A 72,089-nucleotide genomic window follows, 5' to 3' on the forward strand; every position below is an offset into this window, starting at 1 on the left:
ATAAACTTCGGCAAAGTGTCGAGGAGTTCCAGGAGAAGGCTAGACCAAATGACTGTGACTTTAACAACGCCAAAAGTCTCCTTGTTGAGGCCGCCAAAGACGTTGCAGAAATCAAGAGAAGCAAAAAGCATGCCTGGTGGAATAGTACCTGCGAATCAGTCCTCCAAGAAAGACTCAATGCGTGGAAACAGTACTACTCTACGAAATCAGAAAATTATTGGGAAACCTACAAAACCCAACGTGCCCAAGCAGCTAGGGTGTTCAGAACTGAGAAACGTAAATACGAAAAATCTCTCATTCAAAAGATAGAACAAAACTTTAGGAAGAATGAAAGCAGAGCCTTCAAACGCAAACTCACTGGCTATAAACCACCATCTCTATGATTTGAGCGAAAGGACGGCACACTGGCGACGTCAAATGAAGAAAATGGCAGCATTCTGGCAGATTACTTCAAGAATTTACTTAATTGCTCTAAGCCGCAAAGCGCCATTGAGACCAAGGAACCCTTACTCAGGTACCCAGATTCCAGACCACCCGACAGAGATGAGATCAAGCGCCATATTGCCCGTCTCAAAAATAACAAAGCGCCGGGGGAAGACTCAGTAGTAGCAGAACTATGGAAATATGCCCCAGAGGAATCACTTGATATCTTGCAAAAGCAAATAGAAGAAATTTGAAACAAGGAGACCCTACCCGAAGATTGGAAAATAGCTTTGATCCATCCATTACACAAAAAAGGCAGCATGAAGAACATCAACAACTACAGAGGAATATCTTTGCTACCCGTGACTTACAAAATTCTATCACTTGCCATCCTGGAGCGTTCGGAAGCACAAGTCGAACACCAAATAGGTGAATACCAAGGAGGGTTCAGAAAAGGTCGCTCAACAGCTGAACAGATCCAAAATCTCAAAACGATCATCAGATACTGTACACTAAGGTCCAAGCAGTATGTGTCTGTCTTTGTGGACTTTAAGAAAGCGTACGACTCCATTGACCGGGAAGTCCTGCTAAACATCTTAAATGAATTTGGAGTTGATTTGAAACTGCTGGCATTAACTAGAGCCACCCTGACCGATACAAAATCCAAGGTGAAGTTCCACGGATGTCTCTCGCATTCCTTTGACATCAAAACAGGAGTCCGACAAGGTGATGGGCTATCCCCGATACTCTTCAACTGTGTTCTTGAAAAGATCATCAGAACCTGGCGGGTGAGATTACAGTAAACCAACTACAGTCCATTGAGAATAGGAACCAAATCCAAGGGGATCGCAACAGACTGCTTAGCATTCGCCGATGATATTGCTGTTCTCTCAAACGACATAGAAACCGCTAGAGCCCAAGTTGAAATTGTAAAGGAAATTGCCGAACAAACTGGTTTGCAGATATCGTTTGAGAAAACAGAAGTAATGACTAACATCAAAGAGGCTCCACCAAAACTCCATACAAAATACGGAGGACATCACCCGAGTAGACAAATTCAAATACCTGGGTGAGATCATCATGAAAAATGGACTGGACAAAGAAGCACTTCAGGAGCGAGTACGCAAACTGGAAATAGCCTACCAAACATCCCGCACAATCTACAACAAAAAATGCCTTTCCCAAAACAGCAAGATACGTCACTATGAAACAGTTCTGAAGCCAGTAGTTCTATATGCAGCTGAAACCCTGTCTCTAAATGCCAACAAAGGACTCCTTGAAGAACTGGAAAAAAGAGAACGCAAAATTGTGAGAGGAATCTTGGGATCAAAGTACAGAAATGGAATCCATCAAAAGAGATCCAACAAGGAAGTCTACAGCAAAATAGAGAAAATTACCGACACGATCACAAAAGGAGGGGCACGATTTTACGGTCATCTGAAAAGAATGGACGGAAGAAAAAATTAACTAAAACATCTTTCACTTGTTTGATTCAACCCCAAAACTACAATTCCCTGGTTTAGAAATACCAAAGAAGACCTGCAAATGCTACATATCTCAGCTGAAGACGCCCTTAACAGAGATCTCTTCCGCAAGAAAATATCGACGAACGGGCTAAACCGAGACGAGCAACCGAAGAGAAGACACGGTGCCCCTTGGACAGAGGAGCGTAAGCAGGCCCACTCACAAAGAATGAGGGAAATTTGGGCTCTAAAGATGGCCAAGTTCAGTGTCAAATACAACAAGACTTAACGTGGTCCTTGATGGCCCCAGCGATTTATATATAATAATAATAATAATAATAATAATAATAATAATAATAATAATAATAATAATAATAATAATAATAATAATAATGATATCAAAGATGAAATAATAATAAAAATACTGATATCACCTTGCAACGGGATTTGAACCGTTACAGTTTCTAACGATTTAAAGATAAGAGGTATAGAACTAAATGAGGCCACAACACAAGTTGAAAATCGAGGATTGTGGCGACGTTTAGTAAACTCACAGAGGCTTGCAGACTGAACGCTGAAAGGCATAACAGTAAACTCACAGAGGCTTGCAGACTGAACGCTGAAAGGCATAACAGTCTATAGTAATAATGTATGTATGTAATGTTTAAAATAATGGTTATATTTCTTTTCAGATATTAAATTTTAACAAAACTCTTCACTTGTTGAAAGAACAAGATTTCAGGTACGGAACAATTTAGGTAAAAAATCGACAAATAGAAAATCCCATAAGAGTTAAGTTACATATTTGAGCTTCAAGCTCCTAATTTACAAGGTTCCAACATCGCTAATGTTGCGATTAGTTAGATAGACAAGTTGAGAAATCTCCTAAAACACAATTTTAAAGAGCACTTTGATCCAACAGTTACAAGTTACGGCCTTCCAAAGGCACCACTCAAGGTTACACCAATTTCTATTACATCACAAGAAAAGAGCTTACATGCTCTAAAACAGGGTCAGCCAACTGCGTGTACGTGTGATGTCAGGTAACACGTCACACACTCTGCTCAGGCAGCGAAACGAAGTACTTAGTACTGTAACTGAGAAGTGAAGGCTAGAGGGCGAGGGGAAACATAACGTCATTCGTAGGGGGAGGCCCAAGAGCTGCAGGTACAATGCGGCATGTGTAGTACATATTTCTCTCTACACATTTTATTGTAACATAACTTTGTTATGAAGTAGCATAAGAGTTATAAAGTAACTTTATTTCTGCATATACAAACTAAACATTTAGCTGTAACAATCCTATCTTTTCAACAAATAAATATAGATCTTCCCATAAAGATAAAATGATCGGAGGGGTAGGTAGCTTGTCGCACCGTGATGTGCCCGGTTCATCCATACGTACTGTACCACTACCACCACCACTACGTATAGCACTGCACGTGTTTACTACAAAGCGAGGCTGTCTCTTCGTGTCACTCTACAACAGCGTCTCCCCACCTTCTATGCTCATCCGTCACATGTGCTCTCCGACGTCACACGGGCCCTCTTACACCACACGCCAGCCAGTTGGCTGACCCTGCTCTAAAACTTCTACCAAGGAGACTGCGCTCCCGAACTCTTACGGCCTACTCAAGGCAACCATTAACTATTAAAAGACGGAACAGAGCGTCTCTGCTCAATAACATTACACATTCAGGCCTCTCTAGGCACAACTTACAATTTGCAATACCATATTAATCACCATTAAAGTTTACTCAGGGGTATCGAGTACCCATACTACCGGGCCTTCGGGGATAATAACAGGTTCAATTACTGGCCCAAAAATCAAAATGTATGGAGGCGAACTCTTGCGCTCTTCGAAATCAGAAATTAAAACCCTACTTGGGCTTGTGGCCCGATGATGCAGAGGCTAACCCCAAACTACTGAGGTGACTAGATAGACAAGTTAATTTACAATTTACAAGAGAACAGCAGTTACAGAACCTTAGTCACCTCAAGATTAATTGAAGGGGAATTTGAGAGAGTAACGCACTACCTATATCCGGTTTACAGTTTAAGTCCTTAGGACTTACATGAAATTTTACATAAAAAGGAAGTTTAGATTTTAGGAAACCGACTGTTACATAGTTAAAGATTGGACCCTTCCCCTCGAGTTCAGCTTGCGGAGATAACTACTGAGATAAAAAACTGGTAGCCATTACCTGGGCTGATGTTCTGCCTGCCGAAAAATGAAAACCTCCGCCTCCTCCCTTAGCACACACACTCAGTTACGCGACGATCAGGAAGACAAGTTAGCTCGAAAAAGCGTCAGCTTTTACACCGGAGGGGAAGGTTCGAGAACGCTCTGGACTTAATCCGAACACACCCTCTCATTTTATTGGACAGACAAAAAGTTACAGGGAGCATATGATTGGCTGAAAAGTAAATACACAAAATTTCTAATTGGTCCGAAACCAGCGCTGGCGGGATGAGTAAGAAGTATTGCAAACCTTAAAGCATCAAAAATAAGAAAAGTCCATTCAGTTCAGAAATCCTATAAATACAAAATTTCTCTAAATTTCTAGTTATTCCACTTTGCACCAGAGTGCATGACATCAGTTCTTTATTAGAAGCATCTATGGAGAAAAGTCCAAATTTCTTGAAATAGTTGTTGCAAACCAGTGATACAAAAAAAAAAAAAGAAGAAGAGAGAGATACAGTCAGTTTAGGAAACTTAAAAATAACATATTACTCTAACTTTTTAGTAGTACCATCTTGTAATCAATGACCCAAGTTCTTGTACTAGATGTTTCAATTTTTATATGATAGATAGCGTTCTTAAATACGCTTCATTTAAATGCACGGGGTTGAGCTGTACTTCCCGGTACTATTATTATTATTATTATTATTATTATTATTATTATTATTATTATTATTATTATTATTATTATTATTCATAAATGGAAATATATGAATTTTCTGTCTAATAATAATATTAAACTTTACTCTTACAAGTGAAGTGCTAGATGTATGGAAGGACGTTCCAGCCAACTTAGGAATAGGATGCAGATGTAGACTGGAATTGGTCGTGGCTTGTGTTTGTAATCTATTTCAGAATTCATTAGGAGCCTGAGGGATAAACTCCGAAAACCCATTTGTCGAAAGAACCCTCATTCTAGCATTCAGATTTTCTCCGAAAGAGCCGAGAATGAAACCCTGTACAACCAGGTAAGGTGCTAATGTTTTAAGTCCTAAACAACTTTCGTAAAATACTGTGTGTCCAGTTGGATATTTATTCTCCACTCTGGGCATGTAACTCTTGCTCACAGGGTTTTAATTCTAATCCATTAATTTGCCGTGGATAAGGAAATAAAGCCTAGGGTGACGTCACATGTATGCGGAGAGGGGCGAAGAGCGAGTGCACGTGAGCTGTGACCACGGACCCAGAGGGGGCGATCCCGCTTCGATCTTGGGTCACCGCCACTGACACTAATCATTGTGTAATCTCTGCCATCATTAGCATTTCAATTACTAGCATATCGCTCTAAATTGCATGTCGTGGTCGCTGTCGTTCATTGTAGGCCACACATAAAAGTATGTTACGTCTACCAAGCATTTCACATTTCGGAATGTTTTGTTAATTCTACCTTGCGCATTGAGTGGTCAGTGAGAACGTTTGAAATATTAGGCTACTCATGCGTCTGTTATCAAGACAAAGTGCTGAATAAAGTCAACTAGTTGAATTGACAGAAATCTGCAAGGGATTCTCAGTAACTGATTACCCACATCCCAATCAATCAATCAATCAATCAATCAATCAATCAATCAATCAATCAATCAATCAATCAATCAATCAATCAATCAATCAATCAATCAATCAATCAATCAATCAATCAATCAATCAATCAATCAATCAATCAATCAATCAATCAATCAATCAATCAATCAATGGATACTGATTTGCATTTAGTGCAGTCGCCCAGGTGGCTGATACCCTATCTGTTGTTTTCCTAACCTTTTCTTAAATGATTTCAAAGAAACTGGAAACTTGACCAAATTATGGCTTCCGATTGAGATAACTAAAATTAAAGTTCCGGAAACTCAATCGTCAAAAATTACCAGTGTTTCGCCCAGAGTGCGGCATGGGTCTGGGCGAAACACTGGTAATTTTTGACGATTGAGTTTCCGGAACTTTAATTTTAAACTGGAAACTTATTGAACTCCCTTGGTAAGTTATTCCAAACCCTACCTCTCTTTCGTATAAATGAATATTTTCCCCAATTTGTCCTCTTGAATTCCAACTTTATCTTCATATTGTGATCTTTCCTACTTTTAAAGACGCCACTCAAACTTATTAGTCTATTAATGTCATTCCACCCCATCTCTCCGCTGACAGCTCGGAACATAGCACTTAGTCGAGCAGCTCGTCTTCTTTCTCCCAGTTCTTCCCTCCACAAACTTTGCAATATTTTTGTAACGCTACTCTTTTGTGGGAAATCACTCAGAACAATTCGAGCTGCTCTTCTTCGGCTTTTTTCCAGTTCTTGAATCAAGTAATAGATACTTACAATGAGCCCCAAAAGGAACTTTCATCCCATCAACGCAATCATTAAATTTCCTCTTTGTGAAACTCACAACCTGACTTTTAACCCCGTTTATTATCATACCATTATCGAGATAATGTTGCAGTTGCTCACAGTCTTTTAACTTATTTATTACTCTATACAGAATAACATCATCCGCAAAAGCCTTAACTCTGATTCCACTTCTTTTACTCATATCATTTATATATATATAAGAAAATATAATCCAATAATACTGCCTTGAGGAATTCCCCTCTTAATCATTACAGTGTCAGATAACGCTTCGCCTACTATAATTCTCTGAGATCTACTTTGTAGAAATATAGCAACCCGTTCAGTCACTCTTTTGTCTAGTCCAATTGTACTTATTTTTACCAGTAGTCTACCGATCCAGCCTATCAAATGCTTTAGACAGGTCAATCGCGATACAGTCCATTTGACCTCCTGAATCCAAGATATCTGCTATATCTTGCTGGAATTCTACACGTTGAGCTTCAGTGGAATAACCTTTCCTTCTATCGAACCAGTTATTAATTTCGCAAACATGTCTAATATAATTAGAAAGAATGCCTTCCCAAAGCTTACATGCAACGCATGTCAAACTTACTGGCCTGTAATTTTCAGTTTTATGTCTATCACCCTTTCCTTAATACACAGGGGATACTATAGCAACTCTCCATTAATTTGGTACAGCTCCTTCAACCAAACAACAATCAACGTTGACTGTCCTGAAAATGGATAGCCGTTGGGTTCCATTCTTCTGCACTGTGTCGAATGACGGAACAGTTCCTAGTACAGGCCATTGCTGCCAACCCCCTTCCATTCTCCGATCATCTCCTTCGCCGTAACAAATTTTCTGGCCTGAGACGGCGTATTATCCTTTAAGAGGCCCGCCGTACCCCTTCAGGGTAAGGAATGGAAAGTTGTGTAGTTGGTTATTCGAACATAATGAACTATTGTTTCCGGTTGCGTAAACTTTGTCGACCATTCGATATTCCTTTACAATGCAACCTAGTTAACAGAGTTTGAGAGAGGACGCATTATCGCAATGCGCTAGACTTGATGGTCGCAGGCACCTATGTCGTTCTGTTTAGACTGTTACGGTGTGTGGATGAAAACATGAAATTCCATGTGGCTTTTAGTGCCGGGAGTGTCCGAGGACATGTTTGGCTCGCCAGCTGCAGGTCGTTTGATTTGACGTCCTTAGGTGACCTGCGTGTCGTGATGAGGATGAAATGTTGATGAAGACACATATACTACACCCAGCAGCCGTGCCAGCGAAATTAACTAATGACCGTTAAAATTCCCGACCCTGCCGGGAATCGAACTCGAGATCCCTGAAACCAACCAACAGCACGCTAAACATGGAGCCGGACAGGGCGTGTAGATGAAGGTGGACACACACGCCCTCGTCTGCCCGCCAGAAGAGACAATCGACGGATCCTGCGAGAAACATATGCTGATCCATATGTTTCGTCACCCGCTATTCAGAGAAAGGTATTATCATCTCTGCAGGTCCCCGTGTCGGTCCAGTGTGGCTTGTCTGTTACAACGGGTAATTCAATACAGAGGCCGCTAATCGCGATCATTAAGCATCCGTAGTCGGCCAATGCGTTATTCACTGTGGGTGGTAATATCTTCCAAAAGGTATTCCCGACACACACGTAAAACCGTCGATCGAGGAATGATAAATTACCGCACAACTTTGGTTGCGGTGGCACCACCCACCACACACCACCCACCAGCCCACCCATCCACTATAACGTTTAAATTCTGCTATCCCATGGCTTTTGGCATTATCAGTTTATAAAGGCAGTCGTAAATTTCAGTTTCACTTCTTCCAAACTTTTCAGCGGCGTTGGAGTTTTTCGCACTCTTGAAGTCGTCGTGTTAGAAATTTGACGTGAACCAGAAAATATAATTTCTTTCTTTCTTTCATTCTTTCTGTCTTTCTTAATCCGTTTATCCTCTTGGTTCACTTTCAGCCCCGACTCATCGAGTGATCTCACCTCTGTCACTATAATGGCAGTGTCCTGGAGCGTGAGACTTTGTGTCAAGGGGATACAACAGGGAAGGAGTACCACGTTCTCTCACCTGCTGTGTTGAACAGGGTCCTTGTGAGGGACGGGAAGATTGAAAGGGATAGGCAAAGAAGAGGAAAGGAAGTGGCCGTGGCCTTAAATGAGGTGCCATCCCAGCATTTGCCTGGAGGAGAATCGGAGAACGACGGAAAACCACTTCGAGAATGGCTGGGGCGGGAATCGAACCCTCCTCTACTCAGTTGACCTCCCGGGGCTGAGTGGACCACTTTCCAGCCCTCGTACCATTTTTCAAATTTAATGCAGAGCCCGGAGGCGAACCCGTGCCCGCGAGGGTGGCAGCTAATCACACTAACCTGTACACTACATAGGCTGCGAAAGATAATTTACTAAGGAATACTTTTACGTAGGCCGACAAACCACCCAATATGTCGGGTATGGCCTTCAAATCAACAAACTTATGTTCACGTAACCATGGTAGCTACCTTGTAGTAAGCTGCTAGGTGATTATTCGCAAACATTTCCCTGAAGAATACAGGATGAAGAAAAAATGGCGCTCTCGGAGCACACCATGTGATTCCTTACCTCCCTTAAGACACAGGTTTATTTTTCAAAATAAAAACGGGTGCATTTGAAAACACATGTAAGTGAATGACGACCTGAAAGTAATGCCTCAACGTGCGGCGCATCGGAACGTTGGTAGTGACGTGCATCACGACACAAGACCAGAAAGTAGATCAGTGAATGAACTGCAGCGTTAGCAAACCAACTTACGCTACCGAGCGTGGGTTCGAATCGTGGTCTAGTCCTTTACTTTCTTCCTTTTCACGTTTTTCTCAGTACACTGGTTAGTTTACGTTATTTAGAAGTAGTACAACATTTTGTTATTATGTCATATCGACCATAACTGGTCCTCTTAATGTCACGTAGTGCGGGTTCCTAATGGAGTACACACACAATGAATGCGTATATATGCCTTTAGTGCCAGGTGCATCACATAGCAAACCTGCTGTTGCTGTTCGTGAGTTTTAGATACCCTCAAAGACGTTATCTAAATAATGGATTTCGTCGACTGGAGCGTAGCCTTTCGTAGACAGGTAATATTCATGCACAACTAGTGGACAGAGATCGTCCAAGGACTAGATGTACTCCACATACGGAGGAAGATGTCCTTGAAGCTTTTCACCAAAAACCTCACGAGATACATGTAATATTGCAAGGCAGTGCCAGATATACCAAAAACTGATTATTGACATGCTTCAGGAGGAAGAAACTGCATCCATGTCATTACTTCTTAACTCACCACGAGTGTCAAGAAAACCACTTTCGATGAGTACAGTTTTATGAATGGTTTTAGTATCAAGTGGAAACTAATGAACGCATCGTAAATAATACGATATGAATTTCCGAATCTAGCTTCACTCGTCTGAGTACTTTCAACCTTCATAACAGCTATTGTTGGTCTGAACATAACCTACATTTCACCTGAGAACGTGGCTTTCAGGCTCGCTTTGGCATGAACGTGTGGGCTGAAATCGTGGGAGGAATGCTTCTGGGACATTACTTATTGCCGAACAAGTTGAATGCGCCACTTTATCATGCGTTTCTTTGCAACAATTTGCCTGACGCACTGGAAAACCTGCTACTTGATGTTAGGCGACAGTTACGGTTCCGAGATGATGGAGCACGCTCACACATTGGAGTGAATGTGCGCAGATATTTAAATAGTGTCTCTGCAAGGAAGGTCCAATGTTCTGGCATCCACGTTTCCCGGATATTAATTCACTAGATTTGTATTTGTGGGGACACTTTAAGCTGCTCTACCTATGAATGCACACGACCTAATTGCTCACATGCACGCTGCTTCGGCAATATTGGATGCAGACATGTTGAGCAGAATCCAGCAAAATTATGATCATGCGAGTGGCCAAATGTTTGGAAATACAGGGTGGTCGATTTGAACATAACTTTAAAGAGACCGGCGTGCGTAGAGTATCAATGAAGAAACAACTGGACATCAAAATTAAAGAATCGAATTGTACTGTACAGTATGTGTCCATTTGTGCAATGCGATATAGCGTACCTAAAGTATTTCATTCCCGCACCGCAGTCCATACAGCTGATGTTACTGTATTCCCTATTATTTTCTTCCTCTTCTTCTTTATCAGTTTACCCTCCAGAGTCGGTTTTTCTCTCGGACTCAGCGAGCGATACCACCTCTACCGCCTCAAGGGTAGTGTCCTAGAGCTTCAAACATCGGCTCGGGGGTTACAACTGGGGAGGATGACCAGTACCTCGCCCAGATGGCCTCACCTGTTATGCTGAACAGGGGCCTTCCGGGGGATGGGAAGATTGGAAGGGATAGACAAGGAAGAGGGAAGGAAGCGGCCGTGGCCTTAAGTTAGATACCGTCCCGGCATTTGAATGGAGGAGAAGTCGGAAACCACGGAAAACCACTTCCAGGATGGCTGAGGTGAATATCGAACCCATCTCTACTCAGTTGACCTCCAGAGGCTGAATGGACCCTGTTCCAGCCCTCGTACCACTTCTCAAATTTCGTGGCAGACCCTAAAATGGAACCCGGGCCTCCGCGGAGTGGCAGCTAATCACACTAACCACTACACCACAGAGGTAAGGTAAGGGTGTTTCTGCCCGAAGGCAGGTCCGAACCTCCGCAGAGGTGTGCCTGAGCCGCAGTTTACGTGCGGTAGGGTGGCCAGTTCCTTTCCGCTCCTCCATCCCCTTACCCCCCACCAACAGCGCGTGGCAACCCATCCAAATCTTGACCACGCCCAATGTTGCTTAACTTCCGAGATCTCACGGGATCCGGTGTTTCAACATGACTACGGCCATTGGCACACCACAGAGGTGGACCCTATTATTTTCTATTGTGTTTATTTGCGTTAATAGAAAGGGTGTTAGTTTACATCCGTAACAAGTTCATATTATGTTTCAATGTTGAAATAAATGTAACAGTAAAAGTAAGAAATACAAATTAAAATATTGCATTGTGCAGAATGCAATTAGAAACAATTCGATACATTAGCTGAAAATAAAAGAGAAAGAAGGATAGAAATGCATGGGCGAGCAAATCTCGAGCACCGACGTTTTTGTGTTCACTGCTGTACCACGTCCATCAGTCATCTCACGGAACTAATCAGACAGCTCCGCCAGAGCCTTGTATTCGTTTGGTCTATGTTTGGCAATAGTTACAGTTTTACCAGAGCTTCCTCTTGTAAATCCCGCCAGACAACCTTTTGCTAAATGACTTTCGTTTTACAGACTCATACAGAATCATATCCTGCACTTCGAATGCGCCATTGTTATTTACCTTGTATATTTTATGGCCTATATTTCGAAAATAATACATAGTAACTTGACAGATTCCTCGGAAAGTGTTTGTGCAAAATCCCACGAAATTCTACCCAGAGGTTTAGACGTGGTATCGTTTCGGAGGGTAGGCAGCCAGACAGGCATATGCCATTTCATATTTTATATATTACTAGCGCTTTGCCCGCGGCTTCGCTCGCGTCATAGTTATGTCCCATTATGTTATTTTATTTACAATTTTCTTTTGAAGGCCACCGAACCAACGATATGCGTTTATCGACTTTCGTAAGAAATGTAAGATGTGAACGTTATCAACTAAATATTAATTTTTAAAAAGCATCAAAATGTAAGAGTAAATTATCATCGCCATCTCGCAATATTATTCGAAAGGGATAATAGCTCGCCACTGATACCTTTTTGTTCAAAAAAATATTTTTATGAGGATCACGTTGAGGAATATTTATTGAATAGCCATCTTTACCATAACGAAAAACCATAGGATATTGAAGTGCATCATAAGACGGATGAATTTCAGGGATACGTTTCAGTTTATCATTGTGGCTCTGAATAACTATATCTCATTTTTCATATTGTTCACCAACGATTGCTAAAGCAACCTCATTAGATGTTGGAGCATTATATCGTCCTCAGTGAGCGTCAGCCGGCTTTCTGTTCGCAAGAATAACTACATTAAAATCTTGACATCCTGAAGGCACCTTCTCAAGAGCTGTTTTCAAGTTCTTTACATAACAGTTAACATCATGGAGCATTTTTTGCAACTGTTTAACCCAAGTGCTTCTCTTTCATCTTCGCCAACAAAGTAAATCTGAAAAAATCCAGGGTCTTGATGAGCATTTGGCAGTAGACTGCCTATGGTATGCTAAATTTGACCTTGTACTTTGAAAATTGTCATTAGGCGGATTGGATGACTTGTTCAGTACCAAAATATGTCATTTAAAAACAGCTGATCTGGAAGGGCACCCATTGGTAAACTGTACAATGGTTCAGGTGGAGATTAGACTGATGGCAGCTGAACCTTGCCAGAATCGCAACACATGCCTGGTGTTTCATCTTTCCACTTGAGAGCATTGCAGAATTGGCATTTATGGATCATTGTACCAATGGTTATCAAACTGTTATCTTCGTAATTAATTTCAGGATCGCAAGACACCCCGGAACTAAACTTAATTTTAGAAGGACGCAGTCGTCTTTCTCTCCGGACCCCAGGGTGATGTTGCTCACATCGCTTGAATTGTCCTGTGATATTTGTGATTATTTTGCTGGTGTGTAGCTGCCGCTGCTCTATGAAACTCGGGATTATTTTTCTGGTATGTCGGTGCCGCTTCTCTATGAACCTTGAGATTATTCTTCTGGCACGTGCTCGCTGCTGCTCTATGGACTTCGGGATTTTTCTTTTGGTATTCACTTGCAGGAATGGTATGTGCGGAAGGATTATTCTGTAAAAATGTGGCTGCTGCTTTTTTAAATTGTATTCTTCTCGTAGCATTTGAGTATCGAGTATGACATTTTTCATAAACTTTTGTAACAACGAATAATTCAACCATAAGTTGAATCTTCTGACATGAAAATTCGGCACTCTTCTGAGGAGGAATAGTTATTACTGTACCCACTCCCTAGCCTAAGAGGCTCCGGCGAGAAATCTATAGGGTGTTACTGGGTAAAAACAAACAGGTGCACAACTTAAACTATCTTAGCGGCATACAGGGTAGGTGAAACGGGAACACATTGCTATAAAATTTAAGATAATGCAAACGGTTTATTAAAATCTGATGATTATGAGAATGAAGCATATATACACAAATGAAGTACATAATTTATTTTACATCTGTTGTGGATTATTTATTGACTCTTAGTCTTGTGAGATAGATCCGAGTACTGTCTATCGCGATCCGAAATGCCAGGACACAACGTGAACGGAAACATTTATCATAAACACTGAAGCTGTCTCATATTATTAGACAAATGAAATTGACACTCATACAACAAGTCTAAGTGATGCCTATTCTAAAACACACGCATTATTTCCCCAACGGAATACCATGAGATAAATTATATTGACATGGATCAAACACCCGGGTTTGAACCGAACCCTCACTGGAATATACACCTCATGTTACACAAAGCATCAAAATAGTCACACATTATATACAAGAATCACATGAGGCACACCTCCTTCATCTTACCATTGTGAAATACCATTGCCTTGAATCAGGACTGATCTGACAGCCCCAAAGATGAACATTTGGCGCTGAAAACCCTAGCTAATTTATACTCAAATAAATAATAATAATATAACAAATATCTGTACCAATTAGCGTGTCGCTTATTAGCGAATACATATTTCTACCGTGTTGAATATTTCCAAGTGTTAGCCAATTCAGTCAGGCCCTGCTTCACAGCGAAAAGCTCCCTCCCTTAGGGGCGAGACACACACAAAAACACATCTGGGTCAAGGTCAAGCATTTCCACCCCCACAACGGGTTGTCATTAGCCTCGCCTTCACAGGCATAAAAAACCATCTCTTTAAAAACACCTCGTTCTGAGGTACACTCTCGATAATACTGAGGTCTATTCCTCATTCATCAAACCGTCTCGACCTCGAATAAAAGAACCTCAAATCAACATGTATTTGCACATGGCCGAACCCATGACTTCACATATCACACCTATCTCACATCACGACATAGGTTTATGATACTAACATTTGCATAATCATTATTATCATTATCGTCATTATTATTATTATTATTATTATTATTATTATTATTATTATTATTATTATTATTATTATTATTATTATTATTATTATTGGTCTCAGCTGGCCACTGACTTCCTTACGTGATTTACCTGGTAACTGAATCATATCAAATCATCACACTGTAACTCCCTCATAATTACAACGTAATTCAATAATCACACGATTATTAGCTCATAATTAATTTATATCTAAACTCTCACACGGTAATCAACTCATAATTAAATATTCACATGGTAATTACTCATAATTAAATAGTAACTCAATTGTCACACGGTAATCAACTCATAGTTAAACCTTAATTCAATTATCACGCGGTAATCAACTCATACTTAAATATTCACATGCTAATTAACTCATAATCACACCGTAATTAAATTGTCACACGGTAATTAAATCATCATTAATATTCACACGCTAATTAACTATAATTATACCATAATTAAATTGTCACACGGTAATTAAATCATAATTAAATTGTACGTAAACTGATCAAAACAACCCATCTTAAATTGAGACAATCCGTAGCTAAATATTTCAATGGAGGGGTTGGGTATCAGTCCTGTAGGCATCCCTCGAAGTTCTGGAACTCATCACGTAGCTCATATTACAACACTTATTATTCATGCAATTACCGATACTAGATTAACCACTACCTTGGCACTTCTACATTCAAATAAGATTACATCCCTAACATTATAGCGTCAGCTTATGACAAATAATTCCCGCCCCTTCTAGCCATGCCATTTAAGTAGACTAGTACTCATCTCCATCATCTGGTAACATCTTGTCAGCTGGGGTGGTCCATATCGGGGTTTAGTGTTGTTCGATGAGCACCAAAGCGATCACTGGTAGTTCCATTTCGCCATCAAGCTGGAAGTCCATGGTCCTCGATGGATGATGTCACTTGTAGTTTCCTAGGCACAAAACACGTTATTATTTATTTCCGCAATATGTTCGATTGCATTCAGAGCGGGTGTCCGGCCACGATTTCGGCTTAGTACCGTGTAGTCCGCGGTTCAATACCGAATTATCTTATTCCTTTCAGCCACTGTTCATTTATTACTACCCGACATGGTCGTTGTGGAGAACCAATAATAATAATAACTTTACGAGTCGAACTGAGTGTGCGCGACTCGATACAGTTTAAATGTTTCATTTGTAGCATCACGTATGTTAACTCAATGTAGTATTCACACGAATTACTCTCCTGCGTTTGAATTTTAGATTTCAAATCAGTAAATAAAGAATTACTACGAGCTCAGCTAAACATAGCTTCGCCCTTCGTGAGCTGAGAGTCCCGAATGACAAGCTGCACCCTTGGCATTGCTTTTTACAAGAAAGCAGTTTCCCCCACCTAAAATCTGCATATGGCCTATCCACGGCCCACTAGAGGTTAAATAGTGCAACCATTAGGTGACCAGTACTCACCTGATCTGAATGAGACACATCCGTGCGATAATTTTTCGTAGGATCTTCTGCAATTAATTAAACTTTCTCCTGCTCCCCCCTCTACTCTGGGGTAACTCCCGCATCAAGGAGGTGTCTTGTCACTATCCAGATGGCCCCTGGTAATTTTTCACGCAGATATAACGAAGTATTCCTTCTCCATCCGTAAGTTATCAACCAAGAGGACATTATACACTCTAAATAAATGCCCCAATTATAATCATCTCTTCTAAATCGAAACGCGACTCCAGAATTCAGATTTCATTAATTTCCACATCGTAGACAATCAAGTTGGTCAGGGTGATTTAAAGATGTCGCTTCGAAAAAGTTTGCCTCCCCTCACTTTCTTGAACGTGAGGTAGGGATGACTTCTCTCAAGTTACGTCACGGTGAACTACCGATTGCACCCCACCCACGACTTCACGGGCTTGGCTCTTCTGCGGGCCCATCGCTGGACAAAGAAAGATGTTGCGCAATAGATCGCAAATAATTAAATTCTATAGAATAAATTTTAAAAACTTATTTCATCTGTCGCAATGATATTGATATTCATTAATTTCGAGATTTCCTTCCTCAAATAGCATCGCGTCTGCAACTTAAATGACTAGTCATAACCAGAGGTCATGGGATCATGCCCCTGTCTGGTGCATTACCAAGATGATTTTCGGATAAAATGGAGAACTCTACCCAGTTGTTCACTACTTACGAAACAATAGCTTCACGGACTTCTTTATGCTGTAACTGAGTAGAATATCAAATAGACATGCACAGTCACCTACAATAGAAACAATGTTATGTGGCAACACTTCACCATTAATGTTTAGATAAGTTACCGCCATTATGCTGCGCGCGTGAAAAAGACGTTTTTGCGTTGCAGTCTGTTATTTAGCTGTCTCTTAAAATATCACACACCAGTACGTTGAAACATCTGATATGAAAAGTTGGTACTCTTCTGAGGAGGAATAGTTATTAGCAAGGGTTGCCAAGGTTCAAAGCCTTCTTGCTCAAGAGTTCTATCACACTCACTTCGTTAGGCCTACAGGTCGACAATATTATGCAAGTTGCCTCCGGTCTCTTCTTCGTCAATATGAGTGACATATCTTCGAACCTTAGACAGTTTTGCTAATGACGCATGCGCGCGACGATCATAATGAAGGAAGAACTTGTACTGATTTCACCTAGCCGTTTTACCAGTTGTACGGATGAAACAATGAAACAATGAAACTGTAAGCGGCTGCATAACTCTTCTTCTTAATCTGCTTACCCTCCAGGGTCGGTTTTTCCCTCGGACTCAGCGAGGGATCCTATCTCTATCGCCTCAAGGGCAGTGTCCTGGAGCGTGAGACATTGGTTAGGGGGATACAACCGGGGAGGATGACCAGTACCTCATCCAGGCGGCCTCACCTGCTATGCTGAACAGGGGCCTTGGTGGGGGATGGGAAGATTGGAAGGGATAGACAAGGAAGAGGGAAGGAAGCGGCCGTGGCCTTAAGGCCGTGGCCTTAAGTTAGGTACCACCCCGGCATTTGCCTGGAGGAGAAGTGGGAAACTACGGAAAACCACTTCCAGGATGGCTGAGATGGGAATCGAACCCATCTCTACTCAGTTGACCTCCCGAGGCTGAGTGGACCCCGTTCCAGCCCTCGTACCACTTTTCAAATTTCGTGGCAGAGCCGGGAATCGAACCCGGGCCTCCGGAGGTGGCAGCTAATCACACTAACCACTACACCACAGAGGCGGACATAACTCACTAATAAAACATAAAACTGTAATAATACTCCTTGATAAAGCAATATTCCGGTGTTAAAAACACCCGTCAAGAGGCAGATTCGAACCTGCATTCTTGCAGTCTACAGTCCGTTGGCTTAACCTTGCGCTATCAGCGCAGTGTGCAATGGCTTCTCATGAATTTACTGACAAACATTCACGTATGTAGGCCTATATACTGTAAATGGTTTTTTTTATTTTATTTGAGGACTTGGTTCATTGCCATCTTAAAATAAACGGATGTGGAGTGAATTGGCGCGTACACTTATATGTTGGAAAGTGCCGCGGCCATTTTTATTGGCAAAAGCCAACGATTCATGCGCACAAGGAAAATCTTGAAAATAAATATATTTCCCTTGAGTTTTCAAGAAATGCAAGATTTTTGCTGTACTATTGGACGATTTGGAAGATTGAATGAATATATGTGTACAATATTGCTCAAAATACGGAGATATTGAACACAAGTATTAAACCACATATTAACCCTTTTCACCCCTTTAAAATCGGAATTTTAAAAATTCCTTTTAAAATAGTATTAATGATATGTGAAATGAAATATCTGAATTAATATAAGTACAATATTTTTCACAGAAACAGAGATATTCAACAAAATATAAAATCACATTCAACCCCTTTTCACTCCTTTAAAATAGGAATTTTTAAAAATTCTTTCTTAGTGCGCATCTAAGTCCGCCTCTGTGGTGAAGTGGTTAGCGTGATTAGCTGCCACCCCCGGAGGTCCGGGTTCGATTCCCGGCTCTGCCACGAAATTTGAAAAGTGGTACGAGGGCTGGAACGGGGTCCACTCAGCCTCGTGAGGTCAACTGAGTAGAGGTGGGTTCGATTCCCACCTCAGCCATCCTGAAAGTGGTTTTCCGTGGTTTCTCACTTCTCCTCCAGGCGAATGCCGGGATGGTACCTAACTTAAGGCCACGGCCGCTTCCTTCCCTCCTCCTTGCCTATCCCTTCCAATCTTCCCATCACTCCACAAGGCCCCTGTTCAGCATAGCAGGTGAGGCCGCCTGGGCGAGGTACTGGTCATTCTCCCCAGGTGTATCCCCCGACCAAGAGTCTGAAGCTCCAGGACACTGCCCCTTGAGGCGGTAGAGGTGGGATCCCTCGCTGAGTCCGAGGGAAAAGCCGAACCTGGAGGGTAAACAGATGATGATGATGATAGTGCGCATCTAAGCTACAGTAGAAATATGTCTTCCAATTTTCATGCAATTATCTCTAGTAGGGTTTGCTGTGCGTTGATAATCAGTCAGGACATCTTGCTTTATATATATATACTTTCGAGTGTTTTAGAATTTAACGGCTAGATTCGAGAATTCGGTACGAAGAAAATTATTAAAAACTTTTACACGTACAAATCAACTACTCTACATTTAAATGAAGAATCATATTGTACCCTGATGAGATAGGCCCTAGTTTCATGATTTGATTTTGATATGAGAAATACAGATATATAGGAATATTAAATGAATACAGTGGCAGTTTTGTGTGGACGGGAAAAATTTCGACATAAGCCAGCCGTGATCGCGACTGTCCGGCGCCACAATAAGCTTGTCATTAGGGGGAAAAGGTTTCCTGGTCAGAAGATAAGAGGATTAAATCTAGAGCTCACAACAACAGAATAATGACTACCAGGAAGTAGAAGAGTATATATTTCGGACCAAGGCCGAGCAGATGCATCACCAATACCGAGAATGTGACGTGAAAGTTTTTCCACGCCCGAGGCGTTTGGTGTGGTTACGTTTCAAGGGAGAGATTTCAAACTAACCGAAACGGTGTTGACCAATGAGAAAATATATCACAGGCCCGCAGATAAACCAACATAAGAAAACTCAGAGTGAACTCCAGTTAGCTTCTCCGATAACAATAATTAAATTATTCCAACCACACAATTGAATAGAGGGGATTTTTGTGATATCGTTCCCATGTTGAATAATGGTAATCGTAATAAATTAAAGTAATGAATTCGTGGAAATGACCCACGCTATATCGCCATTGGTCGAGATGAGCACGCCATCAGGGACGCCGAGTTAGCGCGCGAAAGGTGGAGGACAGAAATTAAGTGATATTTCCATGATCACCGAACGATAGGAGTTCAGAATACGACACATGAATGTGTATCGCCAGTGTATTAAGTGGGATAAAGCAGGAGATCCAAATCCACCTGCATATGCCGATTTAGGAAACCAACCCCCCTCACCAGGAAATGACCGCGGATGACCCCGGCGGGAAACCAGATCGTCCATAAAAGTCCAGAAGCGGACCTCACATCACTCAGTTCTTACCAGCCACCAGTCGTTATCGGTCACCAGTCGTGTCAGTCGTAATGAAGTAGTTGAGACTCTGACACGTTGACTCTGTAAGTCAGTACCTCGGGACGTATTCGGAGTCAGTTAGAGCTGAAAGTACGTGAATTATTAGGAGAATGAATACGAACAGTGAAATTATCCATAGTACCGAGTGTGTATAATCAGTACAATTGTATGTTGAATTTAATGAATGTCATGTGTTTAAATAATAAATAACTAACGGAACGCCGATAGTACCTTTGGAAGGCAGTGTGCGGAGCCTGAAGTAAACACCTCAAGATAGACGGTGAATAACTATCCGAGCAGGGAATTATAGGAGCTAGGCGATGATCAAGACGGCTTGAAAATAAACCAGGAAGTGCCGGTTGAAGACGCGATACGCGCCGGTTCAAATGAACGACATTTCGTCGTAATGTGTCACGACGTGTGTTTCGGGCGTATATGAAGAGTATATTGTGCGAGTGTCAGGGGTCTAGGAGCACCTATAAGTGTTTTTTTTGTTATTAATATTTTTGTGTAAAATAGTGTAATAAGGTATTAATCATGGGTAGTCACCCAGAAGTGTTTTATTATGTTAAATTTGTATTGTGCGACATGATGGACGGGTAAATCACCATGGGGCCGTAAGGCCTATATCTCCTCCGCTACGAGACAATGGAATTCTACATAGGAATGAGTACACAATTTTGATATTTAGGGGATGTTATCGCGACTAAACGGGGTTCAGTGTAAATTAATTATGGTTACTTAACATGGTCCGCTTCCCGAGTCCATGATTTTTTTTTGTTAGACGGACGAACTAATTTATATTAACGTAATAATGGGTTAGATTAATTAATTTGAGTATTTGTTTGTTGTATATAATGTAAATATGGGATATATTTCTTTCAATTAATGCATGCTGTTTGTAATACTTTGAATTAAGATCATTTCAAGTGTTAAATTCTTTTTTTTTGTGCTAACCCATTTATTTGAATTTCATTCACTGCGGTGATCATTTGTATTTTAATTAGGAATAATTTCTATTAGACAGCCAGATTATGAAAGAGCCAGAGTATGGAAGATTTGTGTTGCGTACGGAAGGTCATTAAAATACTAATAATAATCATGTTGTGAGTCGACAAAGGAAAGTAAAATAATAATAATAATAATAATATTTGGGCGTGTGAAAGTTAAAGTATAATAATAATAATGACAGTGCTTCGCGATTTAGACAGTGCAAATATAATAATCAAAGTGGAGATGACATGTAGCGTTAAAGACTTTCATTCGCGTAGTCAGTTTGATTTTACGTAAATTTTTGATTTTACGTTTTTGGGACTTTATTTTAACCATTAAATTTTGTTTAAAAGCGATAAAGGCACGTGAATTAGAATGGTCACGATATGTTAAAAGCCCAGAATGATTTGAGCCCATATTTAGAGTTGGAAGTCATGAGGGACGAATATCCGGCGTGAAATAAATTGAGCCGTATTGTTTGTAATGATGAAATAGATGAATCTCAAGGCCTAAGATGATATAAATACATATGCCGGTGTTATTAGTGGTAGAATCCACGCACCGAGGATTATTTTATGAATTAAATGTTTGAAGAGTTCCGATGAAAGGAAATGGACTTCAAATTTGAAGGAATAGTTTAGCAATCGCCGGCATTGGAGGTATTTGCCCAGCCGCGATGTGCCATAGGTTGTGAGATGTGTCTTGGGAGGACAGGTGTCCCCATATAAAATTAACGGCAGTACGAAGTTGAAGGTACGGTCCCGAATACCGTGTTGTCCCGACCAATATAAAGCAGATCTTAGTGGTTCATAACGGGATTTAACATATGTGACTAAATTCTAAAGAGTGGAAATTAAAATATCATCTTATCATTTTAATAATAATAATAAAAATAATCATACTCCAAGTGAATCTTGTCTTAAATCAAGTGCTTAGTGCCAAGATAAATCGGAATCGTAAAAGGGGTTATGCGTTAAACATATTAAGAGTGAACTACCGTGTAACAGGCGAAATTAAGTTTTTTAAATAATAATAATAATAATAATAATAATAATAATAATAAAAACTAAGCTACTTTTTTTTTGAAGAAATAAAATTTTTTTATATTTTGGACATTAGAATGATGTTGGGAGATGAAATGAAAGATTTGAGATTTTTAACTAATAATAATAATAAATAAAATATTTGAAGAAGGAGAAGAAGAATAACCAATGAAGGTACTTTTTTATTATTTTATTTTTTTGATGAAATTAATAAGAGCGAGAAGTTGGAGTATTATAGCAAGGATGATTACGGGTTACGATAATCACGATTTCCACTATTAATAATAATAATAATAATAATAATAATATTAATAATAATAATAATAATAATAATAAAAATATTTATGAGGAAGCTGATCATTATATTGTGCGGATAATTTAGGAGGAAGAACTAACCTTCGTTTGAAACGTCGGCAAGGGTTGGCATATAATCATCCCGGATGACAAATGATAATAATCAAATACCGGATTATAATTGAAATTAATGATAATAATAAAATTAATTGATGGTAGTCAAAGTATATGCTAATGATCAGATAAAGAATGGTAATGAGATTATCTAATAATAATAGGAGGATATGCTAGGGACAGTCATCCTGTGTCGAACTGCTCTGAACCAGATGTTGGGTTTTCACGGGGAGATAGCGGTAGATACGTAAATAACCCACGGACGGCACATGTTTGCAGGGTCAGAGCATAGTAATGAACCTTTCCGTACGTCTTGTCGTATTGACAAGTGTAAATATTAAAGTAGCTTTTGAGTTAATGAACTCTACCTGGTGTGTTTGTGAATCTGGAAATAATAGGCTAGAGTTTGTCCGTATTATAAATTCCCGTTTTTTCGAGGCGATAACATTTTCTACGGTGGGTGTCCGGCTCACCAGAATGTACATACCGGAAGTGTCTCATGTCCAAACGGAACGAGGAGACGACAGTAAAAAGTTACTGTCGTGCCTTCGTCGCCGAAAGAAGATCTCCAGCGGTGAAACGTCCAATCATACGGATGTGAATTCGATCCCCAGTACCCAATTGGGACGAATTCACCAGGTGTTTTACACTACCAGAGTAATGAGGTAAAATCCAAATATTATGTCATTTATTTTTCAGGATTAAAAGTGTCCCAATGTAAATTTGTCATCATGTGTAGTATGCAAAATAAGTTAATAAATTGCTCCTCATTGCAATTTCAATAGGAAACAGCTTCCATATCTTTTCATTGTAGTTAGTCCAGTATGCCCATGGAATTTAAGTTGTCACTTCCCAGTCCTATTGTGGAGTCAGAAATTTGTATCCATGAATGAGTCGTTCCCCGTAACCTTAAATTTTCATGCCCCGTTCATCCCTGTGTTCATTTGATGCGCCGATATATATATATTTTTTTGATTTTCTTTATATAATTTTTTTTTATCATTTTCGAACTGATCACCCCTGAGATAAATGCTAGTCTGGGACTCAGGAGGTGGGCGGGTGCATAATGGCGCCCAACGTGGGGCCTATTGCATCATGTTTGAGCAACGGTTGACTTTATATTTTTTTACAAAAAAAAATGAACTTTTTTGTTGTATTAGCGACGATATCATTAGCGAGCAGCTCAGTGCCCGATTTCATTATAAATAGGCCCAGTTGTTTAACTTAAATGTAAACCCAATCGGGATATTTAATTAAATTTTGACCGCATCACGGTTGAATAGTGGTTTTTGATATGTCAAGTAGTAATTCATGTTAAAGTAAGGTTAGTTTCGAACGGGGCTAGACTTGATAATTATACAAGAGTAGTTTATTGCTATAAAGGCTCATTAAATTAATAATTCCCTATTCTATGAAATTAAAATTTATTGTGATTTAGTGAGACTCCACATAAATGTAACTATCCATGGGCAGGAATTTTATATAGGCAAAATTTATTAGGAATACTGTATTTGGTAAAAATGTGACTGAGAACCAGATTTAAGTATTAATAAAAAGATAATGGAACTGTGTAAGTTAAATTTAAATTATTTCAAGACAGGTGACTTCAAGGTTTTCGTCATGGTATTATCGATTGTTGTTGTTGTTGTTGTCATAGTCTGGAATGACTGATGATATATAATTCAGGCATAATAAGCACGTGATGGCAATTAATATGCAAATTTGAATTACGTTATATAAATTATTCGCTATGTGAAAGCGAAAAATATTGTTTTGGTTTTGAATTTGGAAATTTAAAAATTCTAGAAAATATTAACGAGGATATAACCGTATGATAGGGCCTAGACCCAAAATTGTCGTAATCGTGTGCGATAGGATGAGAGGCTGATCGGCCCTCTTTTCTCATTTGATATGTCAGACGAAGGTGGGGAGCGTCCCCAAGGTGAACAGTTAGAAGGACAGGGAGAGGTGAAAGCTCTCACTTTGGAAGATTTAATGCGAGTTTTGGCTATAACTACGGAACAAATTCAGGCCGCTAATGTTTCTACTAAACAGGAACTGACATCTATAGTTCAGGCCGCTAGTGTTTCTACTAGACAGGAACTGACGGAACAAATACATGCCGCTAATGTTTCATTAGAAAATAAAGTCGATATGGTACAGGCCGCGTGTGAATTTAATAAAATAAAACTCACAGAACAAATAGCTGAGGTTCATGCCGCCAGTATATCACTAGGACAGGAATTACGGGACCGAATGACCCAAGTCCAGGAGGCGTGTCATTTCGCTAAGGACGAATTGAAAGGGCATATCGACTCTTGTATTATTAGTGTCAATGAAAAGGTTGACCGATTCAGGGATGAGGCGTTACTAGAACGTAATGAAATTAAGGAGAAATTAAAGGCCAGTATTCAGGAGATTTCAGCTCAGAGGTTGGTCGACCGCGAAGATTTAAAGGCGCACATCGAAGAGGTGAGGGGTGAATGTCGCAAGGAAAACGATATCATCCGAAGCCACGTGGAAAGTAAAGGTGCACATACTGCAAATACTTTGGACAGGCACGAAAAGGGAATCGATGAGTTACGAGGTGAAACTGTTCGTACCCTAGTACTAGTAGCCGGTCTCAGAAATGAAATTCAGGATATAAAAACGAATTCGGAAGATCGTAGCCGTAGACTCACACAGTGTGAGGAGGCAAATATAGCATTGTTCAGAAAGACTGATGGGTTAGCGGAACAAAGCCAGACGATCGCTGACACAGAGGTCAGAATAGTGGAACAATTTAAGGTCCACACGGGGCAGAATTCAGTGTCCAAGCAAATGCCCGACAGTAATACCGAAAGGCTGGAAGAAATTAGAAAGGATCTGGAACAGGTCAAGGCCAGGTTAGAACAGCCAGGGTCACTTCAGGACTTCCATCTCCAGTACCGAGAGTTCGAGACCCCAGACAATCAGGGCTTTCATAAAAAGGAAGGCATGTCACAAGCCGATACGACCGGACTTAAGTTTGAAGTCGGAGACGGATCGTCATCATCATCAAATGCCCTTCCGACATCTGTGGTCCACGTCATCAAAATGTCAGACGACAAACCACCTAGATACGACGCTCGAGGACATATAACCCCTAAAGGCTTCATCCGCGAGATCACTAACTATATTAGTGAAAATAAAATTCCGGCGGAGCGGCAATTACGAACTGTAGAGAAGTTTTTGGACGGAGCACCTGCAATGTGGTTCAGGGCCTTCTTATACACATTCGAGGATTTCATGGGATTCCGACAGGCGTTTTTGCAAAAATTCTGGAGTATCCAAGAACAGCAAGATCTTAGGTTGGAGTTGTATTCTAGACGTTATGCAACATCGTCCCCAACTAAATATTCAGAGTACTTCGTATCCCAATTTCATAAGATGCGGGAATTAGATAATCCGGTCAGTGAGACAGAACTCATTAGCGCTATCGGGAAGCAGTTACCATTTGAGGTCCAACGGATGATGATTGCGTCGAATATTCAGACTGCAGTGCAAGCGGAAGCTTTGTTACGTCAATTAGATCAGACCACGTATCACTCTAACCAGAGGCAACCCAGGCCTAGAGAGCAACAGATAAATAACGTCGAGAGGCAGACGGAAACTAGAACTATCAGTACTAGAAGCCAAGGAACGAGTACCGATCCAGAACCCAAGAGGATGTATGATCCAGGATGGAGACCCCGACAATGGAATCACCGAGGAGGATTCGCGGAAAGCAACCGGCAAATGAATCATGATAAATTCCGAGGAGAAAGGGGATACCGTGGATATCAAAGGGGAAGGAGCGAAACTCAGCCATACCACGGAAGAAATCACAGTAACCGAAGACCTTACACGGAGGAATCCCGTAGAGATATGGAGGATCGGCACCAAGAAACTCAGCAGTACCTCGCTGAATTAAATAAGAGGAAATGGAAGGATGCTATCCAGAATCGAAGCCGTGAAGAGGAAGTTGGCGGCGCAGAAAGCTTGCCAATGCAACAGGCAAGGAATCACGGTGGAAATTTGAACCCGAATGCACCTACGTTCAACTCAGAACGAGTGCTTGGGGCGAAAAAAAAACGTCAATTTTTAAACGATAAATGGACCATCGAGGAAGTCGACACATGGATCGTGACTTCCGATGAATTAATCAATGACCCTGAAACACGGAGTTGTAAGGAGGTGAAGCGCTTACCAGTGATTTACACGAGGATTAGCCACTTAAGGGTACGCTCACTCATTGACACTGGAGCGAGCGTATCAGTCGTTTCGCAAATCCTGATAAACGAATTACAATCAAATATAAATATTCCTATAATTCCGGTTTCTAACCTCAAAATTCGTGGTATAAACCCAGATAAATCCGTGGTGTGCAAAAATCAGGCCTTGTTGGATATAGAAATCGGTCAATCCACTTTCGCACATTCCTTCATCATCATGAATAAAATAAATTATAACCTGATCATAGGGGCTGACTTCATGACTGAATACCACGCTGTAATCGACATGGGAGATAACTCCGTCAAATTTAGGCACGAGGCAGGTGTTGAGGATACCATTATGAATCCAGAGATAGAAAGGGAAGAAGGTGAAGAAGTCTGGAACGCCGAAGTCGTTAAAGAAAAACCGATAGGGAATCCCTTAAGCTCTATGAAGGAAATGGAGGTTGAGGTGATGCCAGATGATCACGAATTATTTGCCGCAGATTTGCAAGAACAAGATGGAAGTTGTGAAAGGGCCATTGCAGCTAAGGTTAACGAAGCAATTATTGATCCAAATGAGAAGAAAATCTTAAGTGAAATCCTAGAGAAACATCGGGATACTTTCGGCACAAAACCGGGAAAAATTCAAAATTTTACCTACGAATTAAATGTAAATGACTGGTCTCCATACAAGAAAAAGGTTTATCCAATTGCTGAGAAATGTTATCCGCAAGTTAGAGAAGCCATTAGAGATATGGAAGAGAGTGGGTTGATTTCAAAATCACCGACGCCATTTTTAAACCCACTGGTAGTGGTCAAGAAACCTGATGGTTCCGTGCGCATTTCCTTAGACGCGCGGGCCATAAATGAGAGATTGGTTCCGGAGTATGAGCAGGCTCCGGCAATCAAAGAAATCTTGAAGAAATTCAGAAGTATGGAATATTTTTCAACTTTCGATCTGACTGCATCCTTTCACCACATATTGTTGGAGGAAAAATCCAAATTGTTAACTGGATTTTTATTTGACCAGCAAACTTACGTTTTTAATCGTCTCCCGTTCGGTATTAAAAATGCAGGATCAGTACTTATCCGAGCTCTCGACAGGAATCTGAGTCCGAAGGTCAAAGAAGCATCTATAAGATATGTGGACGACATCTTGGTAGCCACGGAGACGCTTTCAGAACACCTGGAAAGCATCAAAGAAGTTCTAACTGATTTAGGAAAGCATAATTTTAAGGTAAACTTATCGAAATCGCATTTCTGTCAGAAAGAAGTTTTGTTTTTGGGTCACCTCGTAGATGGAGAGGGTGTGCGGCCAAACCCGTTGAAAATTGAGGCGATTAGGATGTTTCCGAAGCCTACGAAGATCAAACATGTTCGGCAATTTCTCGGAATGTGTCAGTTCTTTGCCGACCATTGTCCGGATTACACTACAGTCGTCGCACCGTTGCAAGATCTCCTTAGAAAGAATAATCGCTGGAAGTGGGACCAGTCATGTGAAGAAGCATTCGCGAAAACCAAACAGCGGTTATTACAAAATGTAAAACTAGGATATCTCGATTTCAACATCAAGTTCATTATTCAAACGGACGCCTCTACCATAGGCATAGGAGCCGTGCTACACCAGGAAGATCCTAATGACTCACGTAGGAAAACGTATATCGCGTTCATGAGCCGGAAATTACGGAAACATGAAGTGAAGTATACCATCACTGAATTAGAGATGTTGTCCATAGTCAGCGCTTTACAATACTGGAAGAAGATTGTGTATGGTTTTCAGGTTGTAATTCGCACCGATCATAAAGCGCTGACATTTATAATGAAAACAAACATGGCAAGTGAAAGGGTCAGCCGATGGGCTTTATTCGTTCAACAGTTCGATTTGACCGTTGAACATTGCCCCGGGAAGCTAAATATTTTGGCGGACACTTTGAGCCGAAATCCAAACCCGGAGGAGGTCATGATTTGCCGGATCGAGTTGATTGAGGAAGACCAAGAAGTCTTAGAAAGTCTTAGGGAGATCGGGCAAATGCAGAAGAGAGACGGTTTCGACAACATGATGGTCGATTTCTTCACTAAGAAATTGCCACCAGATAGTCCACAGTTCGCGAGGGCGAACAAGTTGTCAGCTAATTACCATTACATAAACGGAATCCTACACAAGTTTGTGGATGATGATCACACGAAACTTCGGATCGTAGTACCGTCAGAGATGCAAATGCCGTTAGTAAACCATGTACATCGTGTCATTGGACATGGAGGTATTGGGAAGGTCTTGGCAACTCTTCAGGAGACTTCCGTGTGGGCCAAAATGAATCAAACGGTTCGAGATGTATTACGGACTTGTGATATCTGTCAGAGGATAAAACCGAACCCGTACCTACTCAAGCAATCTCCACGCCCTTTGCTACCCACAGAGCCACGGGAAACCTTCGCAATGGACCTATATGGGCCGTTACCAAAAGCCCGCAGGGGAAACCAGTTCATTCTCGTCAGTTTAGACGTATTTTCAAAATTTGTAGCACTATATCCACTGCAGAAAGCTAATTCCAAAACCGTTTTGAGAGGAATAACATCACACATAATTCCGAGAATGGGGAAGCCCAAGTTCATCCTTACTGATCATGGCAGTCAGTTCACTTCCGCTGCATTTGCGAATCAGTTGCAACAGCTAGACATTAAACACGTGCTAAGTTCGATTCGCCATCCCGAATCAAACCCTTCAGAAAGGATTATGAGAGAGATCGCTAAATTCTGCCGAATCTACTGTTCAGAAGCACACTGGCGTTGGATTGACGTGGTGCCTATCATAGCTGAGTGCATTAACACCACGATCCACGAAGCGACGGGTCAGATTCCTGAAGTGATACATTTCAATAGATATCCGACCAGGCCATGGCACGACGCGGGTGCATGTCCCACAGATCCCCGGGATTCAAACGAAATCTGTGTCAGGAAAACGCGAGAACACTTGGAAGCACAAGCCGAGCGCAGATTAAGGAGACTCAGGAATAAGCGATTCCACCGTCCATTGAGAGTTGGCGAATTGGTTCTAGTTAAGAAACCTGCAGTTTCTAATCCTGAACGCAAGGTGTACCACAAGTTTTGCCAGTTATTTGTGGGGCCTTACAAAATCATACATACTTATGAGAACAATTCATATAAGGTCCAGAGCTTGGATGGTAGCACTGAAAACGTGTATAACGCCGCCAATTTAAAGCTGTATCATACACCGGCAGATCAGAGAGAGGCTGAGGATGCACGAAACGAGGCAGAGGATGACCAAGAAGAAGATGAGGACAAAGGAGAGGATGATGAAGAAGAAGATGGAAGAGAAGAAGAAGTCCAACTGATCCATAGGCAAATAGAAGCAAGACCATGCCCAGAATGCGGAGAGATCGACAGTGATGTCCAAGAATTTGTTAACAGGATCCACCTGATTCAACGAGAGAATGAAGAATTGAGACTCAATAACCAGAATCTGCGGGACGAGATCAGTCACCATCAAAAAGGAACGAAAGCAGTAATCAAATCATGATGAAAGTATGATGCGGATATATAAAAAAATCTCATGATTATCACAAGATTTTTTTTACCGAGCAACGGGAAAATGTACCCTGATGAGATAGGCCCTAGTTTCATGATTTGATTTTGATATGAGAAATACAGATATATAGGAATATTAAATGAATACAGTGGCAGTTTTGTGTGGACGGGAAAAATTTCGACATAAGCCAGCCGTGATCGCGACTGTCCGGCGCCACAATAAGCTTGTCATTAGGGGGAAAAGGTTTCCTGGTCAGAAGATAAGAGGATTAAATCTAGAGCTCACAACAACAGAATAATGACTACCAGGAAGTAGAAGAGTATATATTTCGGACCAAGGCCGAGCAGATGCATCACCAATACCGAGAATGTGACGTGGCAGTTTTTCCACGCCCGAGGCGTTTGGTGTGGTTACGTTTCAAGGGAGAGATTTCAAACTAACCGAAACGGTGTTGACCAATGAGAAAATATATCACAGGCCCGCAGATAAACCAACATAAGAAAAACTCAGAGTGAACTCCAGTTAGCTTCTCCGATAACAATAATTAAATTATTCCAACCACACAATTGAATAGAGGGGATTTTTGTGATATCGTTCCCATGTTGAATAATGGTAATCGTAATAAATTAAAGTAATGAATTCGTGGAAATGACCCACGCTACATCGCCATTGGTCGAGATGAGCACGCCATCAGGGACGCCGAGTTAGCGCGCGAAAGGTGGAGGACAGAAATTAAGTGATATTTCCATGATCACCGAACGATAGGAGTTCAGAATACGACACATGAATGTGTATCGCCAGTGTATTAAGTGGGATAAAGCAGGAGATCCAAATCCACCTGCATATGCCGATTTAGGAAACCAACCCCCCTCACCAGGAAATGACCGCGGATGACCCCGGCGGGAAACCAGATCGTCCATAAAAGTCCAGAAGCGGACCTCACATCACTCAGTTCTTACCAGCCACCAGTCGTTATCGGTCACCAGTCGTGTCAGTCGTAATGAAGTAGTTGAGACTCTGACACGTTGACTCTGTAAGTCAGTACCTCGGGACGTATTCGGAGTCAGTTAGAGCTGAAAGTACGTGAATTATTAGGATAATGAATACGAACAGTGAAATTATCCATAGTACCGAGTGTGTATAATCAGTACAATTGTATGTTGAATTTAATGAATGTCATGTGTTTAAATAATAAATAACTAACGGAACGCCGATAGTACCTTTGGAAGGCAGTGTGCGGAGCCTGAAGTAAACACCTCAAGATAGACGGTGAATAACTATCCGAGCAGGGAATTATAGGAGCTAGGCGATGATCAAGACGGCTTGAAAATAAACCAGGAAGTGCCGGTTGAAGACGCGATAAGCGCCGGTTCAAATGAACGACATTTCGTCGTAATGTGTCACGACGTGTGTTTCGGGCGTATATGAAGAGTATATTGTGCGAGTGTCAGGGGTCTAGGAGCACCTATAAGTGTTTTTTTTTGTTATTAATATTTTTGTGTAAAATAGTGTAATAAGGTATTAATCATGGGTAGTCTCCCAGAAGTGTTTTATTATGTTAAATTTGTATTGTGCGACATGATGGACGGGTAAATCACCATGGGGCCGTAAGGCCTATATCTCCTCCGCTACGAGACAATGGAATTCTACATAGGAATGAGTACACAATTTTGATATTTAGGGGATGTTATCGCGACTAAACGGGGTTCAGTGTAAATTAATTATGGTTACTTAACATGGTCCGCTTCCCGAGTCCATGATTTTTTTTGTTAGACGGACGAACTAATTTATATTAACGTAATAATGGGTTAGATTAATTAATTTGAGTATTTGTTTGTTGTATATAATGTAAATATGGGATATATTTCTTTCAATTAATGCATGCTGTTTGTAATACTTTGAATTAAGTTCATTTCAAGTGTTAAATTCTTTTTTTTTGTGCTAACCCATTTATTTGAATTTCATTCACTGCGGTGATCATTTGTATTTTAATTAGGAATAATTTCTATTAGACAGCCAGATTATGAAAGAGCCAGAGTATGGAAGATTTGTGTTGCGTACGGAAGGTCATTAAAATACTAATAATAATCATGTTGTGAGTCGACAAAGGAAAGTAAAATAATAATAATAATAATAATAATATTTGGGCGTGTGCAAGTTAAAGTATAATAATAATAATGACAGTGCTTCGCGAGTTAGCCAGTGCAAATATAATAATCAAAGTGGAGATGACATGTAGCGTTAAAGACTTTCATTCGCGTAGTCAGTTTGATTTTACGTAAATTTTTGATTTTACGTTTTTGGGACTTTATTTTAACCATTAAATTTTGTTTAAAAGCGATAAAGGCACGTGAATTAGAATGGTCACGATATGTTAAAAGCCCAGAATGATTTGAGCCCATATTTAGAGTTGGAAGTCATGAGGGACGAATATCCGGCGTGAAATAAATTGAGCCGTATTGTTTGTAATGATGAAATAGATGAATCTCAAGGCCTAAGATGATATAAATGCATATGCCGGTGTTATTAGTGGTAGAATCCACGCACCGAGGATTATTTTATGAATTAAATGTTTGAAGAGTTCCGATGAAAGGAAATGGACTTCAAATTTGAAGGAATAGTTTAGCAATCGCCGGCATTGGAGGTATTTGCCCAGCCGCGATGTGCCATAGGTTGTGAGATGTGTCTTGGGAGGACAGGTGTCCCCATATAAAATTAACGGCAGTACGAAGTTGAAGGTACGGTCCCGAATACCGTGTTGTCCCGACCAATATAAAGCAGATCTTAGTGGTTCATAACGGGATTTAACATATGTGACTAAATTCTAAAGAGTGGAAATTAAAATATCATCTTATCATTTTAATAATAATAATAAAATTAATCATACTCCAAGTGAATCTTGTCTTAAATCAAGTGCTTAGTGCCAAGATAAATCGGAATCGTAAAAGGGGTTATGCGTTAAACATATTAAGAGTGAACTACCGTGTAACAGGCGAAATTAAGTTTTTTTAAAAAATAATAATAATAATAATAATAATAAAAACTAAGCTACTTTTTTTTTGAAGAAATAAATTTTTTTTATATTTTGGACATAATAATGATGTTGGGAGGTGAAATGAAAGATTTGAGATTTTTAACTAATAATAATAATAAATAAAATATTTGAAGAAGGAGAAGAAGAATAACCAATGAAGGTACTTTTTTATTATTTTATTTTTTTGATGAAATTAATAAGAGCGAGAAGTTGGAGTATTATAGCAAGGATGATTACGGGTTACGATAATCACGATTTCCACTATTAATAATAATAATAATAATAATAATATTAATAATAATAATAATAATAATAATAAAAATATTTATGAGGAAGCTGATCATTATATTGTGCGGATAATTTAGGAGGAAGAACTAACCTTCGTTTGAAACGTCGGCAAGGGTTGGCATATAATCATCCCGGATGACAAATGATAATAATCAAATACCGGATTATAATTGAAATTAATGATAATAATAAAATTAATTGATGGTAGTCAAAGTATATGCTAATGATCAGATAAAGAATGGTAATGAGATTATCTAATAATAATAGGAGGATATGCTAGGGACAGTCATCCTGTGTCGAACTGCTCTGAACCAGATGTTGGGTTTTCACGGGGAGATAGCGGTAGATACGTAAATAACCCACGGACGGCACATGTTTGCAGGGTCAGAGCATAGAAATGAACCTTTCCGTACGTCTTGTCGTATTGACAAGTGTAAATATTAAAGTAGCTTTTGAGTTAATGAACTCTACCTGGTGTGTTTGTGAATCTGGAAATAATAGGCTAGAGTTTGTCCGTATTATAAATTCACGTTTTTTCGAGGCGATAACATTTTCTACGGTGGGTGTCCGGCTCACCAGAATGTACATACCGGAAGTGTCTCATGTCCAAACGGAACGAGGAGACGACAGTAAAAAGTTACTGTCGTGCCTTCGTCGCCGAAAGAAGATCTCCAGCGGTGAAACGTCCAATCATACGGATGTGAATTCGATCCCCAGTACCCAATTGGGACGAATTCACCAGGTGTTTTACACTACCAGAGTAATGAGGTAAAATCCAAATATTGTCATTTATTTTTCAGGATTAAGTGTCCCAATGTAAATTTGTCATCATGTGTAGTATGCAAAATAAGTTAATAAATTGCTCCTCATTGCAATTTCAATAGGAAACAGCTTCCATATCTTTTCATTGTAGTTAGTCCAGTATGCCCATGGAATTTAAGTTGTCACTTCCCAGTCCTATTGTGGAGTCAGAAATTTGTATCCATGAATGAGTCGTTCCCCGTAACCTTAAATTTTCATGCCCCGTTCATCCCTGTGTTCATTTGATGCGCCGATACATATATTTTTTTTGATTTTCTTTATATAATTTTTTTTATCATTTTCGAACTGATCACCCCTGAGATAAATGCTAGTCTGGGACTCAGGAGGTGGGCGGGTGCAATATCTTGTGATGATAGGTAACACTAACCGCTGTACGCTATCGGAATATATTGTCACTGTTTTAACACATTGGTTTACAAATTTCAGATCACTATCAAGATTCAACAAGATTCGCATGGAAACCAAGTTGTAATGGAAGTACCACCATACAAATTATAACCGGGCGAGTTGGCTGTGTGGTTAGAGGCGCGCGGCTGTCAGCTTGTTTCCGGGCGGTTGTGGGTTCGAATCTCACTGTCGGCAGCCCTGAAGATGGTTTTCCGTGGTTTCCAATTTTCACACCGAGCAAATGCTGAGGCTGTACCTTAATTGCAGCCACGGCCGCTTCCTTCCAACTCCTAGGCTTTTCCTATCCCATCGTCACCATAAGACCTATTTGCGTCGGTGCGACGTAAAGCCAATAGCAAAAAAAAAACAAAAATTAAATTTTCGTAAATAATGAAAGAATTAAATGCATGAATGTAGTGCAGGTTATTGTTTCATAGTATACAAATCAGGATTCTACAAGGAAACTATTAGTCTGGGTTTAAGACGCTCGAAATTTGGTTCGGTTAACTAATGCAACTACCTATTATTCCATTATAGTGCTACAGTTCCTTTCTTAAGAATGATGGAATCTCCAGTGTTGATTATTATATTGTCAGAACTATCGGTAAGGTTTTATCTCCTAAACTTGACGTTTTGGAAAATTAACTTGCAGGCGAAAACGTAGGCGAGGTCAATATACAACACTTTATTGGACTTTTGACGGCTATTCAAAAAAATATGTGATCAAGTGTCATTAGAATGACAACTGTAAAGTTACCATCAACGCAATTCGTGGAGAGAGTTCGTTTTAAGTACTGGAAAGTTCTTTTTCTTAGAACAAAATTCATCAGTGTATCAATTTAAAGGGAAGATTTTAAATTTGACAAACAATTTACTCTTTAAATCAGATTTATCACCTCGCTATAGATACTGCTGACTACATGAAGCCGAAATTATTGACGATGCTGTGGACAACTTTGAGAATCTTCATATTATTTTTTCCTAGTTATTCACAATGAGATATTGAACTCATAGTTCACGAATATCTAATTGAAGGTAGTCCAAAAACCACCTCGCACTTCACCACGAAATATTATACCACCAGTATCGTGAAATCTCAAACAAAATAAGTGTGAAATATCGTGCTTATTCACCAGTCATGTTGAAATGCAAGCTGTCCTTCCTTCCACCCTTCCTTCCTTCCTTCCTTCCTTTCTTCCTTCCCTCCTTTTATCCTTCCTTCCTGTCTTACTTTTTCTATTTGCACAACCGAGGTAATGGATCACATGCTATATAATATGATATCAATAGTTTAGTAGTGAAGTAATCCTGAGTGCTATGGAATGTGGTCAAATCTAGATATTAAATTTTATATTTAGTGTATATTTATATTGTATATTTTACTAAAGATTCATCATCATCATCATCATCATCATCATCATCATCATCATCATCATCATCATCATCATCATCATCTGCATCTGTTTACCCTCCAGGGTTGGCTTTTCCCTCGGATACAGCGAGGGATCCCACCTCTACCGCCTCAAGGGCAGTGTCCTGGAGCTTCAGACACTTGGTCGGGGATACAACTGGGAGAATGACCAGTACCTCGCCCAGGCGGCCTCACCTGCTATGCTGAAGAGGGGCCTTGTGGAGGGGTGGGAAGATTGGAAGGGATAGGCAAGGAAGAGGGAAGGAAGCGGCCGTGGCCTTATGTTAGGTACAATCCTGGCATTCGCCTGGAGGAGAAGTGGGAAACCACGGAAAACCACTTCCAGGATGGCTGAGGTGGGAATCGAACCCACCTCTACTCAGTTGACCTCCCGAGGCTGAGTGGACCCCGTTCCAGCCCTCCTACCACTTTTCAAATTTCGTGGCAGAGCCGGGAATCGAACCCGGGCCTCCGGGGGAGCAGCTAATCACGCTAACCACTACACCACAGAGGCGGACACTAAAGATTCATACGATAATAATAATAATATTAATAATTGAGCACACAGAGACAGACCAGTAGGATCTTTTCCTACTTTCTTAACAAGAAAACCAAGGGACCCTGGTTTATCGAAGTTGAAAAAGACCTTCAAGAAATAGGAATCACACTCGAAGACATCCAGAAACGTGCTCCTCTCCAGAAAAAGCTCCAGGGATACAAGAGGTTCCAAGATAGGCCAAAGTTAAAAACAGGCAAGAAGTGGACTGATGAAAGAAAGGAGGCTCACAGAACGAGAATGCGTGAGTACTGGGGAAGAATTAAAGCTCAAGGATGCGAACGGTTGAAATAACGTGGTCCACAGCAGGCTGAAACGAAGGAAGGAAGAAAGAAAGAAAGAAAGGAAGAAAGAAAGAAAGAAAGAAAGAAAGAAAGAAAGAAAGAAAGAATAATAATAATAATAATAATAATAATAATAACAATAACAATTCAACATATAAGCTACTGGTCAAAGCACATGAAATGATTCTCCCCAGCGTATCAACGTTTGTTTACTATTTAATCAAGAACGAAAGTGCGTTTAAATCCGTGAATAAAGACAAGCCACAATCGTAAAGTCATCATATTTACCGCTTTAATATGTTATATTGGGTATTCACAACTATCCCTCTACTTATGCAGTAGATAGTTCAACTTGAACTAAGTCTGTGAGTGACGTAAAGCTTTTTATATAACGACCGGGTTGGAAGCTTGGTCATATTTAGGTGAGCGCTTTCACCATTACGTGATGTTGGACAGAAACAAGAAGGCAGGCCACGCAAGACATCGGAGAGCTGTCTGGATTAACTAGCGCCAGTGGCCATTTCGGAGCTTCACGTCATATATGATCAAAGGAACCGTCTGCTTACTTCCGTCCGTTCCAGCTTTTGGTTGGAAAGTACAATATTCTCGCAAGGAACTGCGTTACAGTGAACCCGGCATGGAAAGTTTCTATCATAGCACACAACATTACCGAACAGATATCATGAGATACTATCTTGGTAATAGATGTTATGTATACCTCGGATTTTTAGGTGGTAATAGGTTAGAATGCAAAGTAATTTGGTTTGTAGGAAGTGTTATGCAACCCGTTGTACCATAACGTAGGAAGAGTAGAATAAATTCAAGGAGTTCTATAGGCTGTACCCCTATTACCTATGCAAATCTCATAACATAACCGTTGTACAGTGTAGGGTATACTTGTTACTGGCTTAAGTAAGTTTGCATTCTAACCTATCAGCACCTAATAATCCGGACTCTAGAACTTATGACATAATATATACCATTCATTCCCATGACGTAATATTATCAGAAGAATAAATTTCGAAATTATACCTTTTTATTAATTCCATGATCTCGATCGAACTTCCAAGTATTCCTAGCGAAAATCCGCGTTTTTCTCTCACCAATACTGCCATTTACAAGTGAATTAGAAAATATCTGCTCTATGAGCACGGAATAGCTCTGTTCTAATACACAATATGTTATTACTACTTTCAAATATGTAACTTATCATTTTCGATTATTTTTTTTGATGGCAACCACAAATGATGTACAATTTACTTATAAAACGTCAACGTATGAGGCTGTTTAGTTACATTTAAATTCTTATTATGAAAATACAGCTCACAGATATGCAGACATTGGTCTGCAGGAGGATCGGAATGATTCCAACTGCTAACGTTAATTAATTGTAAGTTTGACTTAAAGCATCAACAACAACAAGAAATCCTTTAAAACTTAACATTCTTGGAGGAGGCTTTCTTAGCAGTTTCCTTTTTATTGTTACCGATATTCCCAGATATTTACTTAGATTGTTTAATTCCGTAGTTCAGCTCTATGGCATTTAGGCTCTTTACCCACAACAAACGATACTCAACAGTATTTGCAGAATAAATCCTTAATACCGACTGGAAGCACATATCAGTACTCAGAATGTAATCTGGGTTACTACTACTACTACTACTACTACTACTCCATTATATTACCGGACTATGAATTTGCTGTTGTGGCATTACGTGCAGATTGTCATACACTGACTGACAGAGCAAATGCAACACCAAGAAGGAGTGGTTCGAAAGGGATGAAAGTTGGGGAAAAAACACAGACGGCACGGACGAATAATTGATGTTTATTTCAAACCGATATGCAGGTTACACAATGCGCACGGCATCGACTCAGTAGGATGTAGGACCACCGCGAGCGGCGATGCACGCAGAAACACGTCGAGGTACAGAGTCAATAAGAGTGCGGATGGTGTCCTGAGGGATGGTTCTCCATTCTCTGTCAACCATTTGCCACAGTTGGTCGTCCGTACGAGGCTGGGGCAGAGTTTGCAAACGACGTCCAATGAGATCCCACACGTGTTCGATTGGTGAGAGATCCGGAGAGTACGCTGGCCACGGAAGCATCTGTACACCTCGTAGAGCCTGTTGGGAGATGCGAGCAGTGTGTGGGCGGGCATTATCCTGCTGAAACAGAGCATTGGGCAGCCCCTGAAGGTACGGGAGTGCCACCGGCCGCAGCACATGCTGCACGTAGCGGTGGGCATTTAACGTGCCTTGAATACGCACTAGAGTTGACGTGGAATCATACGCAATAGCGCCCCAAACCATGATGCCGCGTTGTCTACCGGTAGGGCGCTCCACAGTTACTGCCGGATTTGACCTTTCTCCACGCCGACGCCACACTCGTCTGCGGTGACTATCACTGACAGAACAGAAGCGTGACTCATCGGAGAACACGACGTTCCGCCATTCCCTCATCCAAGTCGCTCTAGCCCGGCACCATGCCAGGCGTGCACGTCTATGCTGTGGAGTCAATGGTAGTCTTCTGAGCGGACGCCGGGAGTGCAGGCCTCCTTCAACCAATCGACGGAAAATTGTTCTGGTAGATATTGGAACAGCCAGGGTGTCTTGCACATGCTGAAGAATGGCGGTTGGCGTGGCGTGCGGGGCTGCCACCGCTTGGCGGCGGATGCGCCGATCCTCGCGTGCTGACGTCACTCGGGCTGCGCCTGGACCCCTCGCACGTGCCACATGTCCCTGCGCCAACCATCTTCGCCACAGGCGCTGCACCGTGGACACATCCCTATGGGTATCGGCTGCGATTTAACGAAGCGACCAACCTGCCCTTCTCAGCCCGATCACCATACCCCTCGTAAAGTCGTCTGTCTGCTGGAAATGCCTCCGTTGACGGCGGCCTGGCATTCTTAGCTATACACGTGTCCTGTGGCACACGACAACACGTTCTACAATGACTGTCGGCTGAGAAATCACGGTACGAAGTGGGCCATTCGCCAATGCCGTGTCCCATTTATCGTTCGCTACGTGCGCAGCACAGCGGCACATTTCATATCATGAGCATACCTCAGTGACATCAGTCTACCCTGCAATTGGCGTAAAGTTCTGACCACTCCTTCTTGGTGTTGCGTTTGCTCTGTCAGTCAGTGTATATCATTACTTGTTTACAACAATTGTTGCTTTAAGAAGATACTAAATGATTACATCAAGTACGAAAAGGAAGTTGCAGTTTCCTTTTATTTAAACACGAGAACTTACCTTTTTCATTAGTGCGACTGCTTTTCTCTTTGCTCCTTTCCCTCCGGTGTGATCCCAACAAAGAAATCATTTTCTTCTTCATTCATCCGCGGGTCGTCCAATTGTTGTACCAATATCCCGTCATGCATCCTCTTTCACATTATTTGTCAAGCCAATTTTCGGGTCTCATAAAACAGAATGTGACCGATAAGTGTCTATTAGCGTAAGCACATCTTCATCCGACCAGGCTGCCATGCTCGCGGGATGCTCACTGTATCCGTACACACTTGTGAGCACGTTCCTTGGCCGTTCACACTGAGCGCGAGCATCCCTTTGTGCTCGCCTAGAAAACCGACTCCAGTCGGCTCGCAGTGAGCGGCTCACAACATGCTCGCTTTACGCTCAGTACCCCGTACACACTTGCGAGCATGGTAGTGTGAGCGGCTCACAACATGCTCGCTTTACGCTCAGTACCTCGTACACACTTGCGAGCATGGTAGTGTGAGCGGCTCACAACATGCTCGCTTCACGCTCAGTACCTCGTACACACTTGCGAGCATGGTAGTGTGAGCGGCTCACAACATGCTCGCTTTACGCTCAGTACCTCGTACACACTTACGAGCATGGTAGTGTGAGCGGCTCACAACATGCTCGCTTTACGCTCAGTACCTCGTACACACTTGCGAGCATGGTAGTGTGAGCGGCTCACAACATGCTCGCTTTACGCTCGTTACCTCGTACACACTTGCGAGCATTGTAGTGTGAGCGGCTCACAACATGCTCGCTTTACGCTCAGTACCCCGTACACACTTGCGAGCATTGTAGTGTGAGCGGCTCACAACATGCTCGCTTTACGCTCAGTACCTCGTACACACTTGCGAGCATGGTAGTGTGAGCGGCTCACAACATGCTCGCTTTACGCTCAGTACCCCGTACACACTTGCGAGCATTGTAGTGTGAGCGGCTCACAACATGCTCGCTTTACGCTCGTTACCTCGTACACACTTGCGAGCATTGTAGTGTGAGCGGCTCACAACATGCTCGCTTTACGCTCAGTACCCCGTACACACTTGCGAGCATTGTAGTGTGAGCGGCTCACAACATGCTCGCTTTACGCTCAGTACCCCGTACACACTTGCGAGCATGGTAGTGTGAGCGGCTCACAACATGCTCGCTTTACGCTCAGTACCTCGTACACACTTGCGAGCATGGTAGTGTGAGCGGCTCACAACATGCTCGCTTTACGCTCGTTACCTCGTACACACTTGCGAGCATGGTAGTGTGAGCGGCTCACAACATGCTCGCTTTACGCTCAGTACCTCGTACACACTTGCGAGCATTGTAGTGTGAGCGGCTCACAACATGCTCGCTTTACGCTCGTTACCTCGTACACACTTGCGAGCATGGTAGTGTGAGCGGCTCACAACATGCTCGCTTTACGCTCAGTACCTCGTACACACTTGCGAGCATTGTAGTGTGAGCGGCTCACAACATGCTCGCTTTACGCTCAGTACCCCGTACACACTTGCGAGCATTGTAGTGTGAGCGGCTCATGAGCCGCTCGGCTCGCAAGATGATCGCAAGTGTGTACGCGTCTTTAAGGGCGACACAAACACCCAGTCCCCAGGCCAGGGATATTAATCATTTACAATTAAAAACCCCTGACCCGGCCGGGAATCGAACCCGGGGCCGCCGGGTGACAGGCAGACGCGTTGCTCCCTACACCGCGGGGCCGGACTATAAGCAAATTACCTTGGAAACAGAAGGAAAACAGGGACTATCGAGCGAGTGGCTGTGCGGTTTGAGTCACGTCACCTTGCATTTGAGAGATAATTTTAAGGGTGAATACAACTGAAGTAATAAAAATAGAAAAAGAGGAGTTCCAAAATTTCGAAGAAGTTATCGACAAAAGAAAAGGAAGGAAACAACGGGCATGAAAATGAAAGACACCTCAGGTCTCGGAAAAATAATGCTCTCAGGATCGGAAGAGAACTTGGGGACGGACCCAGTTTAAAAGCCCTTTCTAGTGGCATATCTAGGGCAGTTATGGAATACCTTGGGTGTAGTATTATTATATGTCTTATGGCTTTTAGTGCCTGGAAGGTCCGGGGGTATGTTCAGCTCACCTGGTGTAGGGCCCTCTATTTGAAATCCGTGAGCGACCTGAGCGTCTTGATCTGGGTTGATGGTAATGAGGTAGGGAGGGGGTGAAACTCTGTATCAGCACATAGCCTACTCCTGTCGAATAAAATAAAGGGGTCTGATCAAGGTTTAACGTCTCCATTCGACAGACGAATTAACATCATCATATACTCTCACGCAATATTAACTTTGCGGAGATGTTTGTCCAGTTATGTCTTCTACCACTAACTGTGCACTTATATATGACTGATTATGGTACCATGATATTCAGACCTCAGATTAGAATCTACAGTATTACAGCTTTCTAGGAGGGATAATGTTCAGCCTCATCAAATGCTACTCAACGTGACTCGATAGTATAATTCTGATAAAATGCACGAACATTCACATCGAGATGTGCACGTTTTCGGAAAATTACCTATACTTCGGCAGTTTGGAGTTATTATTATTATTATTATTATTATTATTATTATTATTATTATTATTATTATTATTATTTAATAAGCGAATGGACCACTAAGGATCACGTTACAACTTCATTTCTTTCTCTTCGTGCGGAGTTTTCTCTGTGTCCAATACTCCTTCATGCGTTCGCATGGCCTGCTTCCGTTGTTCATCTATCCAGGCTCTTCCGGTCTTCCTAGTTCTTCCTGCTGCTTGAACACCTTCCAAATTCTTCAGTGTGTTCCTAAACGTATTCCTTTCTAACAGCTAGTCTTCCAAGATGCTTAACCTTTCCATATCCTTCTTCGTTTCCTTAATCCATTCTGTAGTGGTCTTTTTCTCCAGAAGTAATCAAGTATCTGTTTAGTAAGTCTGTTTGCGTTCATTCTGTATAGATGTCCAAGAAACGCCAGCCTCCTTTTCTTCATGGTCTCTGAGATTCTTTCCACCTTCTGGTAAACTTCTTTGTTACTCCTAAGTTTCCATCCGCTTTCAGTTTGCACAGCTCCCATAATTTTTCTGAGGATTCTTCTTTCCAGGACCTCTAGCTTCTCCAGCTTGTAGTTCATGGACAGGCATTCAATGGCGTGCAGGCATTCTGTTTTGACCACGGTGTTGTAATGTTTTAATTTGGAGTTCCAAGGTAAGCACTTCTTATTGTAGATGTTTTTTGTCAAGCCATATGTTCTCTCCATTTTTGAGATCCGATCTTCCACTGCAGCTTTTTCTAGTCCATTCTCCTGTATCGTCTCACCAAGGTACTTGAACTTCTTGACCCTTTCTAACCGTCCTATCTCTGTTTCCAGGAATTTTGGTTCATCTTTGATGTTCGTCATGAATTTGGTCTTTTCTGCTGAGATCCTCAGTCCTGTTTGGCTGGCGATTCTTTCCAAGAGGTTAATCTGGATGGTTGCGACCTCTGGACTTTCTGATAGTATAGCAAAGTCGTCAGCAAAAGCCAAGCAGTTGACTTTAATGCCACCTGATTTTCTCCCTAGACAAATCGGGATCATCCCTTGATGTTCAAATTCTGAATTCCATATTCTCACTATCTTTTCTAGGACACAGTTGAATAGGAGTGGGGATAGTCCATCCCCTTGCCTCACGCCTGTCTTGATTTCAAATGATTGTGAGAGATGCCCGAAGAATTTTACCTTGGAGGTTGTGCCTGTTAGGGTCTCTTTGATTATATTTGCCAGTTTGGTTTTGACTCCAAATTCCCTAATGATCTTATCCAAAGTCTCTCTGTCCACCGAATCGAAGGCTTTTTTGAAGTCTATAAACGACACCACAATTTTCTTACCAATCAACATTCTGTGGCGGAGTATTGACTTCAGGTTGAATATTTGTTCGATACAGGAGCGGCCTTTCCTAAACCCTGCTTGGTATTCCCCTAGTTGTTGGTACAGATTCGCTTCTATTCTATTAAGAAGTAGTTTTGAGAGAATTTTATAGGCGATCGGGAGGAGGGACACGCCCCTATAGTTGTTGACATCCTGCTTGTCCCCTTTCTTATGCAGCGGATGGATAAGTGCTTTCCATTCTTCTGGAATTGTCTCCTTCTCCAAGATTTCCTTGATGTTTTGGTGAAGATCATCTAAGATTTCCGGTTCTGCCCATTTCAACATTTCTGCCGTTATTGAGTCCTCTCCACTTGCCCTGTTGTTTTTGAGGTTTTCAAGAGCTTCCTTGACTTCTTCCTTTGTTGGTGGTTCGTCATTATTATTATTATTATTATTATTATTATTATTATTATTATTATTAATATTATGATTAAGCGAATGGTATCACAGAACCAAATACAGCTCAAGAGCTCCAGTCTAACTTCTAAATGAGAAATATAGTCCACTAATGCAGCAGTCGGGAAGTTAAAATACAACTAGGCTTTAGTGGCATATTGCTGCGTGATGTGCTTGCACCGTCTGTCTGTTGGCACTACTGTCGTACTGTGGCCTATGTATCTTTTCCTTTTGAACTAAGAGTCTGCACATATTCATAGTTGGTCCTGACGGTTTAATCTTGACCTCATCACACAGGAAAGATAAAACCCAGGAACCATTGTCGTGATTAGTGGCATATCACGAAACGCTAGCGAACGTTCAGTTTCCAGTTGTCCAACCATTATTGAACTAGATGGAATTTATCGGCAACTAGATTCCAAGCGATGGAGAATGTCTCGACCGTGGCCTGTAGAGGAATGCACCAGTGGGAGAGCTTAATTAAGACGAAGCTTATGCCGGAGCAACGTGGCTTAAAACTGGAAAACAGTGTGTTAGTGTGGGCTTCATAGTTCCAGCAATCCCAGACATCAGTCGTAGTTAACCTATTTTCTACTCGGAGTTAAACTATTATCATTCACTGATCGGCAACACACAATGCAGTCCACAACCACATATACACACGTCAGACCCCACAACAACGCTAAAACTTAGTATTCCGATAATATAAATTCGCATGCCTGAGCAAATCAGCGTAAAATAAATCTAAATTTTGTCACAATATTGTTATGGAACCATATCTAACACAATTAAGCCCTACCAGAGCCATATCTGCTCGGGACAGTGACCTTCCGCTCTAGCAAGCCTATACGCAATGTATTTCTAGACGATGTATCTTCAACTCACTGACATGCTAGCTCACTACAATCAATATAAGGTGGATCAACTGAAGGGCTCCGGGCTTAACAAATATCATCCCTCCAAACATTTCGAAGAAAATGTCATTGCCTAGCCAGGAAAAGTATTATCCACTACTTCCATTTACTTCTAAGAAACTGCAGTACAATCCGGTTAAAGAGAATATGTTATCTACAAGCTGTTGTTTGGTGAGACAGCCACTGTAAAACTATCTTTCGTTGATAAAATTTAAAATAACAATGGTACATGAAGAGAGTCCCTTTTGGGCACGGGGACAAGTATTTTGTGAATAGCAAATCCGATTGACAAAAGGAAGCACATTCATTACGATTATTTTGTTTCAGTCATCAGTGCATAGAATGGTTTCATGCCTTTCTCAGTGCCAACCTAACTTGCGTTAAACTCTCCAACCATATTGCGCCGTCCCCGGCTCCCTGAGAGGACGCATAAGATCCAGGCTAGCTTAATTACGATCCTTCCGACTAACATAATTCTATCATTTGGGCTATGAGTTCCGAATATGAGAAAGACATACCATATGGAGCCAAATAAATCTTAAATTACCCAAAGAAACAACTCTCATACGTTGCTTATTGAATTTCTTACGCTACCAAGATGCTGTAGCATTCATCCACTTAAATCTAAGTCTCTACGCTACGAAATACATTGAAAGAACTGTTTAAATTTTTACATATCTTGTTTATTATATACTTGTTTCAATCCAAAGGTCGAACGTTTTGCTATCCTCCCGAAAGAATTTCTAATAGAGGAAACTGCATGATCATCTGATTATTTCGTCCATTTCTAGCGAACATGGCCTTAATTCCTTAAATCTATCTATTTCTTCTACCCGAACGCATAGTCAATCATTTTACCTCCTCTCTTAGCCTCTCTCCATATCAACTTTTAAATCAACACATTCACATTTCTGCGTAAGGAGAAATCGAAGAAATGTCAGTATTGGGTAAAAATACATGCAAGCGACGCTCATCTTGAATCTGCCGGTAATTGACACGTCCGGCACCCACTATGCATTATAAAAGAAATGCTACTTGAGTTAGTCATCTATAAAATGAATCTGTTGAAATCTATTGCACTAAGTGCTTAAATCTTGATTGACCCAAAGATCAAAGACAGAATGTAATATACGGCAAATTATTGAAGTCCGTATAACCAATTATTCAGCTGAACATTACTATAATTCAGCTCGCAATTAACAATTAAAAATTATAAGTTCAAGGATGGCAAACTCACCATCTTAGACTTTAAAGAACTGATTAAATCGAAATAAAGTGAAAAATTAATAGACTGAAGCAATTAAGTTAAATATGTTTGGGTAATTAAAACTTGTATGCGTAATTAAAACATATTGGGGTAATTAAAACTTATTTGGGTGCACTCTAGCAAAGAAAAATATTTACAACATGATACCTTACAAGCTAAAGAGTAGATTGAGGGCGGTTTCAAGATATTCAGGAGGCATTTTAGGCCTAAAACCATATCTCATGAATTTGAATTCTTCTCTGTTGCCTATGAAGTCTTTGAGTGAACTGTTGGCTCTCACTCGGAGCTCATATTAATCTGTTAACATATAATTATTCCTTTCACAGAACATATCAATAAATACCTATAAATGTCAACTTGGGCGGATTGTTCCCTAATATTTCTACAAATAACTGGTTTACAATTCTGAATATTCATGCTTCTTAATGCTCTTCTTCTTTTGCGTGAATATTGATAAGTCCTCTTTTAAATTAATGTAATTTTATAAATGGTTCAATAAGTACCAGTAAATTCCACATACCATCCTAAGATCTGCATCTTCTCATCATTTTAAGTTGAACATACGTGCGACATTATATATATTCTAACGACTACTCTACTAGTTTCATCTGAAATATATTAGCTAATGTGGTCTGCATTGTTCGAAGACTCGACCATCAAATACAATTCCTACATTTTCAGTCAGTCATCAGTGATAGGATGTTACCTAAGAAGTTACTACATTTCCTTTCGCCTGAGAATAGATCAGAATTAGAAAACATCTGTGACACAGTGCATGTGTTTAGTTCATCCTCCTAACTGAGACTTCATTGGTACTACCAAGTATGTACGCTAACCAACAGGTGTCACTCCAATCCTACTTGAACTTTCTCATGCTTGCTCGTAAGAGAAATAGTACATATACATGCTACATATTCATTTCTACTTAATAAAAACTCAACTTGAAACCATTAAGTCCACTACTACATCACTGTGCTCATATTCGCGAAGAATCAATAACTACCACCATTCTAAATTATCAATCTCATATCAACTTCTCTTAAAATAATCGTTATTATACTTCCAAACCTATATTCTGTCTCCTTTACTAAATACGTGTCCACTTCATTCAATCGTGGCCTTTATTATTTTACTCACGGTTCGTGGACATATTTCACGACATTATGACCTTAATTCCGTCATATAAATTATTGTAAACACATCTGTCTATTTAGCAAGCATATCCTACTGCTGGTTCCTAACTTGACACTCTTTGGTCATAACCAACGTACACGCACACCTAAGTCTCTCTTTGACATCTTTGCTCTAATTTAATACACCACTTTCGTCGCTTCATTATTTCGCACGGAACAAATTAACAAATCATATTACACTTACATATGAATATAAAACATTACTGCACTAATTTAAAAGTAAGACTTATCTGAATTCAACAGCTCCAGTCGTCGGCATATGTCCAGCTGACAGGGCACACGGATATGCCTCCTTTTACTTCCCTAGGTGAATGGGAAATACTGGCATAATTCTCCTCTGGGCTTAGTCGTCTCTCGGCAGGCAACGTCATCCGACGGCACCCATTTGGGCAGTCTGGCCTACCATCTTCTTAGAACATCCTGCTCATCTCTGGACTAGTTGGAATAGCATAGCAAACAGAATCAATTAGCATTGCCATCATGAACAGCTGTGATAATCTGTCTAATGCGAAAGATTGTTTCTTTTGAAAGAGTTGATCTACTTGACAAATAATCTTTTTGGGGTAGTATAATTCTATGATTTGAAATGAACAGATTTTTCTCCTTTATCTTTCCAGGAATTATTATGGGATTCCCACTTCTGTAATTATTTAACTTGGGTGCTATCGAGTAATACGTCAGCAGAGACTGCCGTGACGTAAGCTTGTCGTAGTTTATTCTCGACTTTCCACGTATCTTAAAGTTCGCGGAACGAAATTAATAATCTTCTGTTTGACTTGCGACGCAGCTTCCAATAAGTCTGTTCTTTGTTTCCACTGAAATGCTCTCTTGTCGATACCTTCTTTAAATTCTGACGTAGTTGCTTTCCGTCTTCGACTCTGATTTAGAAGTAGCAATTCAATCTCGTTTTCTTAATTTTTTTCTCGATAATTGTTAGTAACAATCTTCACATTCGTTCTTTTTCACTGCCTTCTGGATCTAAATTCCTTTCTCTAGCGCCTGAGGTGAATACTTTTGCTTTCGCTCGCGGTGTCATCAGATATTTTGACGTTAATTATCCTCTGAGACCTGGACTCCATCTTTGTCCTTCTTACGGACGGAACTTCTCATAACAGTGAAATGGCACAATATCTAACGTATTGTGTCCAATATCTGCCCTTATCTGTTTTTCATATTTATATTCTGATCGACCCCGACACTCCCATCAAAAAGTAAAACACTGCCGAATTTTATTTATCGAAAGATATGTCCTTCCAATCCATCTCTTCTTCTTGTCAAATTTCTACATACCATTCTCCTCTCACCAACGTGATTCAGTATATCTTCATGTTTAATACATTCTAACCATTTCACCATCAACATTCACCAGTAACATTTCAAAGGTAAGGTAGGCAAGGGTTATTCTGCCCGAAGGCAGGTCCGAACCTCCGCGGACGTGTTCCTGAGCCGGAGTTTACGTGCGGTAGGGTGGCCAGTTCCTTTCCGCTCCTCCATTCCCTTACCCCCACCAACAGTGCGTGGCAACCCATCCAACTCCTGACCACGCCCAATGTTGCTTAACTTCGAAGATCTCACGGGATCCGGTGTTTCAACACGGCTACGGCCGTTACATTTCAAAGGTCTATTCTATTTTTTTTCTGCTCCAGTCACTGCGAATAATTTACTTTAATACCATTTCACATTCCACATATACATCTTCAGGGACACCCTTTTTTAATACGCAACTCTGTGTTTGAGGTGGTTCATTACTCTTCTAATGAACGGTATTCTTTGTTTTGGCTAGTCAACAACTTTATTTCTCCCTTAATTCTCCACTCCAACGCCGATGCGATGTTGAATATTCTTGTTCTAGTCAGGATATCATATTTAAGTAACATTGTGTGTGGTCAGTATTTGGATAATTTTACCTGTCCCGTTCGAATCGTGTAACTGTTAGTTTTTATTATTATTATTATTATTATTATTATTATTATTATTATTATTATTATTATTATTGCTAGTTGCTTTACGTCGCACCGACACAGACAGGTCTTATGGCGACGACGGGATAGGAACGACCCTAGGAATTGGAAGGAAGCGGCCGTGGCTTTAATTAATGTACAGCCCCGGCATTTGCCTGGTGTGAAAATGGGAAACCACGGAAAACCATCTTCAGGGCTGCCGACAGTGGGGCTCGAACCCACTATCTCCCGATTACTCGATACTGGCCGCACTTAAGCGACTGCAGCTATCGAGCTCGGTAAATGTTAGTTTAGATTCGGATGATGATGGCTTCGAAACCCACTGTTGTTAGGTCTGGAGGTGATTTTACGTGGTTCACCATTTACACATCAGAAATGTTACGGTCACTTCTTTCTCAGTTCTATGCCATTGTCACCATACTATCTCTCTGAGTAGGGACGACGTGAAACAAGTAGCAAGAAAAGGAAAACTGACTTGGATGAGATGCCACACGGAATTGTCATGTGCCGTTAACTTAGTCCCCTTACCCGGAAGTCCTCAGTTCGATTTCCGTCCAGTAGGGTACATGAACGTTAATTCTGGGCCGAGTGTTATAACGGTGTTTCTCAGCCTTGTGAGACCAACTGAGGACCGAGAGATTTGGCTATGCGGTTTGACTCAAGTATCTATTAGCTTGTATTCGGGAGACGGTGGGTTCAAAACCCCGCTATTGGTAGCCCTGAAGATAGTTTTCCATGGTTTCCGATTTTTCACACCAGGAAAAATCTGGGACTGTACATTAATTGACGCCACGGTCGCTTCTTTTCTTGTCCTAACTTTGTCCTCTCCCATCGTCGTTTAGCAATAAAACCTGTCTGTGTCAGTGCGACGTAAAACAAATGTCGAAAAGAAGACCGAGGAACTGGTCACGAAAACCAAGCAATATGGTGGAGAATGACGCCATAGTGACCATGTGCCATTCAGTACCTGCATAGCATGTGAATGTGTAGAAGTCGTCATGGCAGGCCAAGATCGTTAATGGGCAATCACGTGCTGTGGGTTTTCTTCTTACTTCTCTCACCATTGGATATTCTATTATTTATCTGCTTCTTTAAGATGCCCTTTCTTAATCTGGTAAATTCGCCATCACTGACCTCATTCGTCTGTAGTCCATTATTTCTGTTTTAGATTTATTTTGTGTCGAGAAATACTTTCGAGGTTAGACACCAAATGGCGGAATTGTATGGACCTCCAGGACCGAAATTGTATGCATTCATTCTGTACAGAATCTATTCAATGAAACAACAAGTGTTTGTCATCCGCAGTAACCAGAGGATCCCAGATCAGTTCATTCACAACAGAATGAAGAACGTGTGGTTGATGTGTTAGAACGTTCTCCTCACAAAACGTAGTCACAACGTCGGCCATCTAATCAAGCTAGGTTCATGACCGACTTAAAACTATACCCTTACCGACAGAGGCTATTACTAACCGAAGGGCCGGGGTGAGTGGCTCAGACGGTTCAGGCACTGGCGTTCTCACCCCAACGTGGCAGGTTCGATCGTGGCTTAGTCCGGTGGTATTTAAAGGTGCTCTAATACGCCGGCCTCTTGTCGGTAGATTTACTATCATTATTATTATTATTATTATTATTATTACTAAAAGAAGACGATTTAGATCGACATCCTCAGTTTTCTGACAACTGGCTGAAGATGCTGGATGATGATCCTAACTGAGAACAACACGTCGTTTGGTCCGACGAGGCCAAATTTCATATGACGAAATCTTTCAACAGACACAACTGTGTTTACTGGCGAAGTGAAAGCACATACAGTATGTTACCATTCACCACAATTATGCCCTATCTATCCCCGTAGTAATGGTGCGTGTGGCTTAAATAGGCCTTTACTTCGATCAAAATATCACAGGAGAAACATACTATATCTGTTGCCAAACGACGCTGGTCCCCTCTTACTGGCACGGGATGACTCTGAACACTTGTGGAGCTCTGCTGCATTACGGTGTTGTGGTACGAGAGTGGCTTGATGAGTGGATTCCGAACATATGGATTGGACGTCGGGGTCCTACTGAATGGCCTGCAAGATACCCCCGACCTCCAGATTTTTCTTTGTAGACGTTTTTAACCCTCAAGCACACGCGCCAGATCCTAGGACGCAGACACACGCGTGGGGGTGCTTTCCACCCCACATATCATTGTATTGTAAAATATGAATTACTGTATTCATTGGAGATTTTAAGATGGATTATGTAAGAATGACCCTTTCTGCGGGGATCCAGCCAGATAGGTACACGAGCGGGGAGAGCACAGAAAAGTTATTTGTTCATTTCACTAGGAAATAAAATGACCTGGGGTGGATTCCACCCCATACGCGTGTGTTTGAGGGATAAGGGATAAGGAATACACTCCAAAACAAAGCTCATCTGCACCAGGTTATCATAGAGGAGATCAATTTAATTCCCATCGACATATGCAGAAAGACATGTGAAAATGTCCAAATAAGACTTTACGCATGCATCTACTTGAAAAGAGCCCAGTTGAGGACTATGTACTAAGGTAAGGTAAGGGTTATTCTGCCCGAGGGCAGGTCCGAACCTCCGAAGAGGTGTTCCTGAGCCGGAGTTTACGTGCGGTAGGGTGGCCAGTTCCTTTCCTCTCCTCCATTCCCTTACCCCCACCAACAGCGCGTGGCAACCCATCCAACTCCTGACCACGCCCAATGTTGCTTAACTTCGGAGATCTCACGGGATCCGGTGTTTCAACACGGCTACGGCCTTTAGCCCTATGTACTAAAGGACCAAAATAAATGGAAAGTGTTCAAATTATTTAATATAATTCTTAGTCGTAATATTTTTTGGTGTTTTACTTCCTTATCAAACAGTTGCACCGAGCGAGTTGGCCGTATGGTTTGGGCCACGCAGCTGCCAGCTTGCATTCCGGAGATAGTGGGCTCAAACCCCACTGTCGGCAGCCTTCAAAATAGCTTTGCGTGGATTCCTACTTTCATACCAGGCAAATACTGGGTCTGTGCCTTAATTAAGGCCACGGTCGCTTTCCTCCCACTCCTAGCTTTTCCCATCCCATCGTCCCCATAAGACCTATCTGTTTCGGTGCGACATAAATCAAATTGTAAACAAATATTTACCCGTTACTTTGCGTCCACCCTGTACATTAAGTACAATTTATCAAAGAAGACTGCCAAAATCATAGCTACAGAACTCAATATCAGCCACTCCTACAAGAAATCTGTAGGAATGTAGTAAGTCCCTGCGTTTTTATTTACCTTACGTTGCACTGACACAGATAGGGAAATGGAAAAGGGCTAGGAATGGGAAGTAAGCCACTGTGGCCTTAATGAAATAAAGACCCAGAACTTTCCTCGCGTGAGCATGAGAATCACCATCTTCAGGGCTGCCGACAGTGGGGCTCGAACCCACATCCTTTCAATGCAAGCTGGCGGATTCGTGAATAAATCTGCGCAGCCACAAGTTCGGTAGTCTCTGTTTTTCTTCTGTTCCCAAAGTAATTTTCAGATAGGATAATCAAACACATGACATGTTAACGCAGTCAACGAATGGAGAATTAAAATTTTGTTCAATAGATCTACTGTTCTTTAAGCCATTAAATTTCTTCATTGAAATAGCAGCAGCTGAGTTATCATAATGACATATGTGATAGCGCAGTGCAATGAGCTTCGTCCAGTACTCGGAACATTCGTAATAAAGCACTGAGACGACTCTCTCTATGGTAAGCAGACAGCATTTAGTAGGACGGAACTTCTTCACTTATCCAGGACGGTTGTAGCTGCGGTTTGGCAGTTAGGTCTGGTGTGTACTTTGAGTAGTTAGTTCTCAACGCGTCGGCAGCTCATGGAAATCACTCCTAGTCTTCTCTGTCTCATTCGTATCATAGAGTATATGCAGGAATTTATCAATCTGGAAACTCAGTGCGCGGAGAAACAGTGCGTGAAGGTATTTTATCTGTTTTTCGAACTTAGCAGGTATACATTTCACATTGAAATGAAAGTGAATTCATATTATTTATTGTAACTTCACGTTGTAAAACACATACACGCGCCCGCGCGCGTTATTATTCCTTGGCTTTTTCCAGTTTAGGCCAAGGCCCTTCAAGGGCTGTAGTGCCATGGGGTTTGGTTTGGTTTGGCTTTTTCCAGTTATCAGGCGTCAGAACTTTGTATGATTTTGTCTAGTGTGTGGATAAATATATTTACTGTTACGTGTTTCTGTAGTATCCGACTCCTTGGCAGTTTGATCGGCGTACAGACCTTCGGTTCAGAAGGTCTCGGGTTCGATTTCCAGCCGGATCGTGGTTTTTAATCGCGTGTGATTAATTCTTATGACTTGGTGTTTGTCCCAACATACTCGTCTTCATATTTGGACAAAACACCACGCTACTAACTGCCTGAGAAGCACGCAATAGCGATTACATCCCACTATATGGGGTTGGTGTCAGGAAAGGCAACTGGCCGTAAAACAGGGCCGCATCTACATGTGCGGCTCAGTTCGCACCCGCAACACCACAGTTGTGGGAAAATCGGTAGAAGAAGGATATTACGTCCTTCTCCAATGATTTTCATCCGACGTGTCGTATGGAAATAAGGATGTATATTAAGACAAACACAAACACCCAGTCCTCGAGCTAGGGGAATTAACCAGACGAAGTTAAAATCTCCGATAAGCTTAGGAATCGAACCCGGGACTCTTTGAACCGAAGCCGACTACGACGATCATTCAGTCAGGGAGTGAACAGGCACAGTATTTTTATTATTATTGCTAGCAAATGTAACAGTGCTTCGCTCCGGTATTCTACATTGTATACGGATTTCTACGTATATTACTGCACATGCAGTGAGTGAGATGATATTAAATTACATGACTCATACCGTTATGCGAGACACCACGGCGAGGTCACCATACGTTGTTTCCGCTGTTAGGTGCACGTTGGAGAGTTTTTGATGATAATGACAGGCAACATTTCCTACTGCCATTCGCAACCGAACTGGGGAGTTTTCATTAAAATGACAGGAACCATTTTCTACTGCCAGTCGCAATGGAGTTATGGACTTTTAATTATAATGACAGCCACACTAAACATTCACAATCGAGATTGAGAGTTTTGATAACAATGGCATACTCTCCAAATTGAGCCGCGATTGTGCTATCTCTTTTGTAATACGACTTACCGTTTAGCCACCAAATACTCCGAAACGATGGTGGGCACCGTCGTTAAAATTGCCTCCATATTTCAATAATTTTCGGGGCCAGAAAGTTACACATATGAACATCTTGGAATTGTTCCTTCGGTTACAGATTAAATATAATTTTGCCAAATTTCAATTTTATAGCTCGTCTGGAAAACTGTATCCGCCATTGTGACTGGGGGAGGGAGAGGGGTAAAATTAAGACTTTCAGGAAACTAATAAGCCCAGGAAAACTGTAGGTCATTGCTCTGGAAAAACACATCTATCTGGCTTCTGGAGGGAGGCCTCCTCAATTAAAGTAGCACTCTCAAAGTCCCGATGAAGATTGATATAGAGCACTTGCTCCTATGATTGCAATCTGTAGTACGTGTGTAGCGCTCTATCCGATATTTTCTCCGGTAGTAAACTGTTGCTTAGAAACCAATCGGTTTTTTCGGAGGGAGAGCGGAGAGAGGACGGAGGAACAGTACTGAATGTGTACTCGCTTGCTGGTTCAGTAGTGGTGCGCAACGGATGTGCTAGCTGCGTAGCAGCCTAAATACTGCTTTATAAGTATGAAGATGGCGAATATATGAAATATATACATTCTCATTATCGTTAGTGTTTAATAATTATATTATATTATATTATATTATATTATATTATATTATATTATATTATATTATATTATATTATATTATATTATATTATATTTTATTATATTATATTATATTTTATTATATTATATTTGATATTTAAAATATATTTTGCTAGTGGCTTTACGTCGCACCGACACAGATGGTTCTTACGGCGACGGTGGGATAGGAAAGGACTAGGTGTTGGAAGGAAGCCGCCGTGACCTTAATTAAGGTACAGCCCCAACATTTGCCTGGTGCGAAAATGGGAAACCACGGAAGCCATTTTCAGGGCTGCCGACAGTAGGATTCGAACCCACTATCTCCTGAATGCAAGCTCACAGCCACGGGCCCCTAACCGCGCGTCTAACTCGCCCGGTAAAATAATATTAATATTAATTATATTATTACATTATATTTTTATATATATAACCCATGACCTTTATGCCCTAAAGAATTTTAAGTATTAAATTATTACAGGAGGCACCATGTCAATTGTCGAATTTTTATATATCTCAGAGGCGACACGTGGCAAGGGGGTGGCTACCTTCCTTCCCACGCTATATGTGACGTCATCCGCACGTGTCGACAGTGGATGGATACAGAAGAAAGTTTATGTTGAATAAATATATTTAAATAAAAGAATTAGTAGTGAACACAGTATAATGAGGGTCCTGTATTTATCTATATTTATCTATCTATCTATGTATCTTTAGTAAGGCGGATTTGAGACTGCTAAGCCCTTTCTGTGGATTATTTCAGAAGAGACGCGCGCGTGTCTATTTTACCCACGCTAAGTTGACAGAAAATAGTGCCTATCAAATGAGGTCATTCAACCAATTAATTTGGTAAGAACAAATTTTAAATGTTCATGAACACTGCCGCTAGCAAGGTAGCAAGTACGTGGTTACAGTAAAAGCTCTTTTAAATACAGTTCCAGTAAGCCGGAAAAAGTATGCAAATTTCTTGGCGGCAAGGGAGAAATGCCTGGAGAGAGGGGAGATCGCCTATAAAATAAGAAGGGACACCATGTTGAAAGCCCTGCATTTGTATCATTGAAGCGTGAGAGAGAGGGCTGAACTGTTCAGTGAATCAATCGTCAGAAAGTAGACTAAGTAATACTAACCCAGATTTTTCCGATGTGGCTTGGTCTTGACTTCATGTGGAGACAGTTGTTCATAGCAGAAGTAATCTTATAAAAGACGGTCCAGATACCGAAGTAGTTTTTGTAAAATTTATAATATTGTGTGGTAAAGAGAAGTAATTCGTCTGCGGGCAACAAATAAAATCAGTCGAGTTCGATCAACGAAACATCATGTGAAGGGCATTTCTTTTTTATGCTTTATTTTTCAGGAAATATGACTAAAACAAAATTAGAAACCAAAAGTGTAACAATGAAGAAATAAATATAGAAAAGTTGCTGGTGAGCCCAAAATGGAAGCTGACGTAAATTAAGGTAGGTGAAAATACCATCTCACTGCCTACTATATCTTGTTTTATGATGTCAAACTTATATGTATTGGTAATGGGTATTTATGACGCAGTTGGTCACCCATATGTTTTTGTGTAAGTCAGAAATATGACGAAAGGTCATTTGTATTATTTTCTTTGCTTGGATAAACTTTTAAAATATTGCGAGTGCCGAGTAACATGTAAAAGTTATTAGTGAGGGTTTCGAAGTGATATCACGTCCAAAATAGATCGTCATTTCCATGAATTTATTGCCTATATTTTGTGATGTCAAATTAAGATGTTTTATTCGACGTAAAAATTTTGTTTGAATTTTGTGGGAATTGATGCAAGAAATCCGTGGTTACCCATTTTCAATCGGGTGGAAGCGCTGTATTGTTGAGTAATGCAGATCGGTGAATTTTGTCACGAAGTGTAATTCTCTGCTATGTCCGTTTAAACTGCATCTGACTGAAAATTAATAACAGAAAATTTGTTAGTCATTTTTGTTAAAATCCAGTTTTAAAATACGAGATCATTTTATGCGAAGTTGTTCATTATTAAAGTATTTGTGTGTAATTATGCGTCGTGGATTCGAAGGATTTCTATTCCAGTTCTTTTGTCAGTAAGAGTCGTCGACAAGAGGTTAGATTTGTCGTATGAGTTGAGATAGGATTTGCGAATCAGGTGAGTGGAAACCTGTAGATGATGCCGGGATTTTATGTGAGCCCGAGGAAGATTTTTTATAATGTTTGGGATGGAAAAGTGCGAGAGAATCCACGCAGGTATTAATTTGCGACGTGTACAGTTATTGTAGGGCATTTAAAAGTAAATTCTATGTGCATATCTGTTTGGTCAGGAATATCGTATTTTAATTCTATTAGCGAAGTCGAAGGTTTCATTCTTAGAGGCCAGTCAAGTATGACGAAAGACATGTCTCTCATATCAAACCTGACAGCCAGGAGGGTCGTGTGTTTTCAATGCCGCCAGCTGATCGGAGTTCGCTGTTCGAAGATAAGGGGGGTTGCTCTGCTCTCTCCGTGTGAAAATTGAGATTGCTTTTCTTGGCAATGGAGATCATTAATTGCGTGAACTAGTAGAAATTTTGCATCCGGGATTAACGTGTAGGTTATTAGATACTGTGAATTTGTTTAATTGAGATTGAAATGTATATTTGAAATTACGAATTTAGAGTATAATGAGCGAGGTTAGCCAATTTCAGGGTTGTCCAAAATATAGAGTGGTGGTAGTTATGACTGATATATTTTTGAGGGATGCACAAAGCTTCAGGGAAATGCCATGATGAGATATGACATCGTAATCGGCTTACATTGTACGGCGAGTTACTTATGCAGATTTTGTTTTGTGCTTAATTATTAGGGTGATCCAAGTATTAATAATAGCTAGTATTAGACTAGACGTAAAGTGTGATGTCATGAAACAAGATATAATACTGGAAATAAATGACGTGCATTTTTTCCAGCTGCACGATAAAAACAGATGATAAACATCAAACGAATTAAAATTAATTACGTCAGAATTTGAGTAGGGACTTGTGAAAAAACCATTCGTCCGCGGAGATAGAATTTGTTGTTTATTAAGATTCATTAAATCATTTAATTATTAAATTCAGTGGAAACCGTATTTGTGAAATGACTTTAAACCAAGTGAATAACTTGAAGATGCATTCTGGAAATCTTAGTTTATTTGTCTGGGAATATTCAAATGTTAACGTAACGATTAAGCGGACATATCCGAAGGTAATGGATTTTACTGCCACAATGTATTGTGAGCGTTGTTGTTGATGTATTGTTTGACTTTGATTGATTGAACATTAAATGTGCTGGGGTTATTAAAGTGGAAACTTTGGTCATCAACCGATGTAACTTAATTGTATTTAGACTTCAGCTTAGAAACTTGGATGGTCATGGGGTCATCTACCTCAGTGACTTAGATTAGAGCCATATGCCACTGTAGGATCATTTTCCTTGCGGACATCATCCACAATGACTTTAAAGTAACTTAGAAGTTTAGAGGTCAGTCCATGACATAGTCGCAGGTCACATCGATTCAATTAAGGGTTCATGCCGTACAATCACTGTGTGGCACACACCGATTGGACTGCCTTAATCATACCCAGAGTCCAGAGTTCGTGATACCAGGGCTGGACCATCAAGAATCATTGTGATGTACATGCAGTCACACATGGAAGCCGAATTTAAGGATCTCCAGACTTTCTTCCTTTATTTAATGATTGAGACAATGGTTTCTTGTACGGATGCCCAACAGGCAGTTAAATAAAAGGCTAAAACCTGTATTTTGCTCCTCTGTGTTAAAATTATTGTGGTGTCAAGTGGACAAGATAGATTCCAAATTATGTTGAGTTTTAAAATTATAATTTTCTTCCGTAAATTTTCAAAATAAAATACAAATATTTTGGTAAATAGACCTTTCATTTGAGTAGATAGATTAGGATTACTGAACCCTACCTTTTACCTCAGCAAATGACGAAGAACCCGAAACGACCAAGAGACAGATCTCATGAAAATTGCTGATAGGTAAGGAAGGTAGGTTTCCTTCAAGTGGCCCAAGGGTTCAATATTATATTAATATTAATTTATTATTATTATTATTATTATTATTATTATTATTATTATTATTATTATTATTATTATTATTATTATTATTATTATTATTATTGTTACCGTGTTTTAGCGGTAGGTAGAGGCGTAAGAAGGTGCGGGCGTGAATGGGTTTCAAACTACGGAATCAAAGTTAATGTAAAAGTAATTTAAAATTTAACTAGGTTATATTTTCTTTTCAAAAACAAAGCAATAACAGACATGGCGGGTACAATGTAGCAAAACAAGGGGAGTTACAATATTTACAGGTTTTGGGCTTCACGCCCTGACTTCAGCGATCAGCTCAGTTTTACCACAAACACAAGTTTTAACAGAGGGGCAGAAAACCCCATTCATCCCTAGGAGCCCCTGGCTCCGAATTACACAGAAAAGCCTCCACGAGGCATATGACACTCCATTTTCAAAAGAGCGATCCGCTCTTGAAATTTAAGCCTCTCAAAGGCCAAACCAAACTCTACCTTCAAGCTGTCCTCTAAGGACGTGTTCACAGGGGTAAAATACCCAACCTACAGAGGTCTATTACATGAAAAGAAGGTTGATTACATGACCTCTAAAATAACAATTTGAGAGGAGGCGATCTTGCACTCCTAATACACTTTGTTTTTTTTTTAAAACCTAATCTGGCTCTGGGCCGCTAACGCAAGGGCTAATCCCATACTACAGAGGTGACTTAGAGAAGAACACTTTACATTACATAAACAAAGAATAGTTTAAGAAAATAAGTTCACCTCCAAACAAATGTGAGTGGGAGCTCGAGAGGGTTAGCACTCTCTATCCCAATATGTAGCTTTACAAGAAAAGATGAAAAGAGTAATTACATTTTAGGAAAAGGTTACATGATGGAAATGCTTCGAACCCGCCGCGAGTGTTAAACTGCCGACCTAGCAAGAAAAGAAGTTATTAAAAGGCCATTACCTGGTGTTGAACGGCTGAAGAAGAAAGAGGCGCTTCCCGCCTCCTGCTATGTACTTAATACACTGAAAGATGGAACAGAAGTGGCCTGGAGACCCTAAAATCAGCAGTTTATATCCTCTCGCGGAAGATTCTAGGCGTTAGGGGAAATAAAACACCCTCCCAAAAAAAATTTTATTGGCTAGGGAAAAGAAACCCCTACATAGAGGAAAAAGAAACACATTATTGGTGGAAAAGAAATTCGGGATTGGCTAGATCCAAACTAAGGGGAAAAAGAGGGGTATACAGCCAACTTAAACAATAACAGAAAGAAATTTAGCAAGGAACAAACATTTTAAATAAAAATTTCTTCAACAAAATAGTTCTTTGATTTCGCACTAGGTTGCACTATTGTAATTCTTCAGTAGTGTCCTCTAGAAGAGAAAGTTCACACTTCTTACTTCAAGCGAAACAAAAACACATCAAAAGGGACACAGTTCAAAAACTCAAAATTTTCCACGTGGTGACATCTTCTGAGAAAGTAGAGAATTAATAGAATAGATAAAGTTCAACCTTCCTCCAGAAGAGGAGTTTCAACTGGCGCAACTTTTAAATAAACGGTGTAGAGGTGTACCGCCCGGTACAGACCTCCCCCCCCAAAAGTTCCTCCAGGGGTGACACATGAAATCAGTTTGAAACAAAGTCCAAGTAATGATGTTGATACGAAGATAGATAGCAGAAGCATTTACAAGATTTCTTAATTCAGTTTCAAAATGTTGTTGTTGCAGGTGAAAGAAAGTCTTTATGTTTGTAGAATTTGAATTTCTGAAGATAAACTTTTAATACTTAAAGGTGAAGAAAAAATTTTGCAATGTCCACCAAATACTGTAGTTGAATGCCCAAGTGTAGTTATTGCTTATGGTGACTGTCCATATAGTTGATGTAGATTGAGTCGAATGGCCGGACCGGCCGTTGCAGCTTGCGTCCAACGGAGGCCGCTCGGACCCCTCAAGTACCCTAAGATACCGCTCGCCCGCACTATGAGGGGAGCAGAGGTGTTGAAGTCCGCCGCGCCCGCGGTGAACAGATACAGGCTGCGGGCATGTAGCAGGTCGTGCGCCGCACATCAGCCTTGGCCGGGAGGAGAGCTCCGGCTCGCCGTGCACATGTCGTCCTCGCTGGAGAGGAGGGGGCCCATCCCCCTCCCCAGTCGCTGCACGGCGCTGCGCGGCTGCGGGGGCGCTGAAACATTAAAGCTAGGCGGCAGAATTGTGTTGGACTATCATCTTCTTTGAGGGTACAGGCTTGTGGAGAGGTTGAGGGGCCAGCGGCGTGTAGATATCCATGGCATTTACTATTATGAAGCCACAGTGTAAGGTGGAGCAGGAGACGGGAGCGTGGTAATGGCCGTGGCAAGAACAGGATGGCAGTTTAATGGGTCGGGGCAGGTTTTACACAAGGCTTACATCTAAAACCAAAATATTACAGAAGGGGCAGAATGCCTTAAAGTGAAACTCAAAAAAAAAATATATAACCTTCATATCCTTTCAAAATAATATGAAGCAAGTTAACACAGAAATTACACCGGTTTCACCTGGGACAGGTGAACTCTAAATATCCTCTCGGTGGCTGGATTACTTAGCAATAAGGTAACCGGCGTAAGAAAATCGAGAATGATACAAGGCCCATGAAATCTGGGGGCAAGCTTGCCCGCGGGAACAAAATTTTTGACCATAACCTGGTCGCCTACCTTCAAAGGGGTGGGTCTCCGTCCACGATCATACCTTTCCCTAACCTTTTCATGAGACACTTTAAGATTGGCTTTAGCCTTCTTCCAAAGATCTTTAATGTTGTCCGGATCTATTGTCTCGGGCAGAATGTCATTCAGAGACCAGAGGTTAGAGAGCGGCGTGTTGGGAACGAACTTAAACATCAAAGAAGCTGGAGTAAATTTGTGAGATTCATGAACCGCCGAATTCAAAGCAAAAGCTAACCAATGCAGGGACGTGTCCCACCTAGAATGATCTTCATGATGATAGGCAATAAGTGCGGACCTGAGATTACGGTTAACCCGTTCAGCCAGAGATGGTTGAGGGTAATAAGCAGATGTAGTTACATGAGAGATGGACAAGTCAAAACAGAATTTACGAAATAAATTTGATGTGAACGCCTTAGCATTATCAGATACAATATATTGACACGGACCAAAAGAAGCGAAAATAGAATTTAAGCAAGTAATGGTTGACTGAGCGGTAGCCAGCTTAGTCGGAAATAACCAGGAAAATCTTGTAAAACCATCTACACACACAAAGATGAACTTGTTGGCATTACCCTTTGACTGGGGGAAGGGTCCCACATAATCAATATACAGGCGTTCCATGGGGCGCGACGCTTGATGAGAAGACAAAAGGCCTACTTTAGTGGACATGGTAGGTTTACTGATCAAACAAGATTTACAAGCTTTTACGAGTTCCCGAATTTCACCGTCCATACCTTTCCATATGAACATTTCACGAATCTTTTCACGAGTTTTAAAGATTCCAAGATGCCCCCCCAATGGGGTCTCATGATAGTATTTGAAGATCATAGGTACAAGAACCGCTGGAACAACAACTTTCATCAACTTATCATGCCTCGAAGGGCAACATAAAACACCATTCCTCAGAACATAAGGGACGACATGTTCCCCAGAAGAAAGGGTTTCCATTATCGGAGCCAGCGTAGGATCTTCACGTTGGTATTTCTCAATATCCCTAAAAAGCATGGGAGCATCTGTTAAGATGGCATTAACACCAGATAGTATGGACTCGGAAGGTGATGAACTGTCGACCGGTTCGTGGGTCTCTACGTCGTTATGAAACATACGGCTGAGTCCATCGGCGACAACATTTTCAGTACCTCTGATATGCCGTACATCGAATTGGAAGGCAGAAATACGGATGGCCCAACGGGCTATACGACCTGTACGACGCGGCCTACCTAAGACCCAGCTTAAGGCTTGATTATCTGTCTCCAGATCGAATTTGACGTGTTCCAGATAGAGACGGAACTTTTCTAAGGCGAATAAGACTGCCAAACCTTCAAGCTCATATATGGAGTACTTTGCTTCTTGAGCTGACAATGTCCTAGACGCATAGGCGATGGGTCGCCTCCCTAGTTCAGTCTCTTGAAGAAGAACTGCAGCCACTGCTGACGACGATGCGTCGGTTTGGACGATGAATTTCTTCGAGAAATCAGGCATAGCAAGTACAGGGGCATTACAGAGAGCTAATTTCAGATCTTCAAAAGCGGCTTGTTGAGAAGGTCCCCACTCGAATTTGATGCCTTTCCTACGAAGAAGGTTTAAGGGCGCCGCTCTATTAGCAAAATTAGGAATGAACTTCCTGAAGAAATTCACCATGCCAATGAACCTGGCGATACCTTTAATGTCCTTGGGAGGTTTAAAATCACGGATGGCCTGTGTTCTAGAATGATCGACTGCTACACCATCAGGTGACACAATATGCCCTAGGAATGACATAGAGGGCTTAGCAAAGGCAACCTTGGACAACTTAACAGTTAACCCAGCCTTACGAAGGCGATTGAGAACTTCTCGCAAATGATCTAGATGTTCTTCAAAGGTTTCGGAAAATACGACGACATCATCCAAGTAGTGATATAAGTACTCAAATTTGATGTCGGAAAAGACCCTATCTAGTAGCCTAGTGAGCACAGCTGCCCCCGTGGGGAGCCCGAAAGGCACGCGGTTGTATTCATATAAATTCCAGTCCGTGGCAAACGCTGTAAGATGTTTAGACTCTTCGGCAAGGGGAATTTGATTATAGGCCTGATTCAAGTCCAAGATGGTGAAGAACTTGGCCTTACGAAACCATGAAAAGCAAGAATGAAGGTCGGGAAGGGGCACAGATTGCAACACCACCTTCCGATTGAGAGCCCTGTAATCAATGACAGGCCTGAAGCCTCCTTGGGGTTTCGGGACTAGAAAAATAGGCGAAGAATACGCTGACTTAGAGGGCCTAATAATACCATCCTTCAACATCTGATCGATGATTTCTTTCAGAGCCTTCATTTTAGGTGGAGATAGCCTATACGGTGGAAAACGGACAGGAATTGAATCCGTGACCTCAATTTTGTATTCAATAAGGTCAGTAACACCAAGAGTATCAGAGAACACCTCGGGAAACGACTGACACAATTTCCGAATACTATCAGCCTGCTCCTCAGGTAGATGTCTAAGGTCTAACAACATCTCATCCTGGGTAGGCGAAATAGATGAACATGATACAGAATTACACTTTAACAAGGGAATTCTACAATTGGACGCAAATTTGAATGTGCACGACCTACTCTGGAGATCGAGCACAATACCAGTGTGAGAAATGAAGTCCGCTCCCAATATGATGGGGCAAGACAAACGCTTGGCCACAAACAATTTGATCTTCCATGTAAATTTAAAAACCCGAATTTTGACATGTAAGGAACCTAGAATTTCTAATGGAGATGAATTAGCCGAAACATATTTAACAGGAGATGAGTCATAGTCAGGGAGTTTACAAACAGATTTCAATTTAGAATACCAATCAGCCGAAATAATGGAACAAACACTGCCTGAATCTAAGAGAGCTGTTATAGGCTCGTTATTTAACTCAATCTTAAGAAAAGGAACAGGTGCGGGGGTATCCGCCGCAATCCTAAGACACTCTTTAGGGCATTCAAAAGATGAATTTGAAGGCTGGTCGATCTCTGCATTTACAACCTGTTTACTAGGGGCTGAGTCTCGGGAAGATGGATTAGTCGGCTCAGCCGACGCCACTAGTCACCTTTTATTATTGGCATAGCTGGAATTTGCACCAGAAGTTGAGCAGGAGGGGGTGCTATTTGAGTTTGGGCAATTCTTGGCGATATGTGAGAAGGCCCCACACTTAAAACAGCCTTGTGATGACCCTGCTCCATTCCTTGTCCCACTTGACTTGATCAGAGGACACTTATTCCGCAGATGGTCAGGCGACCCGCAAGCATAACATTTACGGGGATTGACTGGTCGGCGAGGTGGAGGCCGAGTGTTACTAAAGGAAGGCGGGGGTTCTTTCGCGACACGCAAAGAATCGGCGTATCTAACTCCTTCCGCTGAGACTGCCAATGCTTCAAGTTCCGAGAACGTTTGCGGGCACGCCGCGAAACACAAATATGACCTATAGGATGGTGAAATACCTTCCACAATAGCTTGTACAATTTGATCCTCAGGGAAGTGAAGAGCAAACACCCTAGTATAAAACTTAATATCTTGGATGAAGTCTGCCAGGTTTTCATCCAAGCGCTGTACCCGATAATAGTATTTCTGAATAAGGGAGGACCTGGCCCTAGCCGGGATGAAGTTAGCTAGCAAATGGGCATGGAAATCCTCAATAGAAGATTGCTCAGCGATGGCTCTAACTATTTTGTCAGATAGAACACCAATAGCATAAGGATAGATAATTTGCAAAATTTGACATGGGGAAAGAGAAAACACAAGGGCATGATCCTGAAATTCCACTAGAAATCTTAAAAATGAAATTACGTCACTGGTGGTGTTGACGGAAAACTTAGAGATACCTCTAAGCAACATTGCCAATGGATGAGGCAAGCTGCTGAACCCAGGTGACATAGTCGTTAAAGGTTTCAATGGCAAAGAAGTTAATTCAGAGCGGATGTTACTCAATGACGCACGGCGTTCAGATTCGTTGTTCGATGGGGCAGAGATAGTTTGAGCAGCAACGGTTATCCTATTGACTTCTCCCTGAGGAGGCTCTTCCTCGTTACCTACATTCACCGTGGCGGGTTGATCAGTTTTGGGAGGAGCTTCGCCGGTTAGCAATTGAGTGACCTTATTAGACAATTCAGAAATAGTTTCAAGGAGCGTATTAGCTTGCTTCCTCTGAACGTCATTCACCTTTAGAGACAACAGATCATTAACTCTATTTGCAAAGTGATACAGCCTGCCTTGCACACGCTTAATTTGATTAGGAGATGGATCGTTTTCATCAAAAAAGCTGACTACCGATGCTAGCCCAGTAATATTCTCGACGATCGTGGAAAGAGAGTCATCAATTTCTTTCTCTCCCAAATTGGGGATGGAAATGGGCAAATCAAGGGACTCTCTAAGCTTGTTGGTGTCGATTGCAACCGTGCCTCCAGATTGCACATTTCTGATAGTTAACTCGTATATCAACTCCTCTTTGCGCAAGTAGTTAAGGAGGAGAACATCGCGAGGGCCGGGCATGATGACAGAACAATTTTGAAAAACTCAAAAAATTCCAGCAACTGAGAAAATTGTTAGAGTTCGAATTAAAGCAATGTTTAGCCGTCAAAAGGGGCTAAATTGAGACCCATTCAACCACGCTCTGCTACCACTTGTTACCGTGTTTTAGCGGTAGGTAGAGGCGTAAGAAGGTGCGGGCGTGAATGGGTTTCAAACTACGGAATCAAAGTTAATGTAAAAGTAATTTAAAATTTAACTAGGTTATATTTTCTTTTCAAAAACAAAGCAATAACAGACATGGCGGGTACAATGTAGCAAAACAAGGGGAGTTACAATATTTACAGGTTTTGGGCTTCACGCCCTGACTTCAGCGATCAGCTCAGTTTTACCACAAACACAAGTTTTAACAGAGGGGCAGAAAACCCCATTCATCCCTAGGAGCCCCTGGCTCCGAATTACACAGAAAAGCCTCCACGAGGCATATGACACTCCATTTTCAAAAGAGCGATCCGCTCTTGAAATTTAAGCCTCTCAAAGGCCAAACCAAACTCTACCTTCAAGCTGTCCTCTAAGGACGTGTTCACAGGGGTAAAATACCCAACCTACAGAGGTCTATTACATGAAAAGAAGGTTGATTACATGACCTCTAAAATAACAATTTGAGAGGAGGCGATCTTGCACTCCTAATACACTTTGTTTTTTTTTTAAAACCTAATCTGGCTCTGGGCCGCTAACGCAAGGGCTAATCCCATACTACAGAGGTGACTTAGAGAAGAACACTTTACATTACATAAACAAAGAATAGTTTAAGAAAATAAGTTCACCTCCAAACAAATGTGAGTGGGAGCTCGAGAGGGTTAGCACTCTCTATCCCAATATGTAGCTTTACAAGAAAAGATGAAAAGAGTAATTACATTTTAGGAAAAGGTTACATGATGGAAATGCTTCGAACCCGCCGCGAGTGTTAAACTGCCGACCTAGCAAGAAAAGAAGTTATTAAAAGGCCATTACCTGGTGTTGAACGGCTGAAGAAGAAAGAGGCGCTTCCCGCCTCCTGCTATGTACTTAATACACTGAAAGATGGAACAGAAGTGGCCTGGAGACCCTAAAATCAGCAGTTTATATCCTCTCGCGGAAGATTCTAGGCGTTAGGGGAAATAAAACACCCTCCCAAAAAAAATTTTATTGGCTAGGGAAAAGAAACCCCTACATAGAGGAAAAAGAAACACATTATTGGTGGAAAAGAAATTCGGGATTGGCTAGATCCAAACTAAGGGGAAAAAGAGGGGTATACAGCCAACTTAAACAATAACAGAAAGAAATTTAGCAAGGAACAAACATTTTAAATAAAAATTTCTTCAACAAAATAGTTCTTTGATTTCGCACTAGGTTGCACTATTGTAATTCTTCAGTAGTGTCCTCTAGAAGAGAAAGTTCACACTTCTTACTTCAAGCGAAACAAAAACACATCAAAAGGGACACAGTTCAAAAACTCAAAATTTTCCACGTGGTGACATCTTCTGAGAAAGTAGAGAATTAATAGAATAGATAAAGTTCAACCTTCCTCCAGAAGAGGAGTTTCAACTGGCGCAACTTTTAAATAAACGGTGTAGAGGTGTACCGCCCGGTACAATTATTATTATTATTATTATCATCGACCTCTGTGATGTAGTGGTTAGTGTGATTAGATGCAACCCCCGGAGGCCCGGGTTCGATTCCCGGCTCTGCCACGAAATTTGAAAAAGTAGTAGGATGCCTGCAGCGGGGCCCACTCAGCCTCGGAAAGTCAACTGAGTAGGGGGGGAGGTGTTCGATTCCCTCCCCAGCCATCGTCGAAGTGGTTTTCCGTGGTTTCCCACCTCACCTCCGGGCAAGTGCTGGGATGGTACCTAACGTAAGGCGACGGCCGCTTCCCTCTTCCTTGTTTATCCCTTCCCATCGTCCCATCCCACCACTAGGATGTTCAGTAGAACAAGTGAAGCCGCCTGGGCGTGCTACTGGTCATCCTCCCCAGTTGTATCCCTCGACCCGATATCTGACGCTCCAGGACACTGCACTATCATACGACCATCCATGTAGATTGATCATTAGCATCATTGAGCCCTCACAGCATGTCTGGTATGCTGTTTATAACCGAGCTCTCTCCAACTGTTCACGTGGGTTTCATTTCCCATGACATATTCCCAATTCTATCATCTCCACATCTTCCCTCAGTTGGTCTTTACACCTTTCCCTAGGTTGTCCTATCAGTATCCTGCCTGTATGTCTTCTTCCCGTAAACACGTGATATTCTTGTGCTTTTCGTTTCTAACATGCCCCAACCATTTAAGTCTGCATGTCCTTAGACTTTCCTCCACAGGTTATCATAAGTATATTCGGATCTCTCCGTTCTTTAGACAATCAAGACGTGCTTTTGGAGGGCCAATGTAAGAAAAAGAAAAAGTAATTACGCAAGCCTGAAGCTTGTTAAGTTCTTTAATGTTAGCGTGCATGTTTCTAAAGACTATGTTAGAATGAGAATTAGAAACGGCTTGTACTGGGTGATTTTAGTTCTTAGAGGAATCTTGCTGTCCCATAATAAATGAGGAACGATCCTGCAGAAACTGAACTCTTTAGTCACTCCTTTCATTACTGGTCACCATGCTGCCCAGATATTTGAATTGGTTTACTACGCCAAACTGGTGATCTTTCAGTTGTATGTTACAACCAGAATTCTGATTTTCATAGCACAATTTGCACTTACTGTACTACCATACCATCCATCCATGTAGAATACGTACCCTAATTCTTAAAATTGACCACCAATCATACTAATTTCATACTAATTACCTGATATTCAGTCATACTGGGTTCCTTCTCAGCTTCCTTTACGTTAGTCTTAGAAATATTGTCATATCATATGATATATATAATATTATTTATTTTCAAGCATCAACATACTCCATTGCAAATAATCAACACTTAACCAAGTCATCGGTATGAACTACACTTCTCAATACAGTTCCGACCACCTGACTATCTCACTGTTATCTTATACGTTTTATTAACCGGGCGAGTTGGCCGTGCGGTTAGAGGCGCGCGGCTGTGAGCTTGAATCCGGGAGATAGTGGGTTCGAATCCCAATGTAGGCAGCCCTCCTACCACCATCGAGATATCAGGTTGTACTTGGACGACATTCTACCAGGATGGAGGGTAGGTCGCAGAGGTGGTGCTGCTGCTGAGTACCCACCTCAGTCACCTGATGTGATACTAATTGAATTCTATCAGTAGCGGATCGTCAAGAATGAAGTGTATCGACAGAAACCATGTACAATCAACGAGTTAAGTAGCGTCATGTGCTGCCATTACGCCGGACATACTGATAGCTGTAATTCGGTCTGCACTTTGGCGTCCTCAGCGTTGTATAGTTGTTGGTGGTCATTTCGAACATACCATGACATATCTCTTTCAGTGCCAGAAGGTTTACCTGCAAGTTAAATGTGCCATAATATTTATAGATTGTCCAACAGCGAGTACATTTTTGGACTACCCCGTATATCACCCGAAACGTAACAGTATTCCTCTTGTGGTGTACTTTTCTTGCTTGGTGTATACTGAAAACCACTCTGTGGTCTGAAACCATAGTGGTTTTAATATAACTTATCATCCACATTAACTGTACCTTCTTTTCCCAAAATATCTGCATGCTTTGCCTAAAATACTAATTAAAGGACTATCTCGATAGCTGTTGCAATTCTTCCAGTTCCTTTGGTTACAGATTGCTTCAATTACTGTTTTCTTACAATCAGAAGGCGCCTTTCTCAAATTGCGAGGTAATTCTGTATTTAATGGCATATTTTATTCCAGCATTCATTTATATTATGCTTTGAATTGGTATTAAATATTATTTCGGTTTTACTTTTCTGTCTTGATATTTCTCTATCCGCTAAGTGGGTGCTTCCTCAGTCCGAAAGTTGGATAGATCCTGAAGACGAATCATCGTATGTTACGAGGGTAAGTGAGAATTCCATAAGTCCAAAGGAGTACTATATCACGAAACAAATAGGATATGGTTTCCAGCTATTTCTTTTTATTCATTTTTTTCTTTCTTTCTTTCTTTCTTTCTTTCTTTCTTTCTTTCTTTCTATGTTCATGATTACATATAGTGTTTTACTGATAACGATGAGAGGACACCCAGCCGAGGCGATAAAAGACATGCTTTTTGCATTTATTAGTTTTTGGAGAGTGAAATTTACCAATGGGGAGCCTACTTCTGAGCATGATCTTGGAGGTTTTATCGGTATTCAAAAGCCGAGAGTTCACGGTTATTTTCTATGGGCAACAGCGGGCAAACCTGCAGCTAACAATTATTTCCTACATACTGCTGAGTTAACTTCCACGGCCGGTATTGGCTTGGGCTTCACTTTTACTGGTTAACTGATCTCTAACAAGTACACATATTATTCATTTCAACAACCATCTTTATCTGAAACATGATATGAAATGGATGAATTGTCTAACAGGAGAAGCATCAGCGCCTGGGAAGACGATAAATTTCTTAAAATAAGGAATATTTACGTATTACCCTGGGCGGGAATCGTGTGAATTGTTTTGACTAATGGTCATTGGTGAAACATTATCCTGGTCACAATAATTTCTAATCAATAATGTAATAATAATAATAATAATAATAATAATAATAATAATAATAATAATAATAATAATAATACCACGCGAATTGGCCGTACGATTAGAGGTGCAAAGCTGTGAGCTTGCATCCGGGAGATAGTGGGTTCGAACCTCACTGTCGGCAGCCCTGAATATGGTTCCCGTGGTTCCCATTTTCACACCTGCAAACGCTGGGGATGTACCTTAATTAAGACCACAGTCGCCTCGTACCCAATTCTAAGCCTTTCCTATCCCATCGTCGCCACAAGACTTATCTGTGTCGGTGCGACGTAAAGCAAATTGTAAAAAAAACCCGTCATCATCGTCTGTAAAGGCGTATTTGATTCACTCAAAAACTTTTGGGTT

Source organism: Anabrus simplex, chromosome 1, assembly GCF_040414725.1.
Source record: "Anabrus simplex isolate iqAnaSimp1 chromosome 1, ASM4041472v1, whole genome shotgun sequence".
Taxonomy (NCBI): Eukaryota; Metazoa; Arthropoda; class Insecta; order Orthoptera; family Tettigoniidae; genus Anabrus; species Anabrus simplex.